At 37.3% G+C, this 72089-nt stretch overlaps 2 protein-coding genes across 5 annotated transcripts in view; one reads left to right on the top strand and one right to left on the bottom strand.

The window, feature by feature from the left end:
- The window catches only part of LOC115211651 (secretion-regulating guanine nucleotide exchange factor-like), a 20428-nt gene extending 17209 nt beyond the window's left edge, over positions 1-3219 (bottom strand). The window contains exon 1 of one of the 2 annotated variants that reach the window (XM_036503218.1): positions 3015-3219. In XM_036503218.1, coding sequence (XP_036359111.1) covers positions 3015-3032 — 18 coding nt within the window. In that variant the 5' untranslated portion in view covers positions 3033-3219. The remainder of the gene's footprint in view (positions 1-3014) is intronic. The other variant, XM_029780286.2, reaches the window with a different exon arrangement.
- A 40041-nt stretch (positions 3220-43260) lies between these two features.
- LOC115212370 (nuclear transcription factor Y subunit alpha) lies at positions 43261-70483 on the top strand. 3 transcript variants are annotated; one of them, XR_004999345.1, is made up of 10 exons: positions 43261-43415; positions 55985-56078; positions 57972-58208; positions 58902-59057; positions 60022-60078; positions 61709-61865; positions 64452-64726; positions 66176-66389; positions 67954-68076; positions 68998-70483. XR_004999345.1 is itself a non-coding variant. In XM_029781250.2 (10 exons), the coding sequence occupies exons 3-10, from the start codon at positions 58011-58013 to the stop codon at positions 69103-69105; spliced, it is 1266 nt and encodes a 421-aa protein (XP_029637110.1). In that variant the 5' UTR covers positions 43261-43415; positions 55985-56078; positions 57972-58010; the 3' UTR covers positions 69106-70483. The 3 variants fall into 3 exon arrangements, 2 of the variants coding, with proteins under 2 accessions (XP_029637110.1, XP_029637109.1); XM_029781250.2 differs by having other exon boundaries at positions 64452-64708; positions 66176-66385; XM_029781249.2 differs by having other exon boundaries at positions 66176-66385.
- The last annotated feature ends 1606 nt before the right edge of the window (positions 70484-72089 follow it).

Genomic DNA, 72089 nt, shown 5'->3' with positions numbered 1-72089 from the left:
TGAGTCAGCTGGAATTCACTGAGCAGATTTCCTATTGTCAGATGCTCTTCCTGTTGCTAACCCTCACCAGCTTCTAAGCAAGGAAATATTTATTCATGGCCAGACAAGTTTTTCACAGAAGATCAGAAATGAACATCACTTGTATGACGATGATGATTGCTTACTATTTCATGATATCAAGACTAGCCGACACTAACATACACATACAAGCTTCTTTCAGTTTCTTTCTACCAATTCTATTCACAAGGCTTTGGTCAGCATCTTGTTATAATACAAGACACTTGCCCAAGGTACCATACAGTAGGACTGAACCTGGAACTATGTGGTTGGGAAGTGATCTTTTTAACCACACAGCCATACCATATATATAAATATGTGTGATCATGTAGAGTGAAAAAGAAATACTTGCTCTTATATTTTCTTAATTCAATCAAAGACACCAATTTTTCTAGATTTTTTTTTCAGCAAGTCCTGAACTCATATATGAGGAATGAAAATAAACAATCTTTTAGAATTACTGTCTTATAAGGAAGTTGTTCATGAGACCACATATACAATGTAGTAAGACTGATTTTATTCAAGATATCAATAATTACTATTTAATGCTTTGATAATAAACATAACTATTAATACAATTATGTGAGGATTTGGAGGCAGGTGGGGGGTTATGGGATTATAATTAATAACGATAGGATGATGGTATAATAGAATTTGTAAAGCACTAAAGTAAATGCTTAACTTTTCTGTGCATTTTAAGCTCAAATTCGGTGTGCATCAACTGTCTTTTCTTCTTGCAAGAAGTACCAGGTGTGTATTGATTGATCTTAATTAACTCGATCTCTTCTCCACAAATTTGTGGCTTTGTGAGAGTTAAATGTTTATAAACTATTTAAATAAAACAATTTACTTTATATCAGTATACAGTCTGAATATGAATGGCAGATTAATCTTGAAATAATTCTGTACATAAGGTTGAAGATTTGCAAAGCACTTTTATTAACACTGTATCAAAAATACTAATTGGTTGTCAGACAATTACGCTCATTTAAGTTTATCAACAAAATTGTTTCTGCAATCTTTCAAATGCAATCAAGTATTTTCTGACAATGATGGACTTTGTTCTAGTGGTTCTCAAACTAAAAAACATCACACCTGCCAAAAAATAGTGGAAAAGAGGGGTACAGCCCCATTCTTTTAATTAGAAAATACAGTTTGTATCTATGTAACTCTTCTTTCTTTATCGTTGTGTTGAATAGGTTTAAACCACATTAATTTTATTAAACATGACAATTTGTCAGCCTCACAACTTTCCTCTTCCTGAAAAATACTGCTCTAGTCCACCACCCTGATCTTTGTCCAACCCTATATCTACAGAACATTAGATTACAAAATTACTTTCAACAGAAACCATTACGTACAGTTCAGACAAAAGATTAGAAACTTGAAGTCACAATTTTTGTTAAAATCTCTTATAAAAAATGATTTTATGATAAGTCCGGCAAGTGTATCTTAGAGTTACTTCCCTTGCACATATTTATTTTACTTACTCGCAGAACGAAGTTGACTTTCGTTGACAAAACTGTTTCAATATTGCTCTTTTGACGCAATAAAAAAAAAATTTTATCTAAATATTTCAAAATTTTCAATTTGATAAACTGAACCTTAACTAATAATACCATTAAAAAGACTATGTATCACCATCTTAGCTGATCACCGAGACATGTTACAATTCCATGTCCGCTTTCTTTTAAAGTCAGTATTTCAGTGGAATAAATATGTTGCAGAATTTAGTTTCGGTTCAGTTTGTTTCTTTTAAATATAAATTCTGCCTGGATCTAATTATTCAAAAGGTCACTGTTGTTTAGTCCCCCAAGTCGGCCACAATCGAGAAAACCCATGATAAAAGGCATTTAAACTATAACCATTCGGCCTTATATTGAAAAAGAATAACGCCAGGACCGCATTATGTAACACATTCCTTTTTACGATAAGGTGCGGTTTGAGGGATATTTGGCAGCTTCTTCTAACAGGAAGAGCGACCGTATAGAGGCTCCTTGAATTGAGAATTCGGGAGTTTAAATAAGTTCGTATACTGTGGGAAGAAAAGGAATCTGTCCGATTTGGGACTGTCCCATTGATTCAGAGAAAATATTTTTACTAGTGTTGGTCATCGAATCGCCGCTAGTGATAGACTTCATCTAAAGAAATCAATACTCGAAGTAAACCACCATACATCGTTCCATTAAACATAACCACTTTAGGTTGTTGTTTTTTTTTAATTAAGTAACCGGTGTTTGTTACTTTGAAATTGAGAGACATCCTTATCGAAATATTTTTAGAACATTTTTGTATATTTCAATAGTAATTTTTAAAAAATGCTATATCAAATTTTGAGAAGAAAAAAATGTTTGAAAATGGAATTAAACTGGTATTTGCGCATGTTATTAAAATTATAAAATAACAAGCGTCGAAGAGAATCCATACAAATTAAATTCGGGTAGCGAGGGTGTTAAATTGAAGGCAACAAATTAAAAAATCAGCTTGATAAATATTTTTCTGAGAACAAAAATTCTTCAGTTTATGAGAAATATTGTAACGTTCATGTTTCCTTAAAGTGAAACAGTAAGAAACTATAACTTGAAACCGTGTCGCGGTTCCAGCTTTCCTTTTGCTCAAATGGCGCACCAAGATTGACAAATATTAGAAAAATAATAGATAAATATTATTTGAAAGTACTAACACGAAGAAAGCTCATTACAATTTGATATTAATTAGGTTTTTAGATAGAATACATAAAAAACGCAGTACTGGTGTAAGTAAAGTATATGAAAGCACCTCTCCAACTTGTTGCTTGTTCATTCTTTATTTCTTAATTTAGAAAACAAGGTTTGTTGTATTAAAGTTTGTAAATGCACGTCAGACCAATTAGCGCCTTGAGTTAAAATCGATAATCGTTAATTGGGCACCTAAATAAAAACGTAGAGAGAAATCACGAGTGAAATAACGAAACCTACCCACGAAAATAACTTCATCCTTTGTTTATTTGCTTTGTTTGCTGATAAATTTTAATGAAGAACATAACAGTGAACAAATTGAAAGCAAAAGACGAAACACATACAGATAAATGGATTAATTAAATTCAGATATTGATTGCTACGAATTTACGGCCAAGAAGCAACACAAGCCATGTTGAATTCCGTGTGGTTTATTAACCAATCAAATTCAATCTCCTATTATGCGAGGACCCCTCTTCCAAGAAGTGTTCGTAACCCCTCTGCAAGTGTCTGGTGCCAACCAACTACATTCTCTATTGATCGACGCAGTTTCGCAGACCGCCTTCGCTAGAAATTAGCTAACAACGTCATGTTAATTCTTCTCCGTTGCCCTATTTAACTGCTGCTGTAGCACGCTTGCTTCTTCTTTTCTTTTTTTCTTTTGTTTCCAGTAAGTCTTATCATTCAGGCTGCTTCCTACTTCCATGTCATTTCCATGGATCCGGGAAATCTACTGTGCCTTATAATTTGAACAACTTTTCTTTTTCTTCCTCCTTTTGTCTTCTTCGTTTGTATATTTTTCTTTTCTTCTTTTTCTTCCTCTCTTCATCATTGTATTTTATATTCCTCTCTTTCATCTAATTTCTTCCTCTCTTTAGCTTCTTTTTCGTTTCTCCTTCTCCCTTTCTTCTTCTTCTTCTTCTTCTGCTTCTTCTTTTACACATTCGTATCAACAGTGCTATATAGGAGGAACATGAGTCTATTCCGGTACTTCACTCGTACTTTATTTATCGACCCGCATATCTATGATCTTTTACACAGGATAAAATTGCATTGTGTACCTGGTTATAATCCTTTTTCGTTTATTTTATTGCCTTTTTTTTTTGGTGGGGGGTGCAACATTTATTAAACAATGTTACACATCTATTTCATGTTATAAAAAATATAAAATATCGAAGTTTAGCATTATTAATGAATAAATATACACTTTGTTTAGGATACTTTGTAATAAATTTTAATAGGCAAACATTTTTGTCTATTTCCATTATATTTTTATGGTTACCTTAAAATAATTAAGTTTCTATTATACTTGTACCCTTCTGTTTCACCTTCCTCCTCCTTTTTCTGGTGGTTGTTAATCCAAGAGAAATGATGTGGCCCTAACGACCGAATTGTGAAATCTTTTTACTTTGTTGTTATTTAGTTCCAAGTTGGTTCGGATCCCAAACATTTCTATCTTTTAGGAATAATGTATCCACACTACACAATCCAGTGTATTGTTCTGTAAGTTGATAGGGAATGATTTGAGCCAGATTTAGTTGCTATTTCTTGCAGAACGAGCAACCGCTTAGAGGATCTTTCATTGGCTCGGATATCTAGTTAGGTTTCATTCACCTGCGTTCATCTAAGCAATATTCTTGTACTTAGATCACATACACAGGTGGGCACACACATACGAACGCACGGACGCGCGCACGTATTATAAAAGTATATGAAACATCACACAGGATAACTCCCTAATATTGTGAAAGTAGCTTCCCTTCGATAGAAGAGCAAAGAAATGCCTTGCATGCAACTCGACCAACTCCAAATGCGAGAGACAGTTTCAGGAATTCTTTGAAGTTAACACGCCATTACAGAAAAGGCAATCTAGTTGTTTGGGGGCAAAATGACAGCTGCAGACACGTGTTTCTACATCCATAGGCGTCATCAGTACTGCAACGGCCCAACAGAAGAGATATTCAGACAGAATTTTAATAATCGAAGAATTTATCTAGTATGGTATTTGATATACCTTTATTTGTCTTTATTATTCATATTCATACCAATGACCGCTAAGAGATATTTACCTTAGCTCATTTTACATATGCGCGCGCGTATGTTCAGAGAATTTATACAGAATTTGATTCCTGAATATAAGAATGTGGTAGGAATCATAAATACAAGGTCGGCAGGGTTTGATGTCACCTTGGTATGGTTGTGTTTATGGAAATATTTTCCAATTAATACTGAACGGAGTTTTTTTTTAAATATATTTTAATATCTATATATGTTTGGAAAGTAAGGTATCATTTTTCCTGCTTGGGTTGCAAAAAGTGTGCGTGTGTTGGTCGTATCGTGTCTTCAACTGATTTGTTTTAGACAGTATTGATGTATTAAGTGGTTAGTGTTCGTGCTTAGTTTTACTACAGATAATATTGCTTGTGAGATAGTTTCCTCTTAAAAGACAAGATGGAGAGGTTCTGAAGTTGCAATTGCTGCCGTTATGTATGTGGTTTTGGCTCTCACCTTTAAACACTTTTTTAGTGGTTGTAAATAGCTACAACTTTTTTTTTTCGAAGTTGTTAGTTGTGGAATATAATAATTTTATTTTGTGTTTCTGTATTAGTCTGTGATACTTGTGATGGGGATGGAAGTGTTTTTAGACTATTCTGAATAATAATTTAGCTATTAGTGTAGAGACTTCTGTGTTGAAGGGAGAATTGAATCAAATAATTTTCCTTTTTTCTCTATTTTCTGCCTTTTTTTAATGTATTGTGAATGTGGTATTATTTCTGTATTATATTTTGTCTTTCTAACTGCTATTACCGAGAGCTTCATTATATAGAGTTGCTCTTTCGTCGAGTATTTTTTCATTAAAAGATAAAGAAAGTTTCAGAGATGTGTTGATTACTAAGTTTTTAATTACGCTTTAATCGTCTTTGAATATTTATCGACACAGACTTTGACACCTTTTATCCTTTTGGGGTCGATAAACAAAGCACCACTGAGTCAAGCACTGGGGTTGATATATATATAACCATCACAAAAACATCAGGCTTTGTCACTCTTCGAGAAAACAATAGTTGCCAATAGAGACCACAACTAGTTTCTTCTGATCCTATTGTTTAATTTGTACAGTTTATTTAACTGTTCTTACTTTTTTTTAATAGTCCATATTCTAAATATGGTAATGTTTAAAACTCGTATGTTTATATAAAAGTTGAAAGGAAAGAAATTGAATTCATTATGGAATCTACGAGTCGAAGTAGTTTGTATTTCACACAACTCTCTCTATTGGTTCCCGTTCTTTCTCGACCTATTTTTCGATCGATTTTGTAAACATTGCTAACAGCTTGCTTCATTCTGATGTCGAATCTATTCAGAATTAAATCCAAAGAATAGGATTAATTTGATTATTCTTTTGTTGTTGTGCTTGTCTCAGATCAATGGACTGTGGCTATGCTGGGATATCGACTTGAATCTTTAAGTGGAACAAAGCGCCCTCAGTGCTTATCTTTAAGTCTGTCGTTCTCTTTCTATCGAACTGCTCAGTTACTGGGTTGTAAACAAATCCACGCCGGTTATCAAGCGATGGGAGGACGAACACAAAGACATACCTACCTATCTACATACATACATACATACATACATACATGCATGCATGCATGCATGCATACATGCATACATACATACATACATACATACATACATACATACATACATACATACATACATACATACATACGTACGTACGTCTAAAATGTTCACAAGATACTATCCTTCCGTGAAATATAACACTGTCACTAAGACGGCCAACAATGCCACATACAGGAATAATTGTTCTCATTGCTATTCCAAAGACACACCAATATCATAGAATATCTACACCTTTAAAAATATAATACACGAGTAGAACATTCCAATAAAAATAGCAACCGAATCTAAGTACACCAGACCAGATATAGATGCACGAAAAAGTGAGCAGGAAGTGGAGCACTGCTGTAGAGAGGTTCAGCGGATATGAATGTCTCTTCAAAAACTAGGGAAAAGGAGAACATCTATGTAACATGCAAATCTTAATGCTCTCATATCCAGGCTATAGACTATCATTTGTTCCAATTATTATACAAGGTGTTCGGGATAAATTTGACGATTTATATGTTTCCTTTTCAAGGAATAGCTTGATGTATTTGTGAATAGTTAACAGCGTTGGAGAGCATAAAGATTAAGGCTGTAGTTGAGAAAAAGTTAGTTGACATAGAGAACTGGAAGCCACTGAATATTGAAAAAGAGTTAACTGTATCATTGATTATTCGCAGGGTATCAAAATGCCGACATTATGACTGCTGCTCGGTGCTCTGTAAACACTGCAAAGGTTGTAAGACGTGACGCGGACAACTGCAACCGAGACGCTGTGGCTATCTAATTTTTAGGTATTGCCCAGGTGAGAGTTACATCATATCACTCCACATCTTTGAACTGGGCCTTAGGCTCCGTTCAAATAACTATGTGGTAACGGTCAAAACCAGACTGGAGAGTGTAGAGCGACCGTACGTAAAGGAGATGGTGACAAATGTCTCCTTTTTGAACGCCGCACGGTCGCCTTACAAAAGAAGCCAAAATACAAGTGCCAAAAGAATAAGAAGAGTATTCACAAACAGTGTTTAGTTTAAACCTGGTCGATGTTGGTGTGTACGTAGACATGTTGGTGGTGTCGATAAGCTTAAGGCGACGGTGGTGGAAAAGATCCTGAAATGCTGCGGTGGTGTTGGTGTCGTCGCTGTCTGTCGCAGGAACATGGTTGAGTCGCTCGAACTGGCTGGTCTGTCGATGGATGCTCTGTGGTCAATGGTCTAGGACCAAAGACCCAAATGGTTTGTCGTGACTAGCTTTGAAAGGGTTTAGGTGGCTCAAACAAGGCATTAGAAAAGCAGTGTCACGAGACCTTATCTGAAGGTTGCGATTGGTTGGTTTACACATTGGCGCGAAATAAAGCAAGAGATAAAACTGCACCAAAACCATCCAATCAGAGTAGCGGACACAACAGGGCCTAAGCATCCGAAGAATGGCTGCTATCTGCCACGACGTTATTTCTATGACGTCTCTCAAAGAGGGATAATGTATTTCACTAACCGCTACAAGAGGTTGCTACTGGAAGGTCATATGTGTGACAGCAGGATTCGGTTCCTTTCCATAACTCCGAAAAAGGTCAGAAGTGGTTGTCAGAGAATTTCAATGACCTCACCAGCCCCAATTTCTGGTCTCCTAATTTCTTCGATTCTAATCCCATGGATTACTATGTGTGGAATGAAGTTGAGAAAGACACCAACCGCTCCATCTGCAACACCAACGCCGAGTTGGTGACCAAGATCAAGATGATCTTCCCAGGGACACAGTGAAGAACACATGCGCCAGGTTCCGGAGCCGTCTTGAGCCTGTGATGGAGACTGTGATGGAAGCTGTGGGAGGCTACTTGAAGTAAACTGTTATCTCCCGGCAATAATCTCGTTGGTTTTTTAAAATCTTTTTAAATACTTCTATTTTTAGACGGGATTTTCTTTTTCTGCAAGCAGTTAAATTTAAGCTGAACATCTTGTAGTGCACATGGCTACGTAACAACACATCTGCACAGAAACCTTAAAATGCTTGGTTTTTCCAAAACACAACAGAGTAGACTTAATTCGCTTCCACCAGATACAATTGGTTAGAGAAACTGAAAATTTGTAAAACATTTCAGCGATTCTCCATACACACACACACACACACACACACACACACACACACACACACACACACACACACACACATGTCCGTGTTGTCGGACATATTCGCCCGCTTTCTTCCAAAAATGTAATGCCCTTAGTTTAGATTTTTGGGGCCTACCAATTTTGAACAGTCTCAAGTGTAACAGGCCGAAACTGTAGTAATAATTGGAAGCTTGACTGATGAATAGAAAGCCACGAATGTTCCGTCCTGGTTTCCCTGTCCGTCTTTGTGTGTTTTCACAGTCGTTTTCACGTTCTTGTTCCGTTTTGGGGATTTATACATACATATAGCGGCGCACGTACACCTTTTGCTCAGCTTGTAAGTATATATCTAAATTCTGTACGACTTTCTTCTTTCTTTCTTCCTTCCTTTTTCTCGCTCCCCCTCTCGCCCATTTCTCTCTTTTCTCTTTTACTTGTTTCAGTCATTTGACTGCGGCCATACTGGAACACCGCCTTTAATCGAGCAACTCGACCCCGGGACTTATTCTTTTGTAAGCCCAGTACTTATTTTATCGGTCTCTTTTGCCGAACCGCTAAGTAACGGGGACATAAACACACCAGCATCGGTTGTCAAGCAATGCTAGGGGGACAAATACAGACACACAAACACACACACGCATATATATATACATATATACGACAGGCTTCTTTCAGTTTCCGTCAACCAAATCCACTCACAAGGCTTTGGTTGGCCCGAGGCTATAGTAGAAGACACTTGCCCAAGGTGCCACGTAGTGGGACTGAACCCGGAACCATGTGGTTGGTAAACAAGCTACTTACCACACAGCCACTCCTGCGCCATTTCTTGGCATTCTCTTTCTTTAATCTCTCTACTTTTCTCTGTTAACTCCCTTGTACCTTCTCCCCTCTCTCTCTCTCTCCCTCTCTCTCTAGTTTCTTCCCTAATTCTTCAATCTCTCTGCTCCCTACCTCTCTTTGTTCCTCCCACGTGACCAGTGCTCGACCAAGCGTGATCTTTCTTTTTTAGCCTGACCGCTGCTCGCACAACACCTTATTTTCCTGTCTCCTGACTTTCATCTATGTTTGTTACCGCAAGGCTTCCACTTCACGCGCCAATTTAACTTAACTTGTCCTCTTAGTCGAAAGACACCTGTTATTCTTGTTGTTTGTATTTGTAATCGTGTTACATTTTCTCCGTTTTCTCGTTTTTTTTTTGTCCCTGTTGTAGCACATATTCACCCGCTTTCTTCAAAAAATTTAATGCCCTTGGCCTACCAATTTTGAACAGTCTCAATTGTAACAGGCCAAAACTGTAGTGATAACTAGAAGCTTGACTGATAAATAGAAAGCCACGAATATTCCGTCCTGGTTTTCTTGTCCGTCTTTGTATCGTCCATCTGTCCGTATGTTTTCACTGTCGTCCGTTACGTTCTTGTTCCGTTTTTTGGATTTGTATAAACACACACACACACACACACTGAAAAACCAAATTTTCAAAGAGTTCAAATAGAAATAAACTTTAACCACTGGACTACATACAAATGTCTCCTGTCCACTCTTCCACCAGACAGATTAAATTTGGAGTGCCTTGAATATAACGAAACATGTTCCCTCAACCGTATCGGCCTTCTTTTTAGGCGCAAAATATACTGTCACGTGACGTAGCGGGAAACGTGCAAAAGGTTATGAACTTAATCATGTGTTCATTCTCTACAAACACTTGACATAAAACATTCAGAGCATTGATTGTTTGGGCATGTTCACTCAACCATGTCGGCCTTAAATTACGCTAAACATTCACACTTGATACTAACACACGAGCGTAGCAGGAAGCCTACGAAAATTTCTAAGACCAGTCATGTGACTATCCTCTACCAATCAAATCCTATTTAAAACATACTAATTTGAACCATGAACTCCCTATAAAAATAGGCCAAGCTTCAAACACTAGTCAGAAGCCAGACAACTGTGACATAAGCCACATCTTTCTATTTAAACTTTTTGAAAATCTGTGTAAACTGTGAAACCGGTTAAAGCTTTAAATATATCAATGAAAAATATTTTAACTGTTCTCAGTAGTATTTTCAACTTCTATTTTCCCAATATTTCTATCCGTGTGGAATAAAATAACATTATATATATGTATATATATACATATATAAATGGAATAATTGCTATGAACCATTGTGTTGAATATATTGTGTAAAGGATCGTGGGTAAGGCCAGAACAAGACGAAGTAAATGCAAGGCAAATCACAAGAAAACAAATATATGAATTAATGTAGACTTACCACATCACTAACATTCGTTAATTTCTTGAAAATGGGATCATAACTCTGAAATATTGAATACAAGGTAAGTCTACATTAATTCATATATTTGTTTTCCTGTGATTTGTCTTGCATTTACTTCGCATTGTTCTGGCCTTAGCCATGATCCTTTATACAATGTGTGTATATATATATGTGTGTGTGTGTGTGTGTGTGTGTGTGTGTATGTATATATATATATATATATATATATATATATACATACACACACACATATACATATATATATATATATATATATATATATATATATATATATATATATATATATATATATACATTTACATGTAAACATACACATACATATATAGAGAGAGAGGAGGAGAGAGAAAGCGAGACAAAAAGGGAGGGATTTGTTCTACACAGTTATTCAAAATAGAAGGCAACCAAAAAATCTGAAGCTGTTGTTAACAAGACAAAAACATTCATAGTATTCAATGCAATGACAATCGATATGGTACTTGTCAATTCAAATTTTCCAATCAGTAGTATATGAACGCAAAAACCGGACGAAGAATATTTCCAAACATAAATGTGAAAGGTAAGAGCAAAAATCTGTTCTACTGCATCTAATGCCCGAATTGTGAAGAACAGATAGGAAACTTATTCATCGGAACGCATGCGAGTAGACAGGGAACAAATTCGGGACAAAAATGTCCGTCAGATCCCATTAAGCAATCATTTAGAAACATACGGTAAGAAAATGCATTTAATATTCTCTTTTTACAAACTTTATAATTCAAGTAAAGTTAGAAGAAGAGAAAGAGGAAAGAATTTTATTGAGAAGCTTAAACCCATTTTGAATGGACATTGATATGAAGATGACTATAAATATTGATTTAAATCTAATTTTACTCGGAAACTGGAGAAATATTAACAGTTTCTGTGGATAAGTGCGATTAATGTCAACTGTATTACCGTGTTCATCAAACCGTCACGATTTATAAGAAAATTCGATCATTGCACAAGTGTTGCCACATGTGCTGCACCTAAACAGTTTATTAATTCTTACAAGTACACAACAGTTACCCGGAGATTGTTAATAACGATAAAATATACTGCTTATATTTGGAAAAATTTATTTATAACTTTGTTACTTCTATAAAACATGAAAGTACTCGTAATAGGTACTGCTGTAAAATTGTAAAAATACAAAAATAAATGTGAAAATCAGACTATGCTGGAATTAAGAAATATATTTCCCTATACATAATTTTTAGAAACCCTGAACTACACACACACACACGCACACACAAGTACACTGCGAAAACATGTAACATAGTCACAATATATGAAGAAAGGTGTTTGTAAAAGTTCTTATATATATATATATATATATATATATATATATATATATATATATATATATATATATATATATATATATATATATATATATATATAGAGAGAGAGAGAGAGAGAGAGAGAGAGAGAGAGAGAGAGAGAGAGAGAAAATAGTAAAAAGTGAAAAAACTACAGAAGGCTTGTTTTAAAAGGTTAAAAAATATATATTTGAGTCAATATGTCTGAAGAATGTTATAAATATAAATTTTTTTCATACAATGGCATAGTTTTTGAAGAAATGACCGGTTTCGCATTTAGCTTTTCAAATTTCTTATATCGTTATACCTATATATATATATATATATATATATATATATATATATATATATATATATATATATATATATATATATATATATATGTATGTATGTATGTATGTATATGTATATATATATACGCGCGCACGCAATCACACATGTACACATGCGCACACACACATATACACATAGGTACGTGTGCATGTGTATGTATTCATGTTATGTACACACACACACACACACACACACACACATGTGCCTATGAAATTTTAAACAGTTCGAGTAAATTATGCATATTTTTCTCTCTTACTTCCCAAATACCAACAGAAATACATCTCGACAGATCATGTCAGTGAAAAAATGCCATAATAACTTCAAAGCGCTTGATTTGATAAAACAGGTTGAAAGAGGACAGACTATGACATTTAAGATACAATTGTGAAGAAACGTTAATTTGCAATAATCATAGCCAGTTCACATAAATATGTGTGCAAGAATTTACATAGCTGTATTCGTATTTTACGAAGTCATCTGGATTATATGTGTATAACGTGTTCGTGACAATGCATTAATTTCTTTGCTGGAGTTAAATATATTAAAGCAAATACATGACCATCGATAAAATGAAAAAAAAAAATCAAGTAAACGTTATATATTTAATCAGGAAAAATTAATCTGCTGAGGCTAGACCAAGGCTAACGGCGAAATGTCAGAAAGTGGGAGTAATGGCAGAAATAAGGCGAAATGGCAGGAATAAGGCGGCGAGCTGGCAGAAACGTTAGCACGCCGGGCGAAATGCTTAGCGGCATTTCGTCCGCCGCTACGTTCTGAGTTCAAATTCCGCCGAGGTTGACTTTGCCTTTCATATTTTCGGGGTCGATTAAATAAGTACCAGTTACGCACTGGGGTCGATATAATCGACTTAATCCGTTTGTCTGTCCTTGTTTGTCCTCTCTGTGTTTAGCCCCTTGTAGGTAGTAAAGAAATAAGAAATAAAAATGAGAGGGGGTAGAGAGAGAGAGAGATAATGTGGTTTAGTTTGGCATCCAGTGAGAAGAGAGAGGGACTAGATTTTTACTTGATTAATATAGCAAAATGGACTCTGCAGACGGCTAGTTTTTGATAGGCTAAAAATTTCGTTTGATTAGAACTTGTAATCAGCTAAAATAACACACGTGTTAACGTTGAAACTAAAGTTGCCATCTGCGTAAGTTTTCTAGATACACACTCATACACACGCGCACACACATATACACACACACATATATAAGGAAAAGTTTGACAGTGATTCTGAAGTTTCAGCTACATTGCCTGTACCTTATCTAACACAGTTCATGAGATTCTGGTGGTTTCTTCATAGTCTACCTATTTGTAAATTGGCTTTGAAAGATCTGTAATGTTTACAAGATGTGTATTCTTCGGCCAGTATAGAAGTCCACTGCCAACTCAACTCGAACTAAACTCCGTTTATTGAGTTCAAACGTAAAATATGTGCTTTTGTTTGGCTCTGAAACACGGAGAGTCACCTGCAGCAACTACAAGAAGATCCAGACCTTCATCAATAAATGTCTCCGGCAGATCCTCCATCTGAAGTGGTTCGACAGAGTGCCAAACACCGACCTGTGGGAAAGGGCCAACCAGGAGCCCATACATGTTCAGATTAGACGAAGGAAATGGAGATGGATTGGACACACACTGCGGAAAGAACCCTCAAATGTGACACGACAAGCACTTGACTGGAACCCGCAGGGGAAAAGGAAGCGAGGACGCCCGAAGCAGACATGGAAGCGGAGCATTTTGGACGAGCTCAAGACCACCGGCCTGACATGGGAAGCAGACAAGGAACACGCCAATGACTGCAAAAAGTGGAAAACAACTATTGAGGCCCTATGCTCCACAAGGGGAAAAAAGGATTAAGAAGAATAATTTCACGTGACATAAAGGATTTGTGTGTAACCTTACCTATAGCAAGTTTGGCATGGAAATACAGATGGAAAATTTTCCAGATTGTAAGATGACATAGGGCTCTCAGTGCCGCTGAAGAAAATCAGTTGTGTGATTTTTGAGGCGTCCGTCTTTACGTCCTGAGTTCAAATGACGCCAAGGTCGACTTTGCCTTTCATCCTTTTGATGATAAAATAATTACTAGCTGAACACTGGGGTCGATTATATCGACTTATCTCTTCCATCCGAAATTGCTAGCCTCGTACCACAATTCGAAATCACCACCATCATCATCATCATCAACATCATTATCATCCTCATCGTTATCGTCATCGTCATAGTTGTCATTATTGTTATTGTTATCATTGTTATTGCTATTGACTTTTTGTAATTGAGCTCTGAGGTTTTTTCAATTCTCATAATACTTTGGTCAAAATCGGAACACTACAGTGTAGTGAGAGCGAGCAGAGGTAGACGAAAAATGGATAACGGTATCTGAATCTCTCGACCGAATAGTCCTAAGGATCCAAGGATATATACAGCAGACCATGTTAACTTTATTGCTGATAAGGGAATTTTAGATAATTTTAGGAAACAGTTACACCTTAGACTCTTATATTATTTGATACTATGGTGGGGTTTTTTCCGAGGGTAGAGCATACGATTTTCTAAGTGCGTCTTCTTTTCCAAAGTGGATAAGCTGAAATTTTACTTGGTTTTGCAGCATATTGCTTTTCATTTTGTTTGTTTTTTCGCCTGTTCACTCACAGCAAGTACAACAGATTGGAGTTCTAGTTGGACAGCTACGCCGTTGATGACTTTCTGAAACTTAGAGTCATCTGCAGGCTTCTTTGTTTTGATACGAGCCTATTATCCCCATACAGACACGCAAAATTTTTGAAGAGCTATCCGTTTCATAGAGCAGAAACAAGTCAGTTAACATTTTCGTTAACGATTTAACTTTTAAAACTTTGGAAATCATTATTGGACTAATTAATTTCAAGTCCACTTCAGTTAACTTCTGTTAATTCAAGTTGCTGTGACGATCTTCAGACTCAAGGACTTGAAGTCCAAGGGCCTTGTCTACTGCAGCTCGTTGGTCGACGCACTTTTGGCAGGCATCGACAAAAGGTTTAAGACCCTCCTGGAGGATGAGGAATGCCAGCTGGCTGCTGCCTTTCACCCCCAAGTTTTGCCTCATCTGATTGGATAAGTATGATAATACCATGGTCACCAAGGTGAAGAAAAGCATGGAGGGTAAGGTCGAGGAGGCTATGAGGCAGCAGCTTGACGAAATGAGCAGCAATAGAGGAGGCAGCAACAACGGCCAAAAGAGAGCCGCAGGAGCCACAGGTCACTCAAGGACAAAGCACAGAATTTGGTCAAGACCTGGTTGGAGACTAACGACAAGGACTTGCTGACAGATGCTGCCTTCTTGAGTGAGCAAGTGTTTATCAAATTCAACACAGCCGTCCCCTCCAGTGCTGCAGTGGAGCGTTTGTTCTCTATGAGCAAGGACATCTTGGGAGCCAAGAGATCATCCGTCTAATGAAAACTTTGACATGCTAATTTTCCTGAAGGACAACATACATCTCATGGAGAACAAGAAGAAAAGCAAAAATTAAATTACGTATATAGGCGTAGGAGTGGCTGTGTGATAAGTAGCTTGCTTACCAACCACATGGTTCCGGGTTCAGTTCCACTGCGTGGCACCTTGGGCAAGTATCTTCTACAATAGCCTCGGGCCAACCAAAGCTTTGTGAGTGGATTTGGTAGACGGAAACTGAAAGAAGCCCGTCGTATATATATATATATGTATATATATGTGTGTGTGTGTGTGTGTGTGTGTTTGTCACTCCAACATCGCTTGACAACCAATGCTGGTGTGTTTACGTCCCCGTCACTTAGCGGTTCGGCAAAAGAGACCGATAGAATAAGTACTAGGCTTACAAAGAATAAGTCCTGGGGTCGATTTGCTCGACTAAAGGCGGTGCTCCAGCATGGCCGCAGTCAAATGACTGAAACAAGTAAAAGAGTATATATTATGTTTTTAATTCTCTTATTTTCATTTTTTTACGGCCACTTTATCAATAAAATTTATTAACTTAATACAAATATTATGTTTCATTTCAGTTTTTTTTTTTTTTTACTCTTTTCTGGCTCTAAACTCCTTTAAAAACCTAAAACAAAAGCCAAAACAATGAAATTAGGGTTTTTTTAGGTCTTTTAAAAGTTAAAACCATAAATCAACATTTTAAAACTCTACAGCCAAAAAACCTAAAGTTTGGGGGTTCTAAAGCGCTTAAAAAGGCTAAAAATGGCTGATTTTATAGTTTTGGCACTTTTTAAAGGTGTTTTTCGGTGGTTTTAGAGCAAAAACGGAATTTTTTTTTCTTTAATAAAAATTAACGGTTTATCGATAACTTCCGTAAAATTTTAAAAGAATTAACTGATTAACGGTGCCTACCAAGGCATATATGCCTTATTAGTGACAACCGATGCTGATATGTTTACGTCCCTGTAAGCTAGCGGTTCGGCAAAAGATACCGATAGAATAAGTACTAGGCTTGCAAAGAATAAGTCTTGGGGTCGATTTGCTCGACTAAAGGCGGTGCTCCTGTATGGCCTCAGTCAAATTACTGAAAAAAGCAAAAGAGTAAAAGTGAATATGTATACATACATACATACATACATACATACATACATACATACATACATACATACATACATATAAAAGTGTTGTATTTTCTTTGAATCAACGCAATATGTGAAATTTAGATGTTCGCAAAAATCTTTGAGCATTGCCGGTGAGGATTTAAGCAAAATATGTAATATAATGTCAATGAATGAAAACAAAGATAAAAGACATTCTTTACTTTACATAGGATGTTTAGTGATCCAATAATATTTCGGGTAAAAATTCCCCTTTTCAGCTAAAAGAAAGAAAATAATCAAAGGCTTCGGGAAAATGTGTTGCTATCAGCATGCGAAAGGCAGACTGTAATCTAGCATGCTCAAAACATGCACATCCTAAGAAATTTACAGTTTTTATTGCACTCGATAACTTCTTACTTTATTCTTTAGGAACGCTAAACATTCCTTTATCATGATGATAGAAATAAATAACAGCCGTAAATATTTTTTCTGTAAGAATAATTAAAATACTGGTGAACTACGGTAAGTTAGCCAAAATAATTTTTCTCTTAATTTCAGCACTTACAAACTGGTCTGGACATATATCGTAAGAAAGTATGGTCTAGCAAAGATAAAATGAATCAGCAATGAAATTTTGCTGGAAATGTTCGTGAAAATATTTCGCAATTAATGGACCGCTAATTAGTCGAAAAGCAGAAGAGTTTGAAAAAGAAATGGATAAAGAAACTTTCACACCATAACGGTGATGGGTAGGCGGTCTGCGAGAGAATATTATGTACAGCACATTCATAGCGAGGATTACAATGGCAGATCTTTTTGTTTTCTTATGAGTTGAACTGTTGAAATGTGAAATAAAATAGAATGATGAAAAAATTATTACTGAATATTCTCCTGGGAATATTTAGAACGCAAGTGAAACAGGGTTTTATTTTCTATGTAATACTCAAACGTGTTGTGACCCCCTTCGGTCATGAATGACCATGGGATTGCACCTAGAAAGTTACCCTCCGAGGCACCTGGGCAAGGTTGTTTATGGAAGACCAGCAGTCGCCCATGCAAACCAGCCTCCCCTCTCCACGCCACCGATGTTATCCAAGGGAAAGTCAAAGGTCGATACAGCTTGGCACCAGTGACGTCGCAGCTCATTTATTAACGTGCAAGTGGAAGAGCACTCCACAGACACGTGTACCCTTAACGTAGTTCTCGGAGAGATTCAGCGTAACACAGAGTGTGACAAAGCTGGCCCTATGAAATACAGGTACAACAGAAAAAGGAAGAAAGAGTGAGAGAAAGTTGTGGTGAAAGAGTACAGCAGAGTTCACCACCACCCACTGCCGGAGCCTCGTGGAGCTGTTAGGTGTTTTCACTCAATAAACAATCACAATGCCCGGTCTGGGAATCGAAACCGCGATCCTACGACTGAAACAAGTAAAAGAGAGTAAGAGTATTTAAAAAAGCACTTACCTAACATTGCTTCAGCACTGGATAAATCATTAAGCAGGATAAGCATGTGCTTAGGACATCAAGGGAAAGTGGAGCACCACAGAAATGGTAAATGGTTTACGCCACAAAAGAAATTACTTTTAAACTTGCTGATATAATATTTGAAGTGGTTTATGTGATTGGAAATATAATTTTGAAGCGTTCATAGTGTCATAGTGTGAGGATCTGATCAGAGATTTTGCAATTACAAAAAAAAAAGTGTGGAGAAATCTTTTCAAATATAAATTAAGTGGAACATCATTTTCCATCTTACTGTTAGTTTTGCTTCATCTTATTCTTTTGCTCTTTTACTCTTTTACTTGTTTCAGTCATTTGACTGTGGCCATGCCGGAGCACCGCCTTTAGTCCACAAATCGACTCCAGGACTTATTCTTTGTAAGCTTAGTACTTATTCTATCGGTCTCTTTTGCGAAATTGCTAAGTTACAGGGACGTAAACACACCAGCATCGGTTGTCAAGCGATGTTGGGGGGGGGGCAATCACAGACGCACAAACATAAACACACACACACACATATATATATACATATACATATATACGACGGGCTTCTTTCAGTTTTCGTCTACCAAATCCACTCACAAGGCTCTAGTCGGCCCGAGGCTATAGTAGAAGACACTTGCCCAAGGTGCCACGCAGTGGGACTGAACCCGGAACCTTGTGGTTCCTAAGCAAGCTACTTACCACACAGCCACTCTTACGCCTTATTCTATGGTTTGTTATTGTTTATATTTTGAGTTACATATATATGGAGACCCCAATATATTGCATATTGTTGGTATTAGATAGTTCGTCAAGAAGTCGCTCATACGTAGTCTTATTGCTTTTAATCAACATTATGAACTAAAACGATGTGGAAGCACTCCGTCGGTTACGACGATGAGGGTTCCGGTTGATCCGAATCAACGGAACAGCCTGCTCGTGAAATTAACGTGTAAGTGGCTGAGCACTCCACAGGCACGTGCACCCTTAACGTAGTTCTCGGGGATATTCAACGTGACACAGAGAGTGACAAGGCCGGCCCTTTGAAATACAGGTACAACAGAAACAGGAAGTAAGAGTGAGAGTGAGAGAAAGTTGTGGTGAAAGAGTACAGCAGGGATCACCACCACCCCCTGCCGGAGCCTCGTGGAGCTTTTAGGTGTTTTCGCTCAATAAACACTCACAACGCCCGGTCTGGGAATCGAAACCACGATCCTATGACCGCGAGTCCGCTGCCCTAACCACTGGGCCATTGCGCCTCCACTAAATGTTAAGTCCATATAATATACTCATTTTTGCCTGCTGAGTGAACTGGAGCAACGTGAAATGAAGTGTTTTGCTCAAGAACACAATGCGTCGCCCGGTCCAGGAATTGAAACCACAATCTTACGATCATGGTGCTAACACCCTAACCACTAAGCCACGCGCCTCCACTACTAAAACGATGTATTTTTAGATCGTCTAACATCTGCGTAGTAAATGGAAGAACTTCTGAAATTTCTTCTAATTTAGTCTACATTATTAACAGCTTCACATATTTCCAACACCGTTATGGTGCTATGCCTTTTCGTCCGACGTCACTTCGTCTAACGTCTTTTCGTCCACATCTTTTCGCACGACGTCTTTTTGTCCGATGAATTTTATGTCCAACGACAAATCCTATCAATAAAATTCTCAATGATTATTTGATTTTGATGTTCACCTTGTTTTCTAAAGAATTTATTTAAAACTAGCAGTATAACCCGGCGTTGCTCGGGCTTGTTTTCTTTACGACCCTTTAGAATTGGAATTTTTGAAAAGTAAAAATTTTGCATTATGTAGCTTGTTAATTTCTTTAAGTGAACGTTTTTCAGGTTGAAATACACCATAAAATGGCGACATAGCAGTCAAAAAATCGTAAAAAAATAGGGATTTTCATAGAAAAAAAGCACCTTTTGATTGAAATAATTTTTGGTGTTAACATGGTCCGATTTGAAGAGAGCAAGCTTTCTTCTTTCATACTATCAATTTTGGTCAACTTGCGCCGCAGGGTCTCAGAGGAGATAGTGTTAGTTGAAGGCTACCAAACCTGCCATACACAGACAACTTCAGCTTTATATATATAGATTGGACAAAAAGTCATTGAACAAAAAAAAATATCGGACAAAAAGACGTGGACAAAGTGATGTTAGTCAAAGTGGTACGAGGGACGTTCAATAAGTAATGCCCCTGACCCACTTCCCATAGCAGTAGAGCAACGAAACTTTGCACAGTTATTAGTCTTTCTCTACATAGGAACCACCCAGAGTTACGCATTTCTCCCATCGTTTCATGCTGCTCTGGAGACCGTTTTTGTAGAAGACCCCAGCTTGGTCCGCCAACCACGACGTGACTTCAGAAATCAAGGCTGCATCATTTGGGAAACGCTTTCCTTTCAAAAACAACTTCATGGCTGGGAAGAGGTGAAAATCAGAGGGTGCAAGGTCAGGAGAGTAGGGGGTGGGGGAGGAGTTCATAGCCGCACGCCTGTGCTTCTGATCTGGCGACAAGCGAGTTGTGGACCGGAGCGTTGTCCTGCAGGAGGAGGATGTCTTTGCTGATCTTGCCCCGCCTCTTGATTTTGATAGCTTCTCTTAATTTCCTCAAAAGTGAAGCATAATAGGCTCCTGTAATCGTGGTACTCTTTGCCAGGAAATCTGTTATCACTACTCCGTCCTGGTCCCAGAAGACTGTGAGCATGACCATGCCAGCATAGGGCTGCACCTTTGCCTTCTTTGGAGGAGGTGAGTCACGGTGCTTCCACTGCATTGACTGGGCTTTGGTCTCTGGATCATAGTGATGGACCCAGGCTTCATCCTGTGTAATCAGTCTTTTGAAAAATTTTGACTCATCTTCTTAGCACATCTCCAAATTCATCCTCGAGCATTCGACGCGTTCTTGCTTCTGGAAAGGTGTGAGCAACCTGGGAATCCATCTGGCAGACACCTTTTGCATATGCAAATGGTCATGAATGATAGTTTCCACAGACCCGGTACTAATCTTGACCTCGTGGGCTATTTGGCGAATAGTTATGCGTCGATCTTCCAAAATGGCAGCCTCAACTTGACGGACAGATGCCTCATCAATTGCAGAAGCGGGGCGACCAGATCTGGGAGCTGTTTCCACCGAGTTCCGACCATGTTTGAATTCACGATGCCAGCGTTTTACAAGGTCATATGATGGGGAATCATTACCACGAGTTACTTTCATTTCATCAAAAGTCTTCCGTGGTGTGCGTCCTTTCAAATACAAAAACCGGATCACTACTCGACACTCAACAGGCTCCATTTCACACTTGACTCAGTTCAAACACCTATAAATCAGAAACCCCAATTAGTTCAGAGCTGTAATTTGCTACCTACTCTATAGAGATATAAATAATTGCACACGCAAAATTTCAGCTATATCAAACAAATGCAAGTGGGTCAGAGGCATTACTTATTGAACGCCCCTCGTATCAGACGAAAAGACGGGTCACGCACCGTTATAGTACCTTTCACTTTAATTCGTTGTCAGTAGCTACCTATTTTTGTAAGTTATTTTTAATAGTATTGATTAGTTTTTTATGAAGAATTTCATGTGTAAATAAGCTCTTTGTTATCAGCAATTTTTGTGCTTGTTTTAAGAAAATCTATTTAGTTTTTTAAACAATTTCTCTTTCATACTAAGATTATAGATATTGATTTTAAGGGTCATTTGACGACTTAATGGCATGATTGCATTAACGACGCCGTTGTTTGAAGGAAAGAAAATTACTTGGATGCTGTTTGCTTTTTATTTTCCTTAATGAAATATTTTGTGTGCCGTACAATTAATTGTTAACTAACGAGACAATATTTCATTTAATCCCAGTAAAGTAACCGGTTGTTAAAAATAACTGTACTTATCCGTGGTGTTGCATTAGAGTAGTAATGAACAGGTTTTGTATGTGCGTGGGCACGCGCGCGTGCGTATAGATAGATAGATAGATAGATAGATAGATAGATAGATAGATAGATAGATAGATAGATAGATAGATAGATAGATAGATAGATAGATGAACACTGTTTCGGTCATGGGACTGCAGCCATACTGGAGCACAGCCTTGAACAGTTTTTGTCGGTTGTATCGACCCTCAAGACCTATTTTTGCATCTGATACTTATCGATTCCTAATGGTTGATCGTTACAGGACATAAGCACAGAGCCTCGATTTTTCAAATGATTTCAACGTAAAAACGATACGGAGACAGTCGCGAGTAAACACATACTTACACGCATACATACATTCATGGATACACACACACGCACACAGACCTGCATGCATGCATACATACATACATACGGATTATTACCTTTTATCATGGACCAATAGCCGGATTACTACCTCCCACTTTGAAGGGTATACGTTTGCAATCCAGGAACAGGAAATATCAACCAAGTACCTGATGCGCAAAAGGGATAGAGATGCAGGTAAAGCCACAAAGTGTGACAACCGATGCAGACTTTGTAGAGTTCACACTGAAGATATCGCCCACATCATAAACAGTTATCCGAAAAGGTCATCACGGTATTATCTACCGATGAGACATGACGTTGTGGCTTGGATACTCTATAATGAAATCCGTCGGAAGGATAAACCCAAGGACAAAAAATAAAAACCCACAATATGGTAGAAGCCATAGCCACTCATAACGATAAGGAATACTGGTGGAACGTACCAGTGAAGACCTCAATAAAATGTAAGCACAACAGACCTGATATAATGATTTGGGATAGAGAAGAGAAACTGTGCACAGTTGTGGAAATTAGTTGCCCAGCGAATGTCAACATAAAGCTGAAGATCAGTGAAAAAGAGAACACTTATGCTGAACTATTGAGAAATCTGCAGTTAATCTATCCAGATTACAAGTTCAGGTTTATACCTGTAATTATTGGGGCCCTGAGATATGTAACACACTGCCTAAATACCAATCTTGAGAAATTAGGCTTTTCATTATTAGAAAGAAAAAAGCTAATTCGAAGACTACAGATCCAATCCATCACTGGAACTGTAAAATCTGTAAAACTTCCCAGAAGTTTATCATTTAAATATATATGAGCATGTCTAGATATGCAACTACATGCACGAGAATACATACATAAAGCATACAACTCTGCATATACATACATGGAGCTGCATGTGGTATTCGTGCCTTCGGAAAAGAGTAAGGCAGGTGTTCTAACCAGAGTGAAAAGGTATTGGTTGGAAACAGTAGAGGATGTTCTGAGTGGGTTCGTAACGGTTTGTCGGCTGGAGGGCCCAGAACTAAGGAGGCTACACAACATGCACTGCATGGCGGCCGACAGGACGTTGTTTTTTGCTAGGACGGCCGACCCCGATGTCACCAGAGAGAGCATTCGGAGGATCGTGGGGAATTGTAACAGGGGCCAATCGATCCATCCTACCCCGAGCACACATGAATCGGGAGAGATTCAGGTAGTGGAAGACTGTAAGAGGCTAACCATTGACGTGACGCACTATCGAGGAAAGGTGTATCTTTCTATGGTCAACTGTGGACTGGGGCGAATGGCTGTATGGAGAGAAATAAGGGTGGAGACTCCTGCCGAAGTGCAGAAGTGCTGAATGCGGTGTTCTTAGAAAGGAGGCCAGTAGACGAGCTATTGATGAATAACAGCTCTCAGAGCAGTTGAGATAGATGCTCGGAAGGTGGATCACAAGACGCTTCTTCAGAGCTGCATACAGGCCAGGTGGAAACGGGATTGCAGAACGGCATCACCATTCGATTAAAGCCATGGCCGAGAGGAGATAAATCTCTCCTATGGAGGCAGTCTTCTGGTACAACATGCCGCCCAGGTAGGGCTAGCCGAAAAGTCAGTCCCGCACAGGGCCATATTCAGGTACACTTGGAGACACCCCAGCGTGGTGCCGCAGAAGGTAGAGGCAGAAGGGATTACATTTGTGTAGGTTGGAGATGAAGTGTGGGTGAAGCCCCCGAGAGCTCGGTGCACAACGCAGTGGGTGAAAGGAAAGGTGACCGCGATCAGTACTTTGAATAATGTATCAGTGGATGGAATGCCGCGTCACGTCCTGGATATTCGAATGGTGGTTACCTCTTCTGATGCCGAAGGGGAAGGGGAAGGCGGCCCCGTGACCCTACGGAAATCTCTAAGGGAACGTCCCCCACTCATCCAGGTGGATAGATGATTACGAGATAGAACAGGGAGCAGTGATCTTTGGATCAAGGAAGGTGTGGTGGAAGGAAGACCAGAAGGGGGAGAGATGCCGTCACATAACGAATGAAAAGAAAAATTACCCTCTTTTTTATGCTATCTGCGACAGAGGCGAGACGTGGCGATAGAGAGGTCGTGCTAACACGTGTTGAGAACTGAACAATCTGCCGGTAGTACCCGATTGCAAATCGAGGTAAGAACAACTTTATTTACGTGCCTTCAAACTACAGGTACCCGACATGATTAAATGATTGCCTAATCAAAAGCTTATTGTGAATAATTTCATTAAAAAAAAATCGGATCTTTTCGGTTTGAACGGCAGCTTTTTCTAGCGGTGTCATATGAAATTGTCGCCCATAATTATGACCCTAGTATCGATCTATTGCATTTCAATCTCTTTTAGGGTTAGGGGTGGGGGGAAGGGTATCTTTTTTCTTCACAAATGTAAATAAACCCAATCTGTTTCTTAAACGGGGGACATATTCATACGACACAGAATGTTTTTTTACCTCAATAGACGTCATTGATTGGTTGAAATTTCAGAAATTGAAGAAAAAAACAACAAATATCTTGCAAACTCTAGAATTTTCTCAATAAAGCCAAGAGAAAAAGATGTTTTATAAACACATTCTACCAGTATACGAAGTTTAAAAGTGTTTAGTTACGTGGAAATTATTTTTAAAAAACTGCCGTTCAAACAGAAAAGATCCAAAAAATCTTCAAATGATGATGGAAAACGGTATCTAGTTCTATAACTCCTATGATAATAGAAATAGAAAGATAAGTAGCTAACGTTATAAAGATCACTGGTGTCGCAGTTTCCTTTTAAAATATCACGAAAAGAGAAAGAACAGCACACTTGACATTAGAATTTTTGACAAAAACCAAAGCTGAGCAAATGTAATATTTTCTTCAAATAAATGCTTCTGGAATCTTAAACAATTTTCTTCGAAATACCGATAAACATTTTATTTCTTTCGTACAATCTCAAATCATTCCAGATGGAATATGGCCCGAAATCACATGAGAAATCAGTACTACACGAATAAAACTACTAACCAAGAAATAAGTGACAAACCAATAAACAATACTAGCGAAATAGCACACATCTGGGGAAAAGGGAGCGCGAATAAACAACAGACTAGTAACTGGCACTCCGTCGGTTACGACGACGAGGGTAGTTGGTCCGAGCCTGCTTGTGGCTATTCTGTTGCAAGTGGCTGAGCGGTCCACAAACACGCGTACTCTTAACGTACTTCTGAGGGAGATTCAGTGTGACATAGAGTGTACCATTGAATTACAGGTACAACTCATTTTTGCCAGCTGAATGGACTGGAACAACGTGAAATAAAATGTCTTGTTCAAGAACACAACGCGCTGCCAGGAATCGAAATCACGATCGCAAGATCGTGAGCCGAATGCCCTAACCACTAAACCACGCGCCTTCGCACGACAGACTAACAGTGAGAGACCGACTTTTGAACTGACTAATCGGAAACGACTTTAGAAAACCAGGTACAGGATCTGAAAATGGCATACGGATCAACAAGAGCGAAGGTAACCGACGAAAAAACAAAACTCCAACGAATATATTAAATGCACACTCAGCGAAGCAGCAACAAATAGAAAATACCTAAGAATTTCACATAATGACAGGCAGAACAACGAAAATACAAAATAACAACCGAATATACAAAAATCACCATTAGTGAATCAGGATGCAAAGCAATTTATAAAAGAGACAACGTTAACAAAACACTCTTTTACTCTCTCTTTTACTTGTTTCAGCCATTTGACTGCCTTTAGTGGAGCAGGACTTATTCTTTGTAAGCCTAGTACCTATTCTATCGATCTCTTTTGCCGAACCACTAAGTTACGGGGATGTAAACACACCAGCATCGGTTGTCAAGCGATGTTGGGGGGACAAACACAGACACACAAACATATACACACACATACATACGAGGCTATAGTAGAAGACACTTGCCCAAGGTGCCATGCAGTGGGAATGAACCCGGAACCATGTGGTTGGTAAGCAAGCTACTTACCACACAGCCACTCCTGCACCTATATAAATTATGTAATCAACAGGCAGTTATATGATGCCTACTGAACCAACTAATAGATGAGTTATAAACAAAGAAATTCTCTTAAAGCAAGTCATAAATCAGTAAAACAGGATACAAATACGCAAGGGAAAACACACAATGGAAAACGATGAACGGATAAGCAATTCAAAGAAAACGAAAGCAGGATCTGAAATACGATATGCAGAAAACCGACCAATGAAGAAATAACACATCCAAATAACTGCCAAATTGATCTATGTTAACTGTAAATAATGTCTTCAAATGTAGAACTTGAAATAAGATCTGTAATGACGACTTCAGAGATAACCAACAGAGCAAGCCCGTCTTGTGAAACACATATTAAGTAACTTTATTGATACACTCCTAAAACCTATTCTTAAATCCCTACCGAGCTTCATAAGAGATTACTTAGACATTCTAAATTATTTTCCGAATAAAACTAACACAGATATTCTATTTATCTCACTTGAGGTAGCAAATTTCTATACCATGATTCTACAAGAATACAGAATAGAAGCTATAAAATTCCGGCTGAACAATTTTCTAAAGGGCTATCTGAACGAATTAAAGAACTATTAAAGTTCATCCTACGAAATAATTTTTTCAATTTCAACATCTACAGACAGATATCTGGGATTCTTGTGGGCACAAAAGTAACCCCCACGTATGGTAATCTCATTAGGGCATACTCAGAAGACCAAATATACGAACACTTTGGCTTAAAGCTCAACGATAACTTACATAAATAACCATCTATCAACTGGAAATGCTACCTTGATTATTGTTTTATCTTGTATACACAGAGTAATGATCCACTCTATGATTTTAAATCTCTAATTACTAACATAAACTACAGTATCCAAATCAGAAAGGAATATAGTCAAAAACAACCATCCTTTTGGGATAACTTAAAAAGAGATACGAACGTTGAAGCTTACATCTACATCAAACAAAGATGCTCAAAATAATATCTTATTTTCTTCCAGCCATTCAAAACATACGAAAATAAATATACTTTTCAACCAAGCAAGAAAAATCTGCTCAATTGTATCCAATCTTGAAGACACAATTTACAGAACTTGCAAATATATTACTCGAAAGACAATACCGAATCACCTTGATCAATAAAACGTGTAAAACGATAAACACCCAAGAATTAGGAAAAGCAAGAAACACGCCTGATATACCCGATACTCTATCTTCTATACCAACATACAATCCAATCCAAGAAATACAGAATAAAACATCATTCATCAGAATATTCCATTTTGATGAACGACCCACGAATGAAAAAGACACTCGAAAATAAGAAAAAAAAGACAGTCTTTAAAAAGAAATACTAGTACTCTCTCGCTCTCTCTTTACTCTTTTACTTATTTCAGTCATTTGACTGTGGCCATGCTGGAGCACCGCCTTTAGTCGTTCGAGCAAATCGACCCCAGGACTTATTCTTTGTAAGCCTAGTACTTATTCTATCGGTCTCTTTTGTCGAACCGCTAAGTTACGGAGACGTAAACACACCAGCATCGGTTGTCAAGCGATGTTGGGGGAACAAACACACACACACGCACACTCACACACACGCACACTCACACACACACATACATACATACATACATACATACATACATACATACATATATATATATATATATATATATATATATATATACATGTGTACATGGTGTCATAGAAAGCCGTTTTCGTGCGATGGATGCACAAGCCATAGTATTGGGAATAATGAAGGTCGTGGAATCACTAAATATGCACTTGCCATGCATTTTTAAATGATTAAATGTTTTTAAATATTCCTAATATTGTGGTTCGAGTGCTCATCTGGAGGGCGACATTTTGTAGTGATATAGTATACCCATTGATCATTTTGAAGGTTTGTTGAAAGCGGTGCGGTGAATTGACACCATCCATCGTTTGTTATTAATTCATTTATTTATGATTCACTTCTCTCGGAATCTGCTCTCGTGTGTGCCGAAGTATATTATGAACCGTATATTTAATACAGTGTGCGTTTCTGGATTAGTCCAAGGATTAGTAATATACTCAGCTGAAGTAACGACATTCCTCTGGAATACGATAGCCTGACTTCAAATCTCTATATAATTACACTTTTCCGCATTATTTGCTGATGTCACCCAAGGAGTGACCCAGTAGATTATGTCTTTAGTTAAAACCGGACTCTAGGGGGAACAAAAAGTAAAATAAATTATGTTATTAAAGATTCAACTGACCATGACTTAAGAAAACACAAGAGACGTCTTAAGGGAGCCATCCAACTGGAACGCCGGACAAAAACCAGTGATATGGATATTTGATATAGAAATGATGTTCACAGATAATCAACGAATAGGAAAACTGCTGTTGGACAATAACTAGTGACCCGAACAGACGACAAACAAATGACCTCGCCAAACAGTCAACCAAACTAGAACGCTAGAACAGACGCAGACAAAAACAAGAGACGTCTTTAAGTAACCAATCATCACTTGAACTGATATCTTAAACCCTATGTATATACAGAGCAATATCTGCTTGAAAATAGTTAAAATTCCGCATTTGATCATCGAATCATGTCAACGTCTCACAACTCTCCCTCACACATGGCAGAGCTTGTAAAAAGTGTTTTTCTTATAATTTAAAATTTCCATTGTGTCTAATTGCGAATATAATTTATTGCTATGAAACTTATTGAGCGCTTGAATCTTACCACAACGTCTAACTGGAGTTATAACAATTCAGTTACTCAAGGAAATCGTTTTCTTTTACTTCGACTATCCTGTCATTTATCTTTCTACGCGGAACCTTTGACCAAATTATCCAGTGCATCATTTTCTAAGATAGTAGGTTGTACTTTGAGAAAGGCGGCGAGGTGGCAGAAACGTTAGCATGCCGGGCGAAATGCGAAGACGTATTTCGTCTGCCGTTACGTTCTGAGTTCAAATTCCGCCGAGGTCGACTTTGCCTTTCATCCTTTCGGGGTCGATTAAATAAGTACCAGTCGATATAATCGACTTACTCCGTTTGTCAGAGGGCGGCGAGGTGGCAGAATCGTTAGCACGCCAGGCGAAATGCTTAGCGGTATCTCGTCTGCTGCTTCGTTCTGAGTTCAAATTCCACCGAGGTCGACTTTGCCTTTCATCCTTTCGGGGTTGATTAAATAAGTACCATTTATGCACTGGGGTCAATGTAATCGACTTAATCCGTTTGTCTGTCCTTGTTTGTCCTCTCTGTGTTTAACCCCCTGAGGTTTGTAAAGAAATAGGTTGTACTTTGAGAGAATTTTCTATTATTTTCATCAGAATGAGAGGCAAATTACGAAGCTTTAAAGGCGAGAACTGATTGGTAAGAGAGTTTGACAATGAAAAAACAAAAAGAAGAAAGGACACAACATTGTAAGCAGCACCATAATTCTGCATCAGTCGTGACCCGATGTCGTAGCATGTTTTTCTGTTACATGTAAAGGTTTCTCCCTACATGTCTATATATATCTATAGCAGTGTGCGTATATGTATATATTTTTTAATATGTATATGTGCGTATTCGAATATCAGCCTGTTTGTAACCGCAGTGCTCGGTTGTATCAGTCTATCTTCGACTTTTTCTCAATGTACATGATATTACAAAAAGAAAAGAAACAAAGAAAAATATTTTGAAATAGGATTTAATCTGTACGCTCACGGAAGGAATGCCACTCATCTCTCTAAGTGTATTTGGGAGCTGAAGGACAGCAGCATCCATAACTTCAAAATCATTTGGTCAGTCGTTGAAACTGCGTTCTCATATATCAACAGAGTCAACGAGGCATTTTTTAAAAATTCGTTTTATATGCCATGGTGGTACATAAGCTATGTACAAAAAGGAGCGCACAATCTTTATGTATCCATATGTATACAGATTTAAAATTGTATGTACGAGCGTTTTTAAGTATTTGGGTATGTGTATGCATACGTTAAATAATTTGTATATGCATAAATATAGGCAACCGTGTGTGATCATGCAGATACATATTCCAGCAATTAACAATCGTAATTTGAAGTTGAATGGTTAGCTGTAAGAAAGATGTCAAGATTTCTTTAAAAATTATTGTGCAAAATATTCTGAGAAAAAGTAGTTTTTTCACCTCAACAAAACACGCACACACGCACACACACACACACACACACACACACACACACACACACACACACACACACACACACACACACACACGCACACACACACATGGATTGGAAGAATGGACTTGCCGAACACTAGACGGACTGTTTTATCATAAAAATGAAAAAAGTAGTGAGATCAAAAGAAACAAATAAAACAATAAGTGTGGTTGGACGTAATAGTTTCGAATTTGTATTCGATAGGTAATAATGTGCTTATGTATGCACAGAGGGTTGTAATGCCTACCTCACTACAAAGTCGAATGCCAAATGAATTCCATACTGGACATCCAGGAATTTCTAGGATAAAGTCGCAACGAAATCATCACCTATAAAATTTCAACTTAGGCCCAAAACTGATATTCCATGGTTCAAACTACACATAGACTCCACAGGACAGTGAAACTGATCAAATTATCTTATAGTGGTAGATAGCTTTACGAAATGGCCAGAAATGTGTAAATTTAGAAAACCGACATCCACGGTAACAGCCGAATTTCTAGGTATGATATCCTGGATACCATAGTCTCCGATAACGGTAAACAATTCACGTAGAATGAATTTAAGAAATTTTGCAAGATGTACTCAATTGAACTTATCACTATTCCGTATCACCCAAGATGAAACGGACAAGCGGAAAGGTTCGTGGATACATTTAAAAGAGCATTAAAGAAATCAAGAAACGAGCAAATCAATGACACAGCATTGACACAGTTCTTGAGGGTTTATAGGATAACACTAAACGCAAACACTTTTTCAGGTAAGTCGCTGGTGGAACTAATGTTTGCTCGAAAAATAAAGTCAATTTTCGACAAGATGTTACCAGTAAGGAAAACAAATAGGGAAAACACTAAATGTACGACAAGGTATATTATTAATATCAGTGACAAGGTGTTTTTCAAAATATATAAAAATAGAAGACAAGGTTGGGAAGACGGAATAGTATCAAAAAGAATGCGTAAAAAAGAGAGGCGAAAAATGGGAACACAAAAGACATTTAAACCAATTAAAAAATAGACATACAGAAAAAAATGAAAAGAGATACCCATGGAAGTGTTCTATGACACCTTTGATGTTCCAACGCCACGAGAAATCGAACCTAGGCTTAGCAGCACAAGAAAGAGGAAACAAACAAAACGGGTGGAAGTAGCGACTAAACGGAAGAAACATAAAACTTCTCTAGGAGGAAAATCTCAAAAAGGGAGATGTGGTAAAAGAAAAAAGATAAATAGAAATAATAATATTAACTTCCAACAGAAGTCAATCTCAAATATGGAGATGTTGTGGCGAGTGTCATTAACAACCCTGGGTGATTGGAAGAATAGACTAGCCAAACGCTTATAAAGAGTAGAGTATTGGTTGAGACAGAGGTCGGTAGGAGTCGTTGACAAGGCGTTTTGGAGTCTCGTGAATTACGTTGTATGAACACATTGATATTATCTCCATTTAGTTATATATATATATATATATATATATATATATATATCCATCGTTTGTCTAGGATATAAAACTGTAGGAGCTTGAGCTACTACAAATAGCAGCAAAATCTCTCTTAAAATACACCCTTTCATCAAAAGAAAGACACGGATTTACAGTATTTCAGGAAGAAGAAAGCTATGCGATGGGTCTGCTACATCAGAGGCAACTCTGTGCTAAACAAAACACAGACAAACATACTTCACATTAAAAGATTATCTACTAAATAATACTAATAAAGTTGACGGTAAAAATCTATGCATTTTAAGATTGTTCAGGCAGAGTTGCCTCCCTTAGCTAAAGATCGCAAAATTGTGCGACCCGACCTCGTTTTCGAGGTTATTTTTATCGAGAAAAAGAATTGTGCAAAAACCATACTTTATTTAGTAGCCGAAAGATTGCTGAATCTTTTGATACCTCATACGTTAAAATCGGTAACTTAGTTTTCGAATCCACAAAAAACAAACACACACACACACACAGAAACTCTGCTTTATTATATAAAAAATACATGCATACATATATGTCGATAAATAGATAAATGTTAACACACACATACACACACCAACACACACACACATTTGAGGATTCGTTATCCGAAATTTTTCGAACCGAATATGCTTTGGATTCGAGAGTATACATGGGACCCAAACCTAAAATATGTTATCCGTTTACGACTGATAATTCAATTTAAATATAATACTCTAAAAGTCTCGATGCTAGTCCACTTTTGCTTGACATATAAACAATTCAGTTTAGGAGCGTATTGCTTTTCACTAATAGAAATGCACCTATTATAGCTCATGTCAGTTCGCCGTTCGCATGAAACTACGCCTAACCTTCACTTTATACTTAGCTAAATCATCCTTATTCATTTTTAAAGAATTTTTTCAAGCGAATTCAGGATGTTTTCGTTCGTCAAACTTCCCTCTCGAAAGAATTCAGAGGATTTTAAAGTTTTTTTTCGGATATTGGAATTTAAGATGGATGGAAGCACTCCGTCGGTTACGACGATGAGTGTTCCGGTTGATTCGAATTAACGGAACAGCCTGCTCGTGAAATTAACGTGTAAGTGGCTGAGCACTCCACAGACACGTGTACCCTTAACGTAGTTCTCGGGGATATTCAGCGTGACACAGAGAGTGACAAGGCCGGCCCTTTGAAATACAGGAACAACAGAAACAGGAAGTAAGAGTGAGAGAAAGTTGTGGTGAAAGAGTACAGCAGGGATCACCACCATCCCCTGCCGGAGCCTCGTGGAGCTTTAGGTGTTTTCGCTCAATAAACACTCACAACGCCCGGTCTGTGAATCGAAACCGCGATCCTATGACCGCGAGTCCGCTGCCCTAACCACTGGGCCATTGCGCCTCCGGAATTTAAGATAAATTCATTTCAAAAGACAAAATTGCACCTAAAATTGAGATTAGCAAACTGCTGTATTACGCAAACTGTTCTCCTCGGAGCAGAAACTTGGACAATGTACACAGCTATGTAGAAAAACATAGAAGCCTTTGAGATGTAAATCCTTTGCAGATTGGGCTGGTTAAGCTAGAAATACAGGGTAATGAATGTTGTAGTATTAGAAAAACTGAAAGTTCAAAGGCATCTATTCTCAAGAATCAAGTGTACAAAGTTTTCCTATTTTGGATATACAATGCCACAAGTCACTGCTTAAGACCGCCCTGACAGGAAGGGTTGAGAGAAAGAGAGCAAGCGGTCGTTAAAGACATTTGTGGACTAACAACATCAAAAAATGAACTTGAAGCATGAGCTTGGCTGCTTGTATGCACGCAGTACAACATAGCTGAATTCAACTGAATACACGTCATTGGTTGGTTGAAATTACGGAAATAGGACAACTTTAACGGGAAATAACTTTCTAAAAATAAGTTTTTCTCAAAAATGCTAAGAGTAAAAGATATTTTATATGACACGTCCTACCAGTATCCGAAGTTTGAAAGTGTTTAGTTACAAAAAATTATTTTTTAAATCTGTCGGTCAAAAGGTAAAGATCCTTAGATGAGTACTGGGATCAATGTAATCGACTTGGCCCCTCTCTCGAAATTGCCGGCCTTGTGCCAGAATTTGAATTCATTAATATTGGCGTAATAACTCTCTCATGACATAACAAAATTTAGCATTACAGAATGTAACAATTACAAAATTAAAACTACAAATTCTTAATTTCATTTACTAATTGATTGCTAAACGACAGGTATCCTTGATGTGATGTTGGTGAGGTAGAAGTTATTGATTGGTTAGTAGCGATATGATGCTCCACTTGTCCTTCCCTCTCACTCGAAGAAATCTGACGAGACTGAGGAAAAGAGCTGGCACTCCGTCGGCTACGACGATGAGTGTCCCAGTTGATCCGATCAACGGAAGAGCCGGCTTGTGAAATTAACGTGAAAGTGGCTGAGCACTCCACAGACCCGCGTACTCTTAGTTCTCAGGGAGATTCAGCGTGACACAGAATGCGACAAGGCTGACTCTTTGAATTATAGATACAACCCATGTTTTGCCAGCTGAGTTAACAGGAACGAAGTGAAATAAAACGTCTTGCTCGAGGACACAACGCGCCGTGGGTATCGAACTCACGACCTTACTATCGTGAGCCGAATACCCTAACCACTAAGCCACGCACCATCACTGGAGTGATTAAGAACCAAGTCAACAGCAGGTTGCTTATCAATGTCATCAGCAGGTTTAGCAGTTAGAAAAGGGTTAGGACGAATTGGCTTGGACAATGAATTGAGTTTCAGTTGTATACCTTGCAGATAGTGTTTCAAAGTAATGAGTTTCCTTAAACAGCTTCGAAAAGAAATCCTAGCTGCAAAATATGTCATATTCTACCGTTCTGATATATTTGAAAAGCTAAATTTGCTGAACAAACAATAACAAGATAAAAATATAAACCATTTAATTTAAAGAGAGATTACTACTGCTTTATTTGAAAAATTTAATCTATCCGGGGTAAATATTAGGCGCAAGGAGTCGATGTACTTTCAAACATTTGTCACGACTGAGGAGAAGCTGCAATAAGATGATTATTTAGTGTACACTGAACATAATAAGAATCTAGAGAATCTTATCCTGCCAGTCAAGAAAGAGAGTGAGAAATTTGGGCTGTATCTCAATGTCAAGAAAACGAAGATCATGTCAACGGCAGCCACAACAAACATCAGCATCAAGATCGATAATGAAGAGATCGAAGTGGTTGATGATTTCATCTTCCTTGGCTCCAAAATAAATCGAGATGGTAACTGCACTCCAGAAATAAGGCGGCAGATAGTACTAGGCAGAGAGGCAATGGTCAGCATGAGCAAGGTCTGGAAGAGCAGAGTAGAGACATCAGCCTCGCTACCAAATGCAGATTGGTGAATGCAATTGTCTTCCCAATAACAACATATGGATGCGAGACCTGGACACTAAAGAAAGCTGACCAGAAGAGAATTAATGCAGTCGAGCTTTAGTGTTGGAGAAGACTTTTACGGATTCCATGGATAGCGAGGCTCACCAATGGAGAAGTTCTTAACCAGATCAACCCGAAACTGTCGCTAGAAGCTAGGATCACCAATCATAGATAGCATATTTTGGTCATATTATGCGGAGAAAATCCCCGGAGAAGGACATCATGCTCGGAATGGTCAGTGGCAAGAGAGAAAGAGGCCGACCAAGAGCCCGATGGCTCGACACCATGAAGAGTGACACGGGAATGGCCATAGCCAATCTGAAAGAAGCGACCCAGGATAGAACTGGCTGAAGAACATTGATCCATCGAGTAACCGAGAGTCGACTTCGACTGAGCGGATAGATAGATAGAACATTTGAAAAAACTGTACAATAATATGGATATTATGTTCCAATATCTCCTGGAAATGAACATTCCAAGTTATGTGGTAGATCCATCTGGAACAAGAGCACCCGATGTTGGTGTCAGACTAAATGAAAGTCTTACTGAATCACACAGTGATCAAACTGCTCAAGCTGAATTTAATCATGGGCTCAATAACTTATGGACAAATAGTGAAAATGCTGTGAAATTCCCATTGGTTTGGCAGGAATAGAATTATATTTCATTGCCTTTCCTACTTCCTTCGCAGCTGAGTCAGACTTTAGTCGTGTATCTTTCCGACTGTCAAAAGCTTGCAGTCGCTTAGAAATGAATTTCGTCACTTAGCGGTTCGACAGAAGAGACCGATAGAATAAGTACTAGGCTTACAAAGAATAAGTCCCGGGGTCACTTTGCTCGACTAAAGGCGGTGCTCCAGCATGGCCACAGTAAAATGACTGAAACAAGTAAAAAAGTAAAAGAATAGAATAATATAAAATAAATGTACAATTAACGAGCATTGATATTCTTATAGAGTTTATTACATTATTAATTTTTAAAATCACCTTTGAAAAATTGTTTAATGTTTCTTATAAATATTTTGCTCAAAAATTTTCATTACAAATTATCAATTTTTAAATATCCTTTGAAATAAATTTCCCGATAAAAGAATTAATTTAAAGCAATATTTAAAATTTCATTATTATTTGATTGATTTTACAACTTTTATTTTGACTAAATGTTTTTAATTTTATTTCAAGAGTAACATGTTTTTTTTTTCATATACGAGGGGCGTTCAATAAGTAATGCCCCTGACCCACTTGCTGAAATTTTGCATGTGCAATTATTCATATCTCTATAGATTAAGTGGCAAATTACAGCTCTGAACTAATTGTGGTTTCTGATTTACAGGTGTTTGAACTGAGTCAAGTGTGAAATGGAGCCTGTTGAGTGTCGAGCAGTGATCCGGTTTTTGTATTTGAAAGGACGCACATCACAGGAGACTTTTCATGAAATGAAAGTAACTTATGGTGATGATGCCCCATCATATGACCTTGTAAAACGATGGCATCGTGGATTCAAACATGGTTGGAACTCTGTGGAAACAGCTCCCAGATCTGGTCGCCCCCCTTCTGCCATTGATGAGGCATCTGTCCGTCAAGTTGAGGCTGCCATTTTGGAAGATCGACGCATAACTATTCGCCAAATAGCCCATGAGGTCAAGATTAGTACCAGGTCTGTGGAAACTATCATTCATGACCATTTGCATATGCAAAAGGTGTCTGCCAGATGGATTCCCAGGTTGCTCACACCTTTCCAGAAGCAAGAACGCGTCGAGTGCTTGAGGATGAATTTGGAGATGTGCCAAGAAGATGAGTCAAAATTTTTCAAAAGACTGATTACACAGGATGAAACCTGGGTCCATCACTATGATCCAGAGACCAAAGCCCAGTCAATGCAGTGGAATCACCGTGACTCACCTCCTCCAAAGAAGGCAAGGGTGCAGCCCTCCGATGGCAAGGTCATGCTCACAGTCTTCTGGGACCAGGACGGAGTAGTGATGACAGATTTCCTGGCAAAGGGTTCCACAATTACAGGAGCCTATTATGCTTCACTTTTGAGGAAATTAAGAGAAACTATCAAAATCAAGAGGCGGGGCAAAGGCATCCTCCTCCTGCAGGACAACGCTCCGGTCCACAACTCGCTTGTCGCCAGATCAGAAGCACAGGCGTGCGGCTATGAACTCCTCCCCCATCCCCCTACTCTCCTGACCTTGCACCCTCTGATTTTCACCTCTTCCCAGCCATGAAGTTGTTTTTGAAAGGAAAGCGTTTCCCAGATGATGCAGCCTTGATTTCTGAAGTCACGTCGTGGTTGGAGGACCAAACTGGGGTCTTCTACAAAAAACGGTATCCAGAGCTGCATCAAACGATGGGAGAAATGCGTAACTCTGGGTAGTTCCTATGTAGAAAAAGACTAATAACTTTGCCAAGTTTCGTTGCTCTACTGCTATGGGAAGTGGGTCAGGGGCTTTACTTATTGAACGCCCCTCGTACCATTCATTACAAAATTTAGATACTTTTTTCGCTATTAATGTCACAAAAAAATTAAAGATTCTAGGAGAGAGGCATAAATAAAAAAGACTTGGGATTCACTGGCGTTCGTCATCCTCGCTGTCCCCAACGAGAACTTCAATCACTATTTCTTCTATGAACACTCGGAATCTACAACCACTCGTTGTGTTTTGTAGTCAGTTTCTGACCAAGTCTTTTTTTTTTTTTTTTACCTTTTGACAATGAAAATTCATTGCTTTGAATCTTTCCCAATCGTATTTTGTCTCTTCATCGTACAGACGTTTCTTCTAAGTATTGTCGAGAGTAAAAGTCTTCAGTGACCTCTACGAAATTACTAAATTAAATAAAGTACTTGTATACTGTCAACTTAATGTGACAGTCCCATGAAGGGAATCACACCACTAGGCCATGCTACTCCAGACTGATGGCGAGCAAAGACTCAGAAACTAGTCTCTGGATGCAGGCTTAGCTGGATGAAGGTGCTTGTCTCCCCTTGTAAACATAAGGACACAGGAAATATGTCAAGGCCGACAGGAAGTGTTGATGCTTCCTAGGGCTAAATAGCAGTGGTGTGATTCCCTTCATGGGACTGTCACATTAAGTTGACAGTATACAACTATTCTATCGTACCACTACTGCTTATATCTCTCTGAGATATTTAGAAATGTAATATTTCTATTTTTGTAATCTCTGAATTAAATATTATATATTTAAGGATGTAATTCTTGATACCATTGAGAGTGCTTTACCTTTGTGTATCTTTCCTAAGATCTTGCTCCTCTGCTACCACGAGAACTTCATCTGAAATATCTTACTTGGTGTAAGCTACAATTATACATTGGTTTATTGACTGGACCATGCAGGTAACACTTAGTGATGAGAACATGCACCCTATTTTTACCATCGTTACTGGAGGGCTGGTGGTCACCTGAGTGAACGGGTTCATTTTTATGGAGCTTTCACCTCATCAGCAAGCTGTTTGAAGATATCCTCCTGCTACTTACGTGCTTCAAGAATGAAATGCGAGAAAAAGCACTCATGAAGGATATGCATGTTGGGCCATGATTAATGAAATGGTAATAATGATTAATGAAATGGTAGCTGGTGCATTATGCTTTAAAACTCTTAGATACGTTACTTCTTTAAGACTGCCAGCTATATAGGGCGCATACCATCGATTTTCGCACAATACAACACCAAATTACATTCTTTGCTTAATTTAAGACGAGCTATGAAGGTTCCATTCATGAAAGCAAGCTTTCAAGAATGAAACCAGTAACCGCCAATAATCCCATTTCCAGTCTGTTATACATTTGGGGGATAAAGTAATCCAATTCCTTCCAAGATGTTTTGATTTATTCGATTCGGTGCATTACATGCTTTGCCATTTATAATTTTATTAATCATTCTGTCAAGAATTCTAAATCGCCATAAATAATCTTCACTGGCTTCAAACTTTTTGAAGCTTATATAGCTTGCTAGGCAGCAACACATGGAATTTCTACTCCACAGATTGTCACCACAGGATTCTTGATGGATAACTCTTTTTGTCATTGCCACTTTAAATCTATATATTTTGCAAATCCCTTATGTTTCCTTCCACCAATAGAGAATGATTTATAATTTATTCTTTAATGCGTTTCAGCTACGCAGCTGCAAATAAGCTGGTTGCATCAATGTATTTCAAAGTTAAACAGTTGGTATTTAGTCCAATATATAACTGAAACTGTTTGCTTGTTAACATGATACTCTTCACAAACTCTTGTCACCGAAGAACCAGTCTCTAATTTCTATAAGTTCCAGTTTCTGGTTCGCCAATATAATCACATGCTTCTTTGGATTATTATTCTCTCCTGAAGCCACAACGTAAAATGCAAAGCTAAAAGATGTCGAATCAGAGAAATAAATATTCTTTTCTACTCTAGGCACAAGATTCGAAATTTTGGGGGAGTGGGCTAGTCGATTAGATCGACCCCAGTACGCAACTAGTACTTAATTTATCAACCCCGAAAGGATGAAAGGCAAAGTCGACCTCGGCGGAATTTGAACTCAGAACGTAAAGACAGACGAAATACCACTAAGTATTTGATGCTATGGTGTTGAGTCTACTTGTCTGGTTTTTAAGTATTATTTAAAAGATAAGCATATAAACTTTAAGTTATTCATGAGAGCATCCTAATAGATTTGAAAGCAATTTTCGATCAGATTATATTATGATACCAGTTATTATAAAGAAAATCAGATCCACTGAATAAAACTTCAACGATTTATTCATATTTCTCATCTGGGATACATAGTGTGTTTAGAGGGGAGTGTGAAAGCGAATAAGAAAATATGACTCTAGCATGAATTACAGCTTGAATACAGATAGAAGGAAGTAAGGAGAAGAGGGATATATGAATTCGAATAGTTGGCGAATTAAAGGGCTAATTAGTTGGAAGGAAATAAGGAATACTGGAAAGAAATTATATATATCTTAGTGAGCAATGTAAAAGCGAGTAGTAAGAAACATGTAAAATGTCGCTCGCATTCGGTCGGTCCTTATATCCATCACTCATCCATTATCTTGTCATCCATTTAGTGCATATCATGATACACTTAGCTGTAGTGTATGCAGTGCTATCTCAAAACAATAATCACAACATTTCATAAGTGACATAAAATTTAATTTCCTTATGATTTGTAGCAGATTTATACTGTAATTCGAACTTGGAAGTTTTAAGTTTCCAAACATGAAAGTTGTAATCGGTATTTTGCCACGTCAGCGAAAAATCTGGCCAGTTGGTTTTCTACGAATATATTTAATCGGGTCAAAACAACTCGCAGATGTGATAACATCAAGAAAAGTCAGATCAATGACACTCAACAACTACATATCAAATTCTTCTACAAGCGTTAGCAAAAATTCTGACGACTCCAAAAATGGTTGACTGAAAATCAGTGAAGCTTTGATAATTCTAGTCACAGCTTATAAAAAGAGTAGGGAACATCAGACAGTGGAACAGAGTCAGATGAACACAGAGACAAACATGATCCGGTCAGTGTGAAGCGACCGGGTACCCGAAACAAGATGATGTTAGCAGGTAAAGATAATAGAAGCTAAGAGATAATTGAGAGCAACGATGCATGCTTGCGAATGAAATTCCTTCTCTAACCTGATACTTCCACCAAAAGGCCACCAGGATTTCTCTCAAGGAAATACGTTTGGCTGATTCTGCTATGATTGTCAGCAAAATATGAACGCTTCACTAGCTAACGACACTAGTATATCAATATTAATCACGCACAGAAAAATTCTTACATGCTATTATGAAATGGGACCGGTTTTACTTTCCTTTCTGTTTTTTCCTTCTTTCTTTATTTATTTTTGTTCTTTTTTTTTTTTTTTTTTGCCCTATCGGACGAACGCGCCTGGTTTTCCTTTCAATCACAATAAATATATGATTAAATACTGACTTCAACAACTTGTAGCCTCTGGGTCATCTTCATCATATCGTTTCAGACCCGTGATTATACTATGGAGTGAACATGACATTATGATGAATTTACTATTTATGTTGGTATGCCGCGGTCACCTAGTACAATTAGAATAAGCGCCCCCACACTTTCGGTACTCAAAGATGGTGACAGTCAGTCTCTTGCTGACTGCCACTCCGTTAACTCGGATATCGTCCGGTTTATCCGGTTTACTCAATATCTCACATAACGGGATGCTGTTTCATTTGTAATTACTTATCGAAACCCTTTTCTTGATTACGTTTAATAATTATGTTTCTCTAGGTGTATCAGTATGTGTGTGCACGCGAGAGTGTCTAATTAGAGTCCATAGATTAGATTAGATTAGACAGATAGACAGACAGACGGATAGATAGATAGATAGATAGATAGATAGATAGATAGATAGATAGATAGATAGATAGATAGATAGATAGATAGATAGATAGATAGATAGATAGACATATATTCTTACATTTATTATTATAATTATCATTGTTGTTATTGTTATTATATGTAATCGACTTCTCCCCTCCTTGAATTTGCTGGCCTTGTGCCTAAATTTGAAACCATTGGGCGAAATGCTTCGCAGTATTTCGTCTGTCGCTACGTTCTGAGTTCAAATTCCGCTGAGGTCGACTTTGCTTTTCATCCTTTTGGGGTCGATAAATTAAGTACCAGTGAAAAACACTGGCAATCGATGTAATCGACTCATCCCCACTCCCAAAAATGGCTGCCCTTGTGGCAAAATTTGAAACCATTATTGTTGTTGCATGTCCTTTTATGTATATTTATATTAACCCTTGTGACCAATAAAAGAATAAATCATTATTAATTATTATTATTATTATTAGATATTATTGAGCTACACAAGAAACTTCTAATTACATGATGGAAAATAAACATTTATATGAATACATTTACTCTTCAAAATGATATTTTTTTCAAAATCCTTTAAGAAACTGCTTTTAATATAATAGCCAGGCTAGCATGAACGAAAAATGTGAATGGACTGCGAGGACCACCTCTCAAACATGAAACAAATAGCATAGGAGGGATGTATTGGTATATTTATTGCTAGACAGTATTTAAGTCACAGAGCTGGTAGATTGGGGCGGTGGTAGATCTTCAGAGATATGTAAGGGGGCGGTTATCAAAGTTATTCCATTACAAAAACATCACTGCTGTTTAGTAATACTTCAGCTTATATAATTCTACCAGCACTAACAAATAATCCATGATCTTTAATCAATAACGTAAATAGAATATATCAAAAGGTAAATCTATTAATTAACTGCTTCAAAGTCCGTTTTAGATATAGAGAATGTATGTTTGTGTAAGGAGCGGTCCCTGGCTAACGTCTATTAAAACTGTATGAAGCTATATGATTTGGTGTAAAGGGAATGTCGTCAGAGCGGCGGGAGGGAGTCCGTTCATTCAACAGCACCAATGGCGGAACAGCAGTGCTCGTGCATTAACTGATGATTCGTTGTCCATTGCCCGTTGATTTCCATAGCCAATCACCATGAATAAGTGTGAATTTAACCCAATGTAAGTCCTCAAATTATCTTTTTATTGATGCTACTTTAGTTAAGGTGATTTTCTGCCTCAATCAGTGAATTATAGATAAAAGGGGATGAACCTGAAATGAAAAATTAATAGAAAACACAACCCGTTTAAAAAAAAAAAAAAACATACATTAACAAAGCGAAGAAGCGGAAAAAAAAACTCTTGAGTGCTTCTTTATTTACTTATAACTGTAATTGTTTTGGTGTTTGTTTTTGTGTTATTAATTCAGCCCTCTCTCTTAGTTCGGTTCTCTGGATAACAAAGGAAGAACTTTCCGATTTCGAATTTACTAATTGGATTTATCTATTAATTGGTTTTTAATTAGATTATTTTTCTCAGTCATGGCCCACGTCTAGAATATATGTTTCTATATCCTTGCATATCGATTCTTTATTCTACCGCTAGCTCTACGTAGACTACACACACTCCAGCAATTAGCATCTCCTCCGATATCTATTTACATGCATCTGCTAATTAGATATATAGTTTCTTATGTAAACACAAGGTCTCTGTAGTCATCCAGGAGGGTTTCGTGTAAATATGAATATTAACATCTTTAACTACTTTGAATATATTTATTCGAAACACTAAAATATTAATAAAGGCTGGTGTGTGTTGCTTATAAACCAAGTTCATTGTCTTCAGCTGCTTCCTATCCACGCGAAGAGGGAACTTCCATGTTTGCAAAACTAACCTATATTCTTTAAATATATAATTTAAATATTTGCATGTTACTGTTCATATTTATTCTCGATTTTCTTTCTTCCAACTCACCGAAGTATTTGTTTACAGATTCATAAGAAAGTAACGTGAGGAGAACGATAGTCAAAGGAAAGTATGAGAGAACAAAGAGGATATTCCCTGAAGAAACTTGTCCAAGAGGAGTGTAGTTTTTAATTTGGTTTTTTCTCTAAGGATTTTTTCACCTGACGAAAAAAACAAAAATTCTAATTCTTCTCCACGGGAATATATATATATATATATATATATATATATATATATATATATATATATATATATTGCCTGCGTAATCTTTAAGTTTGGTTCCATTACTTATTTAACTATATTCGCAGTGGGATAGAGGTGAGCCTCTCTGTTTATCCGACTTTGGAATTTGAGTTTGATTTCTCATCATTAAAGCTTTTAACACCTCTGATGCTGTCCCAGCACTTAAAGAAATATGACCATCCTTTCTATATCTCATAATCATTTTATTTCCTAATCGTGATCGATATCTGATATTTATCATAACACGTACCTGTCTGTTTCTATAACTCAAGTCGCAAAAAGATAATTCATCAGTTTGTAACAAGCATTAATGAACCTACGTAATATAAAATTACATTAAAAACTTTTTTACATTTATCATATTCAGTTTTTCTCCAAGACTTTGATTTTTCTACTCACAATGGTCAATGGCAAGCGTGAATTTAAAAAAAAACACAAAATCAGAGGAAAGTGAAAGCAATAAATTACAGGAAAAAAATCCCTCCAAATATGAAAATATTCGTTAATTTTCACAGCATGAATAGCTCGTACATGTATAAAAGTTTCACATTCGCTGGTGAGACTAATCAGGAAATATTAGATCTTCCGTTACGGTGCAGAAGAATCTTTATGCCAATACCATAATACAAATATGAATGTGTGGGAGGTTTGTAAATTATTACCTATACAAAAACATTTAAAAAGTGTTTGTATGTGTATGTTTATTTAAATATAAACATGCATTTTCGTCACATTTTAGCCTATTCTGGTCTAGCAAACCTATGATTACCGACATTCCAGCCGTGACCATCACATATTTATTTCTAATAGAGTATATCTAAGAAGACAGTTTTGTCTTTCTTTTTAAGGCAGTTTAGTTAAAAAGCTCACATTAATATTGATGCGGTAGTATATTATTATTGTATAAATAAAGGCCGAGCTGTTATACTATTCGTTCCAAAACAGATTATAAAGTTCTTCATTATTTTTAACTTGTTTTCTTTTGGACGGTGTTTTCACATTTAAGAATCTTTTGCTTTTCTTAAAGAGGAAGTATTAAGAGTGGAAAATGAAAGGAAGGATACAGTGGAAATAATAACAACGATTATTCCAGTTTTGTTGGGAATGTTCGTTAGATTGATATGTAGACCTTATTTACGTTTGTAAACATCTTTAGGATAAGAGGATTCTTGCTGAGATGGAGAGAGACTGAATGAAACGTCAACACATCGTATTTGTCACTAGTCAAAACATCTCAATAAAACGTGGTGAGGTTTGAGTAATAAAGATGCGTGAACCTTTTCTCTCTCTCTCTCTCTCTCTCTCTCTCTCTCTCTCTCTCTCTCTCTCTCTCTCTCTCTCTCTCTCTCTCATATAAATGTGTATTTGTCTTTTACTTATTTGTCTTAGACTGCGGCTATGCTGGGGCATCGCATTGAAGAATTTTTAGTCAAAAGTATAAGCCCCAGTACTTTTTGTTAAGTACTGGTACTTATTCGATATCTTTTGCCGAATCACTAAGTTACGTGGACGCAAACACACCTACACCAGTCGTCAAACGGTGGAAGGGGACAAACACATTCACACACTTACGTAGATATATACATACATACATACATATATATATATATATATATATATATATATATATAAAGACCCATCCTTCACAGCGAAAGTGTTAATACTGCTCCCCTTACTGAAGAGGAGTGGCCTATAAGTGCCCTGTGCCTCACAAAAAGTATATGCCTGCACCTCGTAAAAAGCACCCATACCTGTCCCACGTAATTGCACCCATGCTGGCACCACCTAAAAGCACCCAGCGCCCTCTATAAAGTGGTTGGTATTAAGAAGGTCTTCCAGCCATAGAAACCAATCCAAATCAGGCCTGGAACCTCGTGCAGCTCTCCTGCTTGCCAGCTCTGGTCATACTGTCCAACCCATGCCAGCATGGAAAATGGACGTCAAAAGATGGTGATGATATATATGCATACACATATGGGCTTCTTTCAGTTTTCATCTACCAAATCCCCTCACAAGGCTTTGGTCGGTCTGAGGTTATAGTAGAAGACACTTACCCAAGATGTTACATGGTGGGATTGAACCCAGAACTATGTTGTTGGCAAGCGGACTTCTTACCACACGGCCACTCCTGCGCCTATGTGTGTATAATGGTTTAAAATTTTGGCACAAGGCCAGCAATTTTAAGGGTGGGGATAAGATGAAAGGCCAAGTCGACCATGGCAAAATTTTAACTTGGAACTTAAAAAGTTGGAAGAAATGCTAAACATTTTGTCCAATGCACTAACAATTCAGTCTGCTCACCACCTCTGATAATAGTAACGAAAATAATCTTTTCTGCTCTAGGCATAAAGCGCAAAATTTTTGGGGAGGGGACCAGTTGATTAGATCGACCCCAGCATGCAACTGGTACTTAATTTATCAACCCCAAAAGGATGAAAGGCAAAGTCGACCTTGGTGGAATTTGAACTCAGAACATAAAGACAGACAAAACACCACTGAGCATTTCGCCTGGCATACTAATGTTTCTGCCAGCTTGCCACCTTGATAATAATGGTAATGAAAATAATATCTGATATATAAGTTGAGTGAAGTGAAGGCGCATGGCTCAGTGGTTAGAGCATCAGGCTTACGATCGTGAGGTTGTGAGTTCGAATCCTGGACCGGGCTGCATGTTGTGTTCTTGAGCAAGACACTTTATTTCACGTTGCTCCAGTACAATCAACCGTAGAAATGAGTTGTGACGTCACAAGTGCCAAGCTGTATTGGCCATTGCCTTTCCCTTGGATAACACTGGTGGTGTGATGGGAGGCCGGTATGCATGGGCGACTGTTGGTCTTCCATAAACAACCTAGCCCGGACTTGTGCCTGGGAGAGTAACTTTCTAGGTGCAATCCCATGGTCAGTCGTGACCGGAGAGGGTTTCAGCAGCAGTATATGTCGATTGGTTGATTTCTCATCACACTTTATCTCATATAGGGAGGGGGAGTGAGAGTAAAAGAGAGCTATAGAGAAAATAAGCCTAAATAGTGTAGGACATGTGCACATACTAGGCTTGATGGCAAGCAATGAATAAAAGAACATTACACACACAGCTTGAGAGAACGAATCAAGGACAGCTGAAGGAGGAAGAGTGGGAGTAAGTAAACGACTAGTTGTGGAAGGTGTTATACTAAGGAGAAATTTGTTTCATATGATTTTATTTTAAGGCAGTGTTCTCAACAGGGGTTCATATGGCCCTTTAGGGTCCATATAAGATTTTATTGGGGTCCACACAACAAAATAGTAAATCAAGGATCCACAATAGTATTTTGAGTGCCCCTAAAAAGATTTTGCTTTAGATGTTTGTTATTTCTTTATTGCCCACAAGGGGCTAAACATAGAGGGGACAAACAAGGACAGACAAACGGATTAAGTCGATTACATCGACCCCAGTGCGTAACTGGTATTTAATTTATCGATCCCGAACGGATGAAAGGCAAAGTCGACCTCAGTGGAATTTGATCTCAGAACGTAGCTGTAGATGAAATACCTATATCTTTACTACCCACAAGGGGCTAAACATAGAGGGGACAAACAAGGACAGACAAACAGATTAAGTCGATTATATCAACCCCAGTGCGTAACTGGTATTTAATTTATCGACTCCAAAAGGATGAAAGGCAAAGTCAGCGGAATTTGAGATCAGAACGTAGCAGTAGATGAAATAACGCTAAGCATTTCGCCCAGTGTGCTAATGTTTCTGCCAGCTCACTGCCTTGCTCTAGATGTTTGTATCGGTATACATTGCAAGAAAGAGCTAGGTTTCCTTCTCTAATGTTTTACAAAGTACAACCTACACAAGTTAATGTGTGCAAAACAAGGCAGGAATTTTTAAAGAAATTTCTATAAAACTAGTGTTTAAACATTGACTGGTTATGGGGTCCACCAGAATAAAATAGTAATCAAAGGGTTTCACAGATAAAAAATAGTTGAGAACCCCTATTTTAAGGTAATAATTTTTTTTTTTGACAAATACTGTTCATTTCATCAGTTTGTATAAGCAACAAGAAATTTGATAAAAGTTAAATTATAATTATTATGTCTATGACTAATATGGCAAAAGTATACTTCCAAAGTTATCCGTTATGATGGGTTGGGCAAGTGTCTTTTACTATAGCCCCAGACCAACCAAAGCCTTGTGAGTGGATTTGGTTGGTGGAAAATAAAAAAAGCCCACATATATATATATATAAAGGGTAAAGACTCCCTTTGGTCACAAATGACTAAGGGATTGCACTTAGAAAATTCCCCGCTGAGGCACATATCTGAGCAAAGTTGTTTGTGGAAGACTTGCAGTCGCGCCTATCCATACCAGCTTCCCCTCTCTACGCCACCAATGTTGCCCTAGGTAAAGGCAAAGGTTGATACAGCTTGGCACCGATGTGACATTGCAACACATTTCTACAGCTGAGTGAACTGGAACAACATGAAATAAAGTGCCACACTCAAGAACACAACACACAACCCGGTCCAAGAACCAAACTCACAACTTTGCAATTGTAAGCCTGATGCTCTAACCACTGAGCCATGTGCCTTCACTTTATACATACATATAAATATTGTAATGGTTAGCACTCTGGACTCTGAATCCAGTGATCCGAGTTCAAGTCTCGGTGAGACCTTATATACTTTTCAAGGCGGCGAGCTGGCAGAACCATTAGCACGCCAGGCGAAATGCGTAGCCGTATTTCGTCTGCCGTTACGTTCTAAGTTCAAATTCCGCCAAGGTCAACTTTGCCTTTCATCCTTTCGGGGTCAATAAATTAAGTACCAGTTACACACTGGGGTCAGTGTAATTGACTTAATTCGTTTGTTTGTCCCCTCTCTGTTTAGCCCCTTGTGGGTAATAAAGAAACATATATATATACTCAAAATAAGCAACAAGAATGTTGCTTATTTTGATTATAATCACCCCACAAATTTTTATGGATAACACCATACAAAATTCTGGTGCATCTAAATTAAGTACCATATTCATTCGAATCTAAATTTTTGCTGAACTTATACATATATATATATATATATATATATATATATATATATATATATAGTTATGGTATATTCTGTTAAGAACATAGTATAAAGCTGGTCCACCTTCAGATTTGCCCTGTGCTATCCAGTAGTAGTATTATATGTACTTCCATGTTTGTGTTTGGGCATCTGTCGTGTGTCAATATGCAATTGAAAAAATTGGAGTCAACAAGAAGGGGTATGGTTGGTTATTTGTTTCTTTTTATTCATTACAATTGTTTCCACGCAACGTCATTCTCCAGAAGTGCAGATACTTGATTATGCAACTGTTTCCCTGCATTATGAGACCTAGTTGTGTTTGGAGAACTACATTGCATGGAAACAATTGTAGTGATTAGAAAATAAATGTCCAACCATACCCTTTCTTGTTGACTCCAATTCTTTCACTCAATTTTATATATATATATATGTGTGTGTGTGTGTGTGTGTGTTTTTCTTTGAGTTTTAAGTTCTTAAGACAGTTCAAGCCAGTCCCTTTCAAGTGTTGGGCCTCATGGAGGCAAAGTGGCAGAGTTCCTTTTGAGCATTGAGCCTTGCGGGGTCACTCTGAAAAGCTCTATCTGCGACGATTTCATCTCAATCGAAGGAGAGGGGCTTTCTCCGTCCGGGTTGCGGATCTGTGGAATAAGCTGCCGGACGAGATAGTGAAGATGTCAAAGTCTCCCTTGACCACAAATGGCCTGAACTCTTTGCATGAACACCACCCCATACATAACTCCATGTCCCCCTACATGGCCTTGCTTTTTGCTTTTTGAGCCCAAAAATTAACTTAAGTGGTTGAGTTCCTTTTGAGTGTTGGGCCTCACGGAAGCAAAGAGACTGAGTTCCTTTCGAGTGGGCCTCACAGTGGCACGGTGACTGAGTTCCTTTTGAGTGTTGGGCCTCATGGAGGCAATGGCTAAGACCTTTGGCAATTATGTCGTGCTTGAAAAGAAAACCCATCAAGCTGAGCAAAATCGCAATTGTGACAGATACCGGTGTTTTGCAAATGGCACATAAAACACCCGTTGCACTCTTGGAGTGGTTGGCATTAGGAAGGGCATCCAGCTGTACAAAGCCATGCCAAATCAGATTGGAGCCTGGCATAGCCTTCCAGCATGCCAGCCCTGTCAAACCGTCCAACCCATGGACAACAGACATTAAATGATGATGATGATGATGCTAATGTAATTGAGTTGGTGTGTAGTTGAGCTGTATATGTATGTATGTGTAAATGTTTGTATGTTTGTCTCTCCTTGTCTTGAAATGGTGTGATAGTTGTAAATAAGTGTCACTCATTTTGAATATTATAAAGTAAAATTAAGGGCCAGTCTCATGACATATGAATTCCTCACCTGGATGTGATGCTGGTCCATCGCTGGATTACTCAATTTCTCCAACTGAGTGGACTGAAGCAATGTGAAATGAAGTATTTTTTGCTCAAGAACACATAACATTGCCCAGTTCAGGAATCGAAACCACAATCTTATGATCACAAGTTCAATACCCTAACCACTAAGCCATGCACCTCCACTTTCCAATATTCTGCAAGAACATGTCTCTCCATGAGGAAATATTCCTTTGCTTTAAAAACAGGTGAGGATTGGCAACAGGAATGGTATCCAGCTATGGAAAATCTGCCTCAGTAAACTCTGTCCAATTCATGTAAGTAAGGACAAGTGGACATTAAAATGACAATGATGATATATATATATATATATATAAAGGTGCAGGAGTGACTGTGTGGTAAGTAGCTTGCTTACCAATCACATGGTTCCAGGTTCAGTCCCACTGCGTGGCACCTTGGGCAAGTGTCTTCTACTATAGCCCCGGGCTGACCAAAGCCTTGTGAGTGGATTGGGTAGACGGAAACTGAAAGAAGCCTGTCGTGTATATGTTTGTGTCTGTGTTTATCCCCCACCAACATCACTTGACAACCGATGGTGGTGTGTTTATGTCCCTATAAAAGAGACCAATAAAATAAGTACTAGGCTTCCAAAGAATAAGTCCTGGGGTCGATTTGCTCGACTAAAAAGCAGTGCTCCAGCATGGCCGCAGTCAAATGACTGAAACGAGTAAGAAAAGAGAGTAAGATATATATATATATATCAGTTGAAACAGTATGGCCACAAGGTCCTGGGTTTGATCCATTGGTCATTTTTTATATCCTTCCATTAATCCTTATATGTGAGTGAAATTGGGTATAGGGAAACTGTATAGAAGCCTGGCAGGTGGATTGTACCTGACACTCAAAAGATACGGCCGCGTCTTACACTGTATCACACTGGTTCTCCCAACCACATGGTAAGTACCAGGCTTAGAAATGATTCCTATCACCAGATATATATGATTGCTATCAAAGCTATATAATGGAAGTATGATACATTAGGTATGCTTACATCCCACTTCAATCTATCTCTCATGAAAAATGAAAGAATCATGTTGAAGTTATATTTGTAGGAGTGGCTGTGTGGTAAGTAGCTTGCTTACCAACCACATGGTTCTGGGTTCAATCCCACTGCGTGGCACTTTGGGCAAGTGTCTTCTACTATAGCCTTGGGGCAACCAAAGCCTTGTGAGTGGATTTGGTAGATGGAAACTGAAAGAAACCTGTCGTATATATATATGTATGTGTGTCTGTGTTTGTCCCCCCAACATCACTTGACAACCGATGCTGGTGTGTTTACATCCCCATAACTTAGCGGTTCAGCAAAAGAGACTGATAGAATAAGTACTCGGCTTACAAAGAATAAGTCCTGGGGTCAATTTGCTTGATCGACTAAAGGCGGTGCTCCAGCATGGCCACAGTCAAATGACTGAAACAAGTAAGAGAGTAAAAGAGTTATTTTGCATACATTGCATGCTTTTCATACAAGGATGTAGGGAGAAAGTAAAAGAATAATTTTGATTATAGAATAGTAATACATTCCAGGAAGTGTGGGCAACAAGCTGGCAGAATCGTTAGCATGCCAGACAGAAAGCTTAGCAGCATTTTGTCCTTCTTTGCATTCTGAGTTCAAATTCCACCAAAGTTAACTTTACCTTTCATCTTTTTAGTGTCAATAAATTAAGCACCAGTTGAACACTGGCATTGATGTAATCGACTTATGGTCCTCCCCTGAAAGTGCTGGCCTTGTGCCAAAATTTGAAACTAACATATTCCAGGAAGTCATAATTCCATCGTAACCCTTCTTACTAAATTAAAAAGGAAGTTCAGTGTCTCCATTGATGCTGTGATGGATCTAAGGTAGCTGACATCCACATCCTAAGTTTGTATAGTGATGATGGCTTGGCAGTCTCATACTATATGAACACCCATATTTTAGATAGATTCAAAATAGTCATGATTCAGATATTTATGAAATTTGATATAATTATAACTAATCCCACCAACCTAATGATATCTATATTCTTACCCATTATATTAGATCTTAAGACAGACAAGATTCATCTTATAGGAAGCCAAATAAAACAGCTTATATATCTAAAAGATGCCTATTCACTTTCCTCAGTTGTAATTAGGAACCTTGTACCAAACATACACTTATGAGTCTCCTACATATTCTCCAAAAGAGAATTATCAACAAGGCAGCTTCCAACAATAATTGGATCCTAGTCTGGAATGTCTTTAATGAAAAGTTCATCAATATGGAGAAAACCCATAATTTAGACACCATTACAAATATTGCTAGAAACTTCCTCTCTTGTAAGGCACAACTTTCCAACTGCACACAAGCACTGCAAACTTTTCAATTCACTGAATGTTAAGGTTAGCTATTCTTGTATAGATAACATTGCTTCCAGTATTACATCCCACAAACAAAAGCTTACATTTGTACGTCTTTTACCTCAGGCACCCACATGCTATTGTTGAAATCAAACCACTTGCCCATACTGAGGTAGAACTACACTCCTCCACTAAATGGCATCCACTCACAGTTAATGACTTCAAGGAAAAATATAATCAGTATTTTTACTCTGTAAAAAAACTAAATCATTATCCTGCGTATGGATTTTTTTTTTTTCAGTTATCATTCATAATTTTTATTTATTTCTTATCCAGCAATTTTTCAAAATATGTTGATTGACATTTTAAATTTTCAATAGCCCATTGCCGATTTGGTCTGATTATACTCTACCAATTCTGTTTTCTATGTAATATCCACAAACCTGGTATATTTCCTCCCCTTATTTCTTTCTGTCTCTTTCCCATCTTTTAACTTCTCTCCCTTTTAAATTGTTGCTCATAGTAAGTGATCTTTTCCATTCATTATTGCTAAAGTAAGAAGGCGATGAACTGACAGAATCGTTAGCATGCCGGGCAAAATGCTTAGCAGTATTTTGTCTGTCTTTGCGTTCTGAGTTCAAATTCCGCCAAGGTCAGCGTTGCCTGGTCGATAAATTAAGTACCAGTTGCGTACTGGGGTCAATTGACTGGCTCCCTCCCATCAAATTTCAGGCCTTGTGCCTATAGTGGAAAGGATTATTGCTAAAGTAACGATTATTTTTTTCTATTGTAAAACATTTACAAAAATCGGCTATTTTATAATACAGTTATTTTTGCCTTTGAGAAGATACATCTATGTATTGTAACAGTTACACTGTTGTCAGAAATCAACTAGATACTGAAAGAAATATTGACTCTACATATGTACTATACTGAATACTTTGTTAAGTAGTAGTCTCCTTGATTTCAGTTTAAAATTTATTATAATTGTCATCATTCAACATCCATGTTCCATTCTGACATGGAACATACACGCATATGCACACACGTGTGTCTGTGCATCAGTATGTATATGTATATACATATATCATGTGATCACATGACCGACCAGTCCATCAGATGTTGCTACACATCGCTGGTCACAATGCGTTCGCATTGTTTTAGCCAACAGAAGAAAGAGTGAGAGAAAGAGTGGTGAAAGAGTACAGCAGGGATCACCACCCCTGCCGGAGCCTCGTGGAGCTTTTAGGTGTTTTCGCTCAATAAACACTCACAACGCCCGGTCTGGGAATCGAAACCACGATCCTACGACCGCGAGTCCGCTACCCTAACCACTGGGCCATTGCGCCGCCACATATACATATATACATATATTTGGGTTTGATAAAATAAGTTTCAGTTGAATACTGGGTCAATGTAATCAACTAATCCCTTCCCCAGGAATTGCTGGCCTTGTGCCAAAATTTGAAATATACCTACCTCACTGCAGCATTCTACTGCTGTAAGTAAATGAGAACAGAACTGTATATTTCATCATCATCTTTTTTATATATCTAATATGAGTTATCAGTTTCACTATCCAGAATCACTTCACTTAATAGTCATCCTTCAATCTTAAAATTGTCTCTCTCCACTCATATTTTGCATTGATCACCCTTCTGTGCTTGCAAATTATCTCTCCTTCTTCACTACTATATATCTCTCCCTCTCCCCATGCACTATATCTGCCTTTCCCCTTACACTCTTGCAACCTATCCACCTATGTAGCATTTCCATTTCTTTCATCTTTCATTCATGTACTGTATTATTAGTATCCTGCTGCTCTTCACCATTTTCTTGAACTGCCAGTCATCACCTACTCTCACCTATCTCCTCCCAACTATTGTATCATTGATTACCCTTTCCATCCTTGTTCACCTTCCCCTACATCCACCCCTCAATCCTATGCAATCCCTATAATCATCACTTACTCTTCCCTACCTTTCCTCCTGCAACATACCACCTTCATCTGTTCACTTGGCCTATGTATAAGAGACCTCATCGAACCATTCTCATGTCTCTGTATAATTCCTTCTCTAGTGCATCTCTTTTTACTCTCTTTGCTCTTCTCTATGACTAGCCATCACACTCTCCCCCACCAACCTACTTAGCCCCACTACACTTGTGACTCCTCATCTAATCTTTATCCTATCCTCTCACCCACCTTCACCTTTGTCCACCTCTGTTCTTGACAACTCCGCTTCAAATAACCTTTTGCTAATAACTACATACTACTGTTTCTTTCTTTCTCCCAGCAGCCAACCAGGCCCTTCTGACATCGTCATCATCTCTCTCTCTCTCTCTCTCTCTCTCTCTCTCTCTCTCTCTCTCTCTCTCTCTCTCTCTCTCTCTCTCTCTCTCTCTCTCTCTCTCTCCCCTCAAGATTATAGAGTACTCTCAGCACTTACTAGCTCTATTCACCCACACCTAGCTTCACTGATGGCATTGTTCCATCCTGTTTCCTCCCTGTAGTGGGTGCTTTTTACTTGCCACCGGTACAGGAGCCAGTCAGGAGATACTGAGTACTCCCTTACATTGTATTGTGTACAAGGTACTACAGGGCTTATAGTAAAAGGTACTTGCCCAAAATACTATTCACTGAGACTGTACAACATTTTGAACAAGTGTAAGATTTTTATCTGAAATATTTGACATAATTAAATTCAAGGATCAAATTAGCTATTACTTTAACATATATGTATCATCTTTTTTTTTCAATTTTCTACAGATTACTCAAAAAGTCTTCAGTAAAATCACAAATCACAAAATGAAGACAAAACGTTATTTGGAAAATTATCAATATTGTCAATTTTGTACAATTGGTAAGTGTATTTAACCATTTTTTTCAATTTCGGAACACTTTTTCTCATACAGTGTGTGTGTGTGTGTGTGTGTGTGTGTGTGTGTGTGTTATAGCGTTTCTTATTTCCCCTCCAAACAAATATTGGGTCTTTCTGTTATACCTGCATATTTTATGTAGTTATCCCCCTTAGTAGTTATTCCCCTTTGAAGGTTTTGCCATGCCTTTGAATAGCGTAATGTGAAACCTGTTTTTCCATTGACTTCCATGTTGTAAGTTTGCAACCATTTCTATGCATGAAAATACCCAGTATCCCCTGACTGGCTCGTAAAAAGTACCATCCGAATGTGATCGTTGCCAGGCCCGCCTTACTGGCTCCTGTGCTGGTGGCATGTAAAAAACATCCACTACACTCTCGGAGTTGTTGGCATTTAGGAAGGTCATCCAGCTGTAGAAACTCTGCCATACCAGATTGGAGCCTGGTGCAGCCGCTGGCTCTCCAGACCTTAGTCATGTTGCTCCAGTCCACTCATTTGGCAAAAATGAGTAATCCTGTAATAGACCGGCGTCCTGTCCAGGTGGGGAATATTTACACCCTGGAAACTGGGAAACTGGCCCCTATGAGTCTGTATGACTCAGGAAGGAACTTTGCTACTCACTTAACCAGTTCACGTATCGTGCACTCAGTACATCGCAGAAATTTCTGGTTAATATATATAAATTTATGTCACAGGCTCCTCAGTATATCGAGGGTCTCTGCAACCAATAGGTATTTATATTTTTTTTAGATTTTAATTATTTCTGTGGTAAAATAAGCATTTTCATGCCTAAAAATTAATAAATAAAAATAGAGTACAGTACTGCACATTAATTAAAATATATTAAAAGAAAATACTTAGTGTACTGTAGATGAATCCGCACATACTGTATGAAAAACGAAACTCAGGAGTGTGTGGTATTGTTCTGCATTTATGATATAACTAGCACTATGACCCAGCAACGCCGGGTCATAGTGCTAGTGCATGCATATACAGCTGCGTGCGTGCGCACATACACGCGAGTAGTCCAAATCTCCGACCAGTCACATACAGCTAGCTGGCATTCAATTGGCGTATCAAGTTTCGGGTATTTTGATTGGGTTTTGGATAGAAAATTCACAAAAAAGTCACTTCTATTGATTTTTTAATGGCTTGCGGAGTGACTGGGGAAATGTAAAGATGTGGACGACCACCCTTGGATGGTTTTGAATGACCATAGAAAGTGTGAGCCCTCTAACTGAAAAATTGTGGATTTGTATAAAGGATACACACACATACAGACAGACATTTTGCCGTTTATATATAGAGAGATAAATAAATACAAATTATAAAAATGATTAAAAATATATACAGTACAGTACTGTTTCTACTTCGTGAGTTTTCACCTACTGCGGGAGGTTTTGGAACATAACACCCACGATAGTCGAGGGATTCCTGTACACACACACACACACAACAAGCTTCCTCAGAGTTTCTATCTACCAAATAATATACTTGCAAGGCTTTGGTTGGCCTGGGGCTATATTATATAGCCCCAGGCTAACCTTGACTCTTGCTCAATGTGCTGCACAGTTTGACTGAACTCAAAACCACATGATTGTAAAGCAAGCATCTTAACCACACTGCCATATAAAATTCCACTTTGATTTTTCTGGTTATACAGTTGTCTGTTAATTCACCTTAGCAAAACTAATTGCATCAAGATGTAAATACTGTTGGTTATGTTCTTTTATTTATAATCTCTGAACACTCCTGTTCACTCCTAAATATTTTTTCAGAAGACTGTTCTGCTTCTTAACTACAAAACAATTCAATTTAATGACTAACTCTCTCTCTCTCTCTCTCTAATGAAATACTTTCGTTGGATTTTTTTTCAGTCATTTCAGGAAGGATGACACGTAAATCAGCTGAGTAAAATGGAGCAGTGTCAGTTGACCACAAACTTACTCAATGCAGCAGCAGCTGCTGGCTGCGATGTTGTTGATCCTTCTCAACAACAACAGATCCAGCTTCTCGCAAATCAATCTCTTCTATCCGCCCAACCTCAACAGCTAACTTTTGTTCAAAATGTTCCTAGTGGTGCCGTCCAGCTTCAACAAGCCATGCAACCTCAGGTAAGTTTATGTTCACAAAATTTATCATTAACCCTTTAGTGTTCGCATTATTCTGCCTAAATTAATCCTTTTTCATCCACATTGTTTTGAACTAATCATGCATTATCTTGTAGCTATGAGATTTTGATGAGGTAGCTGTTAATTTTTAAAACGATATTGTAGGGTCGGTGTGAGAGACCAGATCTGGCCAGTTTGAACAGAATACTTTTGGCCGGATATGGCCGGTTTAAATGCTAAAGGGTTAAGGCTGAATGCTAGTCAAGTCTCAAATTCAAGTCTGTTCATTTCTATATTTTCATTATCCTTAAGATTAGTTTAAAGTCCTTTTTAGATATTTTTATTGCTCCTCTTTTGACTCTTTATAAAAAAATCAGTGCTTTCCATTAGCCTGCCTAGCTATAAATGTGTATCATTGGTGGATTCTGTTCGCTGCTGTAAACAGCAGAGGATTGTATAATTGATAAGTATGTTATTAGCTTGCAATGTTCAGTTCAGTTTCTTAAGCTAATAAGGGCAAGATTCTGAAGCTCTAGACATGAAGACAGTGTTTAGTTAATCTAATTCTGATATTAAATTCATTGTAACAATACATTTTGTACCATAGTTGTCATTTTAAATAAAACTATTTGTTCTTCATAAATTTACATAATGAATAAAAATTGATTTTCTCTCACATATATTTTTTTTATTTAGATGATTCAGTTAAACCAGGGGGCTTTAGTAAATGCCCCTAATCAACAACTTATGTTCCAAGCTCTACCTCAAGCAGCCAACCCACAAACAATCCCCATACAAACTGTACAAGGAGGACAACACCCAGCAATTGCTTCAGCACAAACATTGCAGGCGGTGAGCAAACATTTCATAACTTCTATTAAATTATGCTCTTTCTTGTATACTTCTACTCCTGAAACTTATTCTTACAAGTTTTGCAGTATTAGCAATATCAGCATACAATAAAAATAATCAAACTGCAGCATGTATGGCTGATATTTTTACCTTATATTGCAAATTGAATTCTGTACAAACCTGACCATTGATAATACAAGAAATATTCTATTCCTTTAAAATAATTTTTTTAAAAACTAGTTTGCAGGATTAATAATTTTCTGTAACTGCTATTATAAATACTATTAGCTGTAGAACACTTATGTTTAAAAAGAAAAACATTGTGGAAAAGAATTGTGGTTATAAACAAAGGAACAGTTTCTAATGGGATTTTAAAATTTTTTGTGACTGTATATTTGTTACCATGCAATTGAAATCGACCAAAAATCAATGGAAATTGTAGTTGTGATACCAGTGCCAGTGGCACGTAAAAGAACCATCCAAACGTGGCCGTTGCCAGCGCCGCCTTGACTGGCCTCCATGCCAGTGGCACGTTATAAACAACCCACCAACCAATCGTGGCCATTGCCAGCTTCGCCTGGCACGTAAAAAGCACCCACTACACTCACGGAGTGGTTGGCATTAGGAAGGGCATCCAGCTGCAGAAACACTGCCAGATCAGACTGGAGCCTGGTGCAGCCTCTTGGCTTCCTAGACCCTGGTCGAACCATCCAACCCATGCTTGCATGGAAAGCAGACGTTAAACGACGACGCACTGACTTTGTTTCAATAAATTTTGAAAATAATAATAATTTACTAAAATAACTTTGGTGTTATTAAGCTGGTGTTTAGAACATAAATTAACATGAAATTTTGAAGGGAGATTTTAGATCACTTTCAAACAGAATTTATTACATGGAAACAAAGAGTGGTTTAGGGATCATTTTCTGAATATTCTTTAACTGTTTGTTTTATTTTCTTACAGATTGATATGTTTTCCACTGGCCAACAGTTTCCCAACCAATCATTACAACCACAGCAGGTAAACACAGCAGCAATTATTAATTCAACTCTTTCTATTAAATAGTTAGGGCCAAAGAAGTTTGTCATGTGTGTGTGTGTCCTTGTTTTGACATTACATGATGTTTGCAAACAAGCATCATTTTCATATAAGTGATGTTCATCTCCAATCTTTTATGAAAAACATGTCTAGCCATGGGAAAATATTCCCTTGCTTGGAAACAGTTGAGGGTCGGCAACTGGAAGAGCATTCAGCTGTAGAAAATCTGCCTCAGCAAATGTCATCTAACCTATGTAAGCATGGAAAAGTGGACATTAAACCTTTTGTTACTATATTTCTTTTGAGATGCTCTGTGTTTCTTTCAATTAATTTTAAATATAACAAAGAATTTAGTAAAATAACTTAGTTATCATTAAACTAGTGTTAGGAACATAAATTGTGACTAAAGGTTTGCTGGAAGATTTTAATTCAGAACTTTTGAAAACAAGACATTTGTACTACAAAGCCAGAGGCGGTTTCAGCCGGGTTGGTATCAAAAGGGTTAAATGATGATGATCATGATGATTGTGAAATGATGATGATGATCATGATGATTAAATTCAGTAATTTTGTAGTTGAACATCATTTTATGACAGAGGACTTTCTGCGTGAGTCCTTCAACTTTAGGCATAATATGGGAACATAATTAATTAGCATGCTGCCTTGATATTTCTAGATTTGGTTTAAGCTTTCATCCTTTCAGAATTTGGCACCTAATTCTTTGCAGTGTTATAAAGTAAATAATTTAACAAAATAGGAATTTTTTATTTACTCTAAACCGATCACCCTCAATATAATTGTCATATCACACAATTCTAACAAATATGTAGTATAACATAATGAGAAGCATTTATTCATCTGGAAAAGGCTGCAAATTCTAATACATAAGAATCATTTTGGAAATTGTCCAGATCCCATTATTACTTATAGCCTCCTGTAGACCATTATGTGCATGCATGCATGCATGCGTATGTTGTGTGCATGCATGCGTGTGCTTGTGTGTATGTGCACTGAGTTTTATTATTACTGACAATTTTATACTGATTCCTTTAATTACTTATAATTGTTATTGTATTTGAAATCCTTGCCTAGTTCAACACTTCCGATGCTTGTTTGGCTCTTTTTGTTTTTTTTGTTTTGTTTTGAAGAAAATGATAATTAAGAAAAAAACAACAGATAATGACTGTGTATACAAACGTTCAAATGGTACTGCATGAAGAGTGGGGCCCATGCAGCCATTCGTCTTTCATTATTATATAATATTCATACTCATTCGTTTTGTGTTTTTTGTCCCCACTGTGGTGCTGTGTCTGTCCTTGTAGTGTCCCCTATGTGTTAGTGGCCTGAGTGCCAAATAAAGAATAATGTTTGACCTTCTTTAACTTCTCTTGAAATCCTGCATCTTACAGTTGTCTGAGCATATGGAAACTGAACCTTGTATCAGTGTATATTCTATCACTCAAAGGCTGATTTATCATTTACATTTATTCAAGAAATAATTGCTCTCAGTGTAAATAGATAGTTTGTGGATTGTATGTATGGAGAGTTTGTGTAATACGAATTGTTTATGCATATGCTGACAGTTTTCGGACTTTGTTTTCATTTCTTTTAGTTTGTGATTCAACCTGCTCCTAATCAATCATTCATCCCTACTGGACAACTTCCTGGTGGCCAGCTCATTCAGACTCAAGATGGTCAACTCATCCTTTGCCAGCCCTTTGTTAATGATTTGATAAAACGTTTACAAACCCAACAACAGCAGAGTCCAGGTGAGTTTCTATTATAATTCATACTCTTGTTTTATTTTCCATATTATATCCACACACACAGGCATGGATGTGTGGTTAAGAAGTTTGCTCTGGAACCATGTGGCTTAAAGCCCACAAAAAGCCTTGTAAAATGCAGCTACCCAGGGGTTCTTGGCTGAAATATAAATTCATTTTGCCAGTCATCAAGCTGGTGAAAACAACAAGACAGTTTAGCAACTGTGCTTGATATATAACTAAAGAAAAAAAAACAGCGAAGAATCAAGGGGAGATAATTAACTGTATAGGAAAGTATAGTCAGTGTTTTATGAATATCAAAAATTACATAAATCAACATTGGAATACATTATGATGTGTCCAATACCTACTAAGATGTATTTTGTAAAATGCAGACACGAAGAAAAAAAATCTTTCTCTTAGTATTTATACTGTCACTAGAGATCCTTAAGTCTTCTAAAAAGTATAGTTTTTCAAGCAAGCATATGGAACGTCTTTTTGGTAGTTGATGTGCTTGTCCTTAAGTCTCACAATTAATGCCAAGAGGGTTGTTTCATGTCTTTTCTTGGAATGTCTAAAGGTTGAAAGATGATTGTTGTATCTGGATTTAAATTTGCCTTCCATGGATCTGATATGTTTGGTCTCTGTTTGTCTGTTGTCATAGTTTGCTGATATCTGTGCATCATAAACAATGGAGGATATATCATATGCTTGCCCTAGAGGAGATTTAAATTTATCGCAGGACAGGTCTGAGTTATCAGTTGTTTATTGATGTAGGCCTTTAAATAAGGTGGGGTATGAATATGTGATTTTTATTGTGAGCCCATTAAATATCTTTCTATACCTATGGTTGCTGGGAAAATGTAATTATATAATAAGAATTGTCTACCTATATTGTTCTAATATTTAGGGAGAAGGTTAGGGCAAACCATAAAATATTCTTTTCTATTCTAGACACAAGGCCCAAAATTTTAGGGGAGGGAACCAGTTGATAAGATCAATGCCAGTACGCAAGTAGTACTTAATTTACAACCCCGAAAGGATGAGAGGCAAAGTTGACCTTGGTGGAATTTGAACTCAGAATGTAAAGACAGATGAAATACTGCTAAGCGTTTTACCTGGTTTGCTAACGTTTCTGCCAGCTCACCGTCTTAGGGCAAACCATAAAATATTGCAGGACCTATTCTTATGACTAGGTGGTTGAGGAGGTGGAGGGTTATAGATTTTATCATTGAAGCTGTTATCCTGTAAATCGTCGTTATAATATGAGGATGCCTTTTCAAATATTTCTCTAGATGAAGAAAGCCATGTGACTCTATGGCTAATATTAGGAATTAAGTTCCTAAATATTGTAGATGGGTAGCAAGAGTCTTTAGTAATATATTTTAGATTTTTATTGGGTTTGTGGAAGGGTTTATAGGAATTAGAACTGAGGTCTAAAGAAATATCTAAAAAGTCATCCCATGTTAGGTTAGTGACAATAGAAATTCTAAGTCCAGGAAAATTAACAGTTGAAATCAATTGTTTTCTGAAGGAGTCCATAACATGGCCATCACAATCTTGTGACTCAGCCAATATAGTATATACCATTGCTGCGGTTGAGGAATTTTGAAACAGGATTGTTTAATGTGCAAATTCCAATGCATCATGCAGCAGGGATTTGGTTATTGATGAGTAGAAACCCACAATATCAAACTGAATTTTGCTTTACTTTTATTGTGGATGGATTTGAGCCAAGATATCACTGAAAAACTATTGGTCCATAGTAACAGGCTGGAAGATTCCTTAATTTTATTATTATTAATCATTATCATCATCATCGTTTAACATCCGCTTTCCATGCTAGCATAGGTTGGACAATTTGACTGAGGACTGGTGAACCAGATGGCTGCACCGGCTCCAATCTTGATCTGGCAGAGTTTCTATATCTGGATGCCCTTCCTAACGCCAACCACTCCAAGAGTGTAGTGGGTGCTTTTACGTGCCACCGGCATAAGGGCCAGTCAGACAGTACTGGCAACGACCACGCTCAAATCGTGCTTTTTTTACGTGCAACCTGCACAGGAGCCAGTCCAGCGGCACTGGCAACGACCTCATCCCTTAAAATAATTTTTTGCTTGCTAAACCCAAATTTATCTTAGTTGGATTAATTAGTCAGCATTTTGGTCTATTGTAAAAGTCAGGGAAATAAAAGGTTTCCCTCTTAGCTAGACATTCAGTTCTCTCTATATTAAACTTTTTGGCAAAGGCTTTAGCTTCCACTTTTTTGATTAATAAAGTTGTGTGCATGTTTTTGTGTATATATATATTCCCGTTATATATATATATATATATCTGTGTGTGTGTGTATGATAGACTTCTTTCAGTTTCTATCTGCTTAATCCACTCACAAGGCTTTGGTCACCCTTGGGCTATTGTAAAAACACTTGCCAAGGAGCCATGCAGTTGGACTGAACCTGAGGCCAAATGATTGGGAAGCAGACTTCTTAACCACACAGCCATGCTTGCGTACAATGACAGAATAATACTTTACTCTTTAATGCCTATTTGAAATTGTTAATCTAAGTATGTACTTTCTTACAATATTTTCAGGTATTGTCCAGTTAAATAATGGATTAAACTTGGCCTGTACCAGTCCAGCTCCAACTGCTGTTCAACCCGTGACATCATTACAGACAGTTGGTCAACTGGCAACAGCTATTGCATCTTCCATGACGTCAGACTCAGTTGTCAATAGTACTAATAATAATAATAATAATAGTAATAATAATCATTCTCCACCTATAACATCACCCATGCCACCAGACTGCTCATCTCCAGATATTTCTTCATTATCTACCGTTCCTAATGTAAATAACATAGTTATGGTAAAATATATTCTATTCTTTAATGAATTTTGTAATTCTTTTCTATGAAGATTCTAACTGTACTTATTTATTGAAATGTATCGATATTCTTTGTTGAATCAGCCATCATAATATGTTGTTTAACCTTTTAACATTCACATTCTGTTCTGTCTGGGGAGAATCATTTTCTTTTTGTGCCTTATAATATAACACACTCACTGGTAAAATTTCCACTTTTTTCTTATTTTTATTGTCCTATAAAAATAAGAAAAAAGTGGAAATTTTGATTGTCCACTAAAAATAAGAAAAAAGTGGAAATTTTACCGGTGAGTGTGTTACATTATAAGGCACAAAAAGAAAATGACTCTCCCCAGACACAACAGAATATGCTTCAACACACGAACTCATATAAAGTATCTTGCAAACCAAATACAAAAACGAAACATTCACATTATTCTATCAAAAATACTACTTACTTATTCACATTGTTTCGAATTAATCATGCATTTATCTTGTAGCTACAAGATTTTGATGAGATAACCGTTAATTTTTAGAGTGATATTGTAGGGTTGGTATGGGAGGCCAGTTTGAACATAAAACAGGTAGATATTTTAAATTCCTAGTTTCTTGCAGGATATTTATGCGATATCATTGGTTTTAATTGCCAAAAATGTACAGCTGAACTAATCAATATTTTGTATCATGAGTCCAAGTCCCCTAAAAGCCAGTATGTTGTCCCTATTCAACTCAAATTAACTACAAAATCCCATTTTACAATATGCAGGTTAGTGCAAAGAAGTGCATCCAACATTAAAGTGCATATTCTATGAAAATCTTTTGTTATCTTTTGCTTATTTCAGTCATTGGACTGTAGCCATGCTAGAGCACCACCTTAAATGGTTTAGTCCAGTGGTTCTCAACTGGGGTCCACATTCAAGGTTGATAAAATAAGTACCAGTCAAATACTAGGGCTGATATAATCAACTAACCCCCTCCTCTAATATTGCTGACCTTGTGCCAAATTGTGCAGTCATTAGTCAATTTAGTTTGGGGGATTAAGTCTAAATCTTCTGCAAGACACTGGCATCATTTCCAGGGAGGAATTTATCTTTCTTCTGCTTAAACCTTTCGTTACCAACCCAGCTGAAACTGGCTCTGGCTCTGAGTACAAATATCTTGTTTTCATAAGTTTTGAATTAATATCTTCCACCAAACCTTAGTCACAATTTATGTTCCTAACACAAGCTGAATGATAACTAAGTTATTTTTCTAAATTCTTTGTTTAAATTTAAAGTAATTGAAAGAAACACAGAACATCTCAAAATAAATACAATTACAAAAGGGTTAATACCTTGAAATCTAAAATTTGCATTTAACTTGGCTTTAACTATTCAATTAGTCTTACTATTAATATTACTGTTATTATTATTTTCTTTTTGTATTTTTAATGTCTATTTTCTGTTGTTATAGATGGTACCTGCTGAAAGTTCTAACTCTACAAACTCTAACAGTGGATCTATCTCCAGTGCAACAACCATTCAAAGAATACCGATTCCAGGTTCAGATCTTATGGAGGAAGAACCGTTGTATGTTAATGCTAAACAATATCATCGAATACTAAAACGGCGACAGGCTCGAGCAAAACTTGAAGCTGAAGGAAAATTGAGAAAAGAAAGAAAAGTAAGTAAATAAGAGTATCGGTTAGATATCTTTGTAGAAATACTTGTCATATTGCATATTAGTTTTGATAGGTGTCAACAAATAATAAAGAAACTGTTTTGGTTTCACACATAAATGTATAAGGAACCTTCAAGAAAGATTTTGTAAGCTTATAAAAATTCCGGATTGTAATTCGGTAATTTTCTTGAGAAACATTCTTATTTGTAGCGTAAGGTTATATGCCATTTGGCTTACATTTATAAGATATTTCTCAATTCTCTCTCTGCCAGTTAACTAGCACTGTCGGTTATGACAATGAAGGTTCCAGTGGATCTGATTAATGGAACACCCTGCTTGTGAAATTAATGTGCTAGTGGCTGACAACTCCTCAGACACACACACCCTTAATGTACTTCTCAGGGAAATTCAGCATGACACAGAATGTGACAAGGCTGAACCTTTGAAATACAGGTACAACTCGCTTTTGCCAGCTGAGTTGATTGGTGCAATGTGAAATAAAGTGTCTTGCTCACGGATGCAATGCACTGCCAAGTATTGAACTCCTGATCTTACAATCATGAGCCAAATGCCCTATCCACTTAGCCACATGCCTTCTTCACACTAGTTAACTATCCTTTATATTTCACACACATCTCATTACAAGGATACATTTCACAACTATTATATAACCATTTAGCATTAATACAAACAATGTTGACAATACGCTTTTACTTGTTTCAGTCATTTGACTGTGGCCATGCTGGAGCACTGCCTTTAGTCAAAACCAAATCAACCCCAGGACTTATTCTTTGGAAGCCTAGTACTTTTTCTATCGGACTCTACTGCCGAACTGCTAAGTTACTGGGACGTAAAATAATAATAATAATAATAATTGTGTACAGTGCTCAGGTGCACTACAACTCATCTAAAGTGTATATATAATCAGGTGTAGTTTCGACGGATTTCGGGGTATGTGCATGGCTGTATGTATGTATGTATGTATGTATACTTACAAACATCGGTTGTCAAGCGATGTTGGGGGGACAAACACAGACACACAAACATATACACACACACACATATATATATACACACACATATACACAACGGGCTTCTTTCAGTTTCCATCTACCAAATCCACTCAAGGCTTTGGTCGGCCCGAGGCTATAGTAGAAGACACTTGCCCAAGGTGCCAAGCAGTGGGACTGAACCTGGAACCATGTGTTTTGTAAGCAAGCTACTTACCACAAAGCCACTCCTACTCTTTTTTTTTTCAACTTGTCATCCTCATCTTCATCTACATTAAACCATAATGCTACTAAAATCTCATCATTTTCTGGTCTGGTTGCTCTTTGTATATGATGAGTGATTCTGGGTTATTATTATTATTCTGTTCTTGTGGGTTAATGCATATAAATGAATATTTTCAATAAATTTCCATTTTTATAATCTCAGTAGTAACCCATTGTTAAATTTATTCCCTTTCCGCCACCTGCCACATTTAATTCATTTCAGTATTCAAATTTAATGATATAGTTTATAACTAAACATTGAGACATTTTATATATTTGTCATCATCTTTGTGTCAGAAATACCTGCATGAATCGAGGCATCGACATGCTATGAATCGGATACGAGGCGATGGTGGTCGTTTTTATTCAATTAAGAAAGACGGGCCTTCTGAGTTTAAATTTTCACCTAAACATGAAGAGGTGAGTAGATTTTTTATTATTCTAAAATATCGTTTTTTTATTTCTTTTTGGGAAGCTACTAGTGAAAGCAGAATTCATATTTGACTGACGAATTTAGAAGAAATGTCTTCTAGTATACACTTGTATCAGATAGGAGGAAACATGTATATAATTATTAAAGTGCTTGCTGGAAGATTTCTAAATATTTTGTTGTAGTCTGAGAAGAAATCCACCACTTTTTAAATCTTTCTAGATTGTGGAATAAGGCAGCTAGCTGACAAAATCATTGGCACATTTAGAAAATGTGCCCAATGGCATTTCTTCCACCTTCTGAGTTCAAATCCAGAGGTCAACTTTGCTCTTCATTCCTTTGTGGTTGGTAAAATAAAGTACCAGTTGAGTACTGAAGTTAATATAATTAACTTGACCCCCTCCCCTTAAAATTGCTGGCCTTCAAACCTGCAATGAACCCTCATCCCATTCAGAGGGAATGTTGTAATCTCAGTCACTCATTCATCATGGAAACTGGGTAACTAACACTATGAGTGCTAGGGTTCAAGAAAAGAGAATTGTGGAATAAGAACAACTGGATAAACTGATTAAAGATAATATTCAATTCAAATTGTTGGGGGTAAAATATAAGATTTGTAAATGTCAGTATGGTAGATGAAGAATATCTCACTAGAAGACATAGAGAATTGTTTTATTTCTTGACTGTGATAGGATCATATTTTAGCAAGAATTTGGAGGGAAAAAGAAACACACCCATTTATTTGACTACAAATTATTGTTCTGTATTGCAAATAATATGGAAGGCGGACGTTAAATGATGATGATATATATGCATGTATATGTACACATATACACCTATGCGTTTATACATATATATATGTGTGTATACTGAATTTCAAATCATTGCAATTGTAATCTTTCTTTTTCTAGGATGATTCACCGGTTTGTGGTATGTTGGACATAGGTGACACTCATCTTGCATCTGTCAACTTCCTTTCTACCAATGGATCTACACTCACTGACACCAAATATAATTAAGATATAATACATATATTTTTTATATTTTTTTATGTTTTTCTTCTTCTTCTAGGTAACATTCTTTTTTATTATACATTGGCTGTTTAAGAATTACATATTTTTTAATAAAGAACATCTTAACAGTCAAGAATTAATGGCAGCTTCAATAATTTCTCTGTAATAATATATATAAAAAAAAAAACAATGTTTGTTAGATATATCTTAATTAACCAGATCATGTAGCATTTTAAAACCTTTCGAATTCATATCATATCTTGAAAAAAAAATGATACAATGTAGACATTTACCAGACTGTAAACAATTAAATATGTTTATAGAGAGATTCTACAAGCAAATTGTGTATAAAATTAAATGTGGACTTTCCTTAAATTCTTTATATATGTCCTATATATATATATATATATACTCTTTTCCTCCTCATCTTAGCTATGTTGTTGTCATTATCGTCATCATCACTATCATCAATATTTATACATTTATTTATTGACATTTATTTAATTTCCTTCAGATATTCATTCTCCTGTGTGAAATGCTTTATTATAATTATCAACTTCAAACCAAGTTATGTCTTTACAGAATGATTAATGAGTGAATGTATGCCTCCTTGCCTTCTATCAACAGAATTTTCAATTTAAAAAAAAAAAAAAAACTGCTCCCTCTGTGTTTTTTCCCCTGCCATCTAATTTCATAGCATTCAATAATAAGTATAGAAAAATGATAAAACTTTGTATTTTTAAACCAATGAAATTTAAGTTAACCCTTTGCATGACTAAAGTATTTTCATAAATTTTTACTAAATATCGATGCTTGTTTTAAGATTTTTAGGTAGTAGGTTTTAGTAGTTGTTTTGTAGGTTTCTCAGTAATATAAAGCTTTCATAAGTCCCAAGTTGCTCTGGTGGTTGAAAGAAGATTAGGAATGTGTATCATATATATGATGCATGGACACCAAGGAAATGTCCTGTATATCACGATACATAAGAGGCAAAGGGTTAAAAAAATCTTGCAATATTATAGTTTTATATATCTTCATATACCTTTATATGTCTATATAGCTATAACCTTTTTTTTTTTTTTCTGAAATGGATTAAGTAGTTTATACATCATTTTTCCTTCCTACCACAACTGTTTCATTGAAGAAAAATATTTATAGTATTACCATTTAAGAGTTTGTGGAATATTCCTGTAAATTAATTAGTAATTACAATCTGAAACAAAAAAAGAGCTTTGTTGAACCTTCGGAAATCACATTATTTAAATTGGTTTTCCATAAGCGCCTTTCCATTTGAGCTACACAGATACATTCTCCACACCTTTATATTTGTTTATATGTAAAAAAAAACCCAAAAAAACCATGTAATTTATATTTAATCATATTGTATTCGTACTGTATTACACATTTAACAAGTTATCATTAGTTGTCATCATACATTTTCAAAGATGCTCTCTCTCTCTCTTTGAAATTCTTTGATCATAAGAAAGAAAAAAAAATTCTCAAAAGTTTCTTTGCACAGTTATTTATTTAACATTTCCATCTTCATGTCATAATATTCCTTTTTCATTTTAACACAAAATTTAAATCAGTGTAATTAAATTACCACGGAAAAAGAAATAAATAAATAACAGGCATTATTTATTTTTCTGTTAACTTTATTTTAACTGCTAATATTTTTGACCTATTTTTTATATCTTCAAATAAAAAAAATATATGATACTAGATCATAATCTTTTATAAAATGTCTTTTTTGTTATTTCATTCCTATTTCTTAATCCTTCTTGCTTTCCTTTATTTTGCTCCCATGATAACCTGCAAACCTATGGAATACTTACCTCCGTTTTATAGTTTTTCAACCCAATAGTAACATGGAAGGAAAACCACTTAGATGTCATTTTAACAGAAAATAAATATATATAGGCGTAGGAGTGGCTGTGTGGTAAGTAGCTTGCCTACCAAACACATGGTTCTGGGTTCAGTCCCACTTTGGGCAAGTGTCTTCTACTATAACCTCAGGCCGACCAAGCCTTGTGAGTGAATTTGGTAGACGGAAACTGAATGAAGCCCATCGTGTATATATATATATATATGTTTGTGTGTCTGTGTTTGTCCCCCAATGTCGCTTGACAACCGATGCTGGTGTGTTTACGTCCCCGTAACTTAGCGGTTTGGCAAAAGAAACCAATAGAATAAGTACCAGGTTTACAAAGAATAAGTCCTGGGGTCGATTTGGTCAACTAAAGGTGGTGCTCCAGCATGGCCACAGTCAAATGACTGAAACAAGTAAAAGAGTATATAATGAGAAACAGTTATGGATAAATAAAACTTGAGAAACAAACACATTTGCTTCAAGGTATTGTGGAATCGTATTCTTAAATCTTACAACAGCCATTATGTAGTGCCTCTAAGCCCATTGTACAAACAAGCTTTATTTCTCAATTGAGGGTGACAAACAACTGGCCCAGAATCCCAGCATCTGACTCAACAAAGTTTGTGCTGCTGTTCTTTTCTTCCAATCAGGACTCACGCCATTAGCCACAAAGAATAATCTCTAATTTGAGCCTGCTCTAAGCTACTAAGAATGCATGTGGCAACCTGAAGATCAACCCACCACAAGTGATAGATTGGCAGTTGTACGGGCCTGAAAGCTACGTTGTTACCCTCATTCCGTAAACGGTGGCTTTTAATGGGTGGAGAGCTGAACAATCCTTGTGTACAGAGGATTTGCAATCTAGACTAGGGTCTGAAAGTTTACCACACCATAGTTCCTCTGCTTTGTGGTAGAAGTAGGAAGAAAGAGAGAAAGTTGTGGTGAAAGAGTACAGCGAGGTTCACCACCCACCCCTGCCAGAGCCTTGTGGAGCTTAGGTGTTTTTGCTCTATAAACACTCACAATGACCAATCTGGGAATTGAAACCACGTTCTTACGACCACAAGTCCGCTGCCCTAACCACTGGGCCATTGCACCTCCACTACTGGCTGTGGGCAAC

Source organism: Octopus sinensis, linkage group LG5 (genome assembly GCF_006345805.1).
Source record: "Octopus sinensis linkage group LG5, ASM634580v1, whole genome shotgun sequence".
Classification (NCBI taxonomy): Eukaryota; Metazoa; Mollusca; class Cephalopoda; order Octopoda; family Octopodidae; genus Octopus; species Octopus sinensis.
The sequence above is the reverse complement of the archived record's forward strand: the minus strand, read 5'-3'. Positions and strand labels throughout refer to the sequence as shown.

What these genes read in the sequence shown, in the direction of transcription:
- LOC115212370 (XM_029781249.2), top strand. Translation starts at nt 58,011, where the DNA reads ATGGAGCAGTGTCAGTTGACCACAAACTTACTCAATGCAGCAGCAGCT. An exon ending in ATGTAAATAACATAGTTATG is followed by an intron (nt 64,727 to 66,175) that starts GTAAAATATATT and finishes CTGTTGTTATAG; the next exon opens with ATGGTACCTGCTGAAAGTTC. An exon ending in TTTCACCTAAACATGAAGAG is followed by an intron (nt 68,077 to 68,997) that starts GTGAGTAGATTT and finishes TTCTTTTTCTAG; the next exon opens with GATGATTCACCGGTTTGTGG.